The sequence below is a fragment of the Carcharhinus amblyrhynchos genome, chromosome 5, assembly GCF_965287045.1.
Source record: "Carcharhinus amblyrhynchos chromosome 5, sCarAmb.v2.hapA, whole genome shotgun sequence".
Lineage (NCBI taxonomy): Eukaryota > Metazoa > Chordata > Chondrichthyes > Carcharhiniformes > Carcharhinidae > Carcharhinus > Carcharhinus amblyrhynchos.
This window is the reverse complement of record NC_137328.1, coordinates 111,305,865-111,377,953: the sequence shown is the minus strand read 5'-3', so window position 1 is coordinate 111,377,953 and position 72,089 is coordinate 111,305,865.

The window sequence follows — 72,089 nt, the reverse complement described above, 5'->3', positions numbered from 1 at the left end:
GGAATAGTTTAGGTTAGAGGGTCATTAGATCCGTTCCATTGGTCGGTGCAACATCGAGGGCTGAAAGGCCTTTACTGTGCTCTAATGTTCTATGTTCTACCCTTATCTGGTCTTGCCTATATGTGACTCCATATGTGGTTGACTCTTAATTGCTCTCAGGGGTAAGTAAGAAATTCTGGTGAACCAGAGATGGCCAATGAATGAATAATAATAAAAAATCCATAAAACTGGACCTGTGTCTATGAGCATCCTTGCCCATGTTGAATGAGAGATCTGCCACCTTGGATGGATCCAATGGATGTGTGTGACTATTTGTCTCATAGCAGCAGACTTCTTCCCAGTGACTTAACAAATACCTATTCCTGAAAGAAACAGACATGCTGTCAATAGTTATTGTCTTGCATTCATGAGGATAGATGCGCAATAGGAAAGGCAACAACAAATTATACTGCATGGGAAGAGAGTGTTGATTGGTTGGCAAATAGACACTGATTGGTCTTAGCATTGCCATGAAGAATGCATCAGAGAAAGTTAACTACCAAACTTTTGTTTAAATTCAAACCAGACAAGTCAACTCTGATGGATGAAGATTTTGTTTGATCTGATTTATTATTGTCACATGTATTAACATAAAGTGAAAAGTATTGTTTCTTGTGTGCTGTAAGACAAAACATACTGTTCATAGAGAAGGAAATGAGAGAGTGCAGAAAGCAAGTGTATTGAGAAAGATCAACTTAATGCAAGGTAAGTCCATTCGAAACTCTGATGGCAGCAGAGAAGCTACTCTTGAGTTAGTTGGTAGGTGACCTCAGGCTTTTGTATCTTTTCCCCGAAGGAAGAAGGCGAAAAAAGAATGTCCGGGGTGCGTGAACCAGAGAATGACTGATCCCAAGATTTAGATTTGTTGTAAAAGGTTCAATGAGTGGATGTGCTCCTTCTGACTGCCAATGACAGGGTCCTGTGTATGTGAATATAAGTAGCTTTGATTCGGATGTGAGGATTAAATGTAATATTTCCAAGTTTGTAGATGGTACAAACTAGGTGGAAGTGTGAGTTGTGAGGAGGATGCATTGGAGTTCTGTGAGGATGTGTCTAGGGCGGTGGATAGAGGAGAGCTGGTGGATGTGGTCTTTCTTGATTTTCAGAAGGCGTTTGACAAGGTACCTCACAAGAGGTTATTGCAGAAGGTAAGGGGGCATGGAGTTGGGGGTAGGGTGTTAGTGTGGATAGAGGATTGGCTGTCAAATAGGAGGCAGAGAGTGGGGGTTAATGGGTGCTATTCGGATTGGCGGTTGGTGACTAGTGGAGTGCCCCAGGGGTCGGTGCTGGGGCCTCAGCTATTTACCATTTATATAGATGATCTGGAGGAGGGAACCGAGTGTATGGTGTCGAAATTTGCTGATGCCACCAAGATTGGTGGAACGGCAAATTGTGCGGAGGGTGTGGAGAGTCTGCAGAAGGATCTAGATAGGCTGGGCGAATGGGCCAGGAAATGGCAAATGGAATTTAATGTTGGCAAGTGCGAGGTGGTCCACTTTGGTAGGAAGAATGGTAGGAAGGACTATTACTTACGGGGCGAAAAACTGCAGCAGGCGATGGTGCAGAGGGACCTCGGGGTCCTTGTACATGAGTCGCAAAAACCCAGCCTGCAGGTGCAGCAGGTGATCAGGAAGGTGAATGGGATGCTGGCCTTCATAGCGAGGGGGATTGAATATAAAAGTAGGGAGGTCTTGCTGCAGCTGTATAGGGCATTGGTGAGGCCGCAGCTGGAGTACTGTGTGCAGTTTTGGTCGCCATACTTACGCAAGGATATTTTGGCCTTGGAGGGAGTGCAGAGGAGGTTTACTAGGCTGATACCGGAGTTGAGGGGGTTGAGCTATAAGGAGAGGCTGAATAAACTAGGCTTGTACTCGTTAGAGTTTAGAAGAATGAGGGGAGATCTCATTGAGACATATAAGATGATGAATGGGATGGATAGGATAGAGGTGGAGAGACTCTTCCCGCTCAGAAAGGACAGTAGGACTAGGGGGCACAGCCTCAAGATAAAGGGGGGGCGGTTTAGAACGGAGTTGAGGATGAACTTCTTCACTCAGAGGGTGGTGAATCTCTGGAATTCTCTGCCCGTTGAAGTGGTGGAGGCTGCCTCGCTAAATATTTTTGAGACGCAGGTTGGTGGGTTTTTGATAAGCGAGGGGATTAAGGGTTATGGGGAGAGGGCGGGAATGTGGAACTGAGCCACGACAGATCAGCCATGATCTTATTGAATGGTGGGGCAGGCTCGAAGGGCTGGATGGCCTACTCCTGCTCCTATTTCTTATGTTCTCATGTTCTTATGCGTGCATGAACCACAGTGTGAGCCCAATTGATAATACACTGACAACCAATTAAGATTATCAGTTTGGCTCATAGTGTGGCTCACTCTCACATGCTTGGAACTACATATTTTCTCACACAGGGTCATGTCCATTGCAGATATTTCAAGTTAGAAGCTGGAGGAAATCATTTTGCCTCTCGTGTCCATGTTTCGTGCCTTTCATGACTGAATAAAAGCTTGGGGGACGGCCATTCGCTGGTTCCTTTCCCATGGCAATGCCTTGACCATTCAGAGTCAACTTGCCTGGCTAGAATTTAAACAATGGCTTGACAGTTTACTGTTCCCTGGTGCATTCTATATGGCAACACCTCTGCTAATCAGAGTCCACTTTCCAACAAATCAGCACTTTGTTCTCTTGCAGGGTAAATTGTTGTTCTGTTTATAATTCATAGAATCATTGAATCCCTACAATGCAGAAGAAGGCCATTCAACCCATCGAGTCTGCACCAACCATAGTCACACCCAGGCTCTATTCCTGTAGCCCCTCGTATCCTCTGATACTAAGGTCAATTTAGCATGGTCAATCAACTTAACCCGCACATCGTTGGATTGTGGGAAGAAACTGGAGCACCAGAGGAAATGATGCGGATACAGTGAGAATGGGCAAACCCCACACAAGCAGTGACCCAAGGCTGGAATTGAACCCGACTGTCTGGCACTGAGGCAGCAGTATGAAACACTGTGCTGCCCTGCCTCCCCAGTTGATTACTTGTGTATCTGTCCTGATGAGTGCTAAACAAAAAGCTTTGACAGCAGATTTTTTTTTCAGCAAGTTGTCCTGCACTACCAAACAATCAATATTTGAGCTTCAACCAAACCAAAATTTCCACTTTACTTATCATTATCAGTTCGTTGGACTTTTCTGTGTGCAAATTGGCCTCTGCATTTCCCATACTACATTTCAAAAGTTCTTCACTGGTTGTGAAGAACTTTTGAACTGAAGAACTTTCACTGGTTGTGAAGAACTTCAGGACACACTGAAATCATGAAACGCGTTATGTAAATGCAAATCTTTCTTTCCGTCTTTCTTTCTTGTTGGAAGATGCAATGGTTGATACATTATTTTGCTATCCTCCTCTCCTGCACATTCATCTCTTCAAAGCGGAGCTTCTCACCCTGTTGCTGCTCTTCCCAATCCTGTTCTTGAGTCTCGATTCCACACTCCATCACTCCACTTCAATGCTGGCCTCCTCATTGTTGGCGATATTCCGTTGGACAGATGCAGCTGATAAAGTGCCTGTAGCTGCTTCTGTGGAGGGCCTGCCTTTTAATTTTTTTGATATTACTGTAATGATAAAAAGAGAGACAGAAAAAAAGAAATTTATAATGGTTATCGTGCAGGCGCAGATTCCATCATCCTTCATGGGAGAACCCTGGAATTAATATTTGTAGAAGGTGATGACCTAGTATATTATTGCTGGGCTATTAATCCAGAACTACAGCTAATGTTTTGCGGACCTGGGTTTGAATCCCACCAAGGCTGATGGTAAAATTTGAATTCAATGAAAAATATCTGGAATTAAGAATCTACTGATGACCATGAAACCACTGTCAATTATCTTAAAAACCCACCTCATTCACTGATGTCCTTTAAGATATCTGCCGTCCTTACCTGGTCTGGCCTTCATGTGACTCGAGCCACAGCAATGTGGTTGAATCCCAATTGTCCTAGTGCAACTATGAATGGGCAATAAATGTTGGCCAGCCACTGATGCCCGTGTCCCGTGAATGAATTAGAAAAAAAAATGTTGTCAGAGCCATGCGGAGCTAGAAAGAAAGAGAATGACAAATTCTCAAAGGTCCCATGCCCACCCACAACAGCACCGTCATCTTCTCTCAAGTTATATTGTTTCAGCTTTTTCTTTTCTCCAATTGATTTGCTGCACTGTGACAGCTCCACAAAAGGCCTACCTTCTATTAACTACCAGCATCCATTGCAGCAACAATGAGGTCTTCATGACTGCAAGGTCATGACCCTGGACGACATCAGCTCCTTCTTCTTTTCAGGAAAAAATTGTGACTAATGTGAACTTGAAGATGTTCATTGATCTTTAACACTTTAGATCTTCATAAGTACCTTTTGTGGTGAGCATGACTTATAACAAGGGAGTCACTTTATTATACAGTAGATGATAGCGCTCTTGCATAAAGTTATTTTAACCAGCTCATTAACTGAAATGCAGTATCAGATAATTGCTACATCACTCTCAAACATTTTAAAAAATCAGCTTGAAGATTCATTAATCTCCCCCTCCCTAGTCAGATTGTTCTTTCAGCGTTTTGCGCACATCATTGGTATAAGACTTTGAATAATCTCAGTCATTTCTTGCCATTTCTATTTCATGTTTTTGATTTGATTTATTAATCATAGAATCATATGCCACTTGTATTGGTATTCACTGAAAAGTATTGTTTTTTGCGCGCTATGCAGATAAAGCATACTGTTCATAGAGTACATCGGGGAGAAGGAAAAGAGAATGCAGAATGTAGTGTTACAGTCACAGCTAGGGTGTAGAGAAAAATCAACTCAATATAAGGTAGGTCCATTTAAAACTGTGATGGCAGCAGGGAAGAAGCTGCTATTGAATCTGTTGGTACGTGATCGCAGAATTTTGTATCTTTTTCTCAACAGAAGAAGGTGGAAGAGGGTAAGTCCAGAATGCCTAGGGCCTTGATTGTGCTGACTGCTTTTCCAAAGCAGCAGGAAATGTCGACAGTGTAAATTGGACCGGAGGCCAGTTTGCATGTTGGATTGGGCTTCATTCATGTAGCTTGTTGCAGTCTTGGGCAGAGTCGGAGCCATATCAAGCTGTGGTACAATGTTCCATGGTGTATCTGTGAAAATTGTAACTCCTTTGACCTCTCTCAACCCTCTTTGAATGGTGAGGAAATAGATTATGGCTGAGATTTCCTGACTGTTTCCGTCGGCTGGATCTCCCGATCCCACCGTCGGTGACATCCTGCCGCTGGATCTCCGGAGGCAGGGGATGCAGGCATTGGGAAAACCTGTTGACTACAGCAGGGCCGGAAGCTTGCATCACTAGCCAATTTGAGGAGAAACGGGGGGGCTGCTTTTGCAACCAAAAAACATGCCATGTGGGTGGTGCAAAACCCTGTCCACACCGATCTGCCCTCCAACGTTTTCCAGCAAGACCAACTTTTGCAGTAACGTTGCCTGATTCCAAATTTTTGTTTATCTGTCATCGCAAAATTCTGTTTTTTGCTGTTTTTAAAAAAAACCTTCTGGTGAAAGTAATTGAACTGAATCAATAAAAAATCTCACACTATTTGCATGCTGTAACCATCCACCCACATTTCTCAGTTCCCTCTCCAGGCTGTACACATTAATTTCCCTTCAAAGGCAAAAGTGGGTCAGTTTGTTACACACGCATGACTCATTGAATCACAGGACTTAAAATCCATCATATGTGGTAGATTGTACCTTTTGAGGGCAACACAGCAGAGTAAGGGTCGCCTGGCCTGGGTAATCAACTGGGGGAGGAGTTTGAGGGAGAGTTGTTTTAGAATTAGCTGAAAACTTAACATGTCTTTTTGCTCACTGATGAAGTCCGGGAAAGTGCATCATTACACCATGCAATATCCGAATGTTGCAAATTAGCTCAAAAGAGGAAATTTAGCACTTACCCAAGTACTGGCCATACATAGCTTTCTGTTCTACAAGCCCCTTGAAGATGCATCTGTTGACTGTCTCTAGGGATTCCTAATTTAAAGACAAGCAAACAACAACACTGGAATAACAGATGGGCTTGAACAGCCGATTCATTTGTTCATCTATAAATGATTAAATTTGAAATGAGCTCTTTTAGGATAGTAGACAACTGTAAGAGTATTGTGATGGGAGTGGAGGAAGTTGATTTCACCTCCTTTTGGCACCTTAACTATCTGTCATGTCGGGAAGAAAGGTTCAAAGTGTCACTCTGTGGCAAGGAGAAGCCAAGTGGAGAATGGATACACTGATGCTTCCGCAGCACATAGCAGCAGGCTCAGGAGGTGATTGGCAAGGCAAGTCATCTATCGACAGACACTGTTGGTCTGTGATGTGTGAACTGCACAGGCTTCAGGTTCACTTCACTCGCTGTTAACTCATCATCTGGAGCCAGAGAATGAAACTGGATTCTCAACACAGAGCCACAAGCTTTGAATCTAGTGCCAGAGCTTTTCCACTGAACCCACCAACACAGCCAACCCAATCCAGCAATGGATTCTCTGACGATCTTCATTGTTAACAACTGTGGCAAGATACAGACTCTACTCTCCCTTCATTTCCTTTCATTCTGCCTTTCCCTTTCTATTGCCTCCTTCCGAACCCCTCTATATTCCATGTGTGGGTCACATTTGCCAATCCTGCCACAGTGGTCAACAGTAAACAGAAGCTCCACAACTGTGAATTTCATCATACCTTTCTGCTCCATGCTGGTCCACGATCAGGACAGCATGGTGGCACAGTGGTTAGCACCGCTGCCTCATGGCGCCAGGGACCCGAGTTCGATTCCCAGCTTGGGTCACTGTCTGTGTGGAGTCTGCATGTTCTCCCCATGCCTGCATGGGTTTCCTCACTGCAGTGTTAATGTAAGCCTACATTTTTGACTTGATTGGTGTCACATGTAGGGACATACAGTGAAAAGTATTGTTTATTGCGCGCTATACAGACAAAGCATACTGTTCTTAGAGAAGAAAACGAGACAGTGCAGAATGTAATGTTACAGTCAGAACTAGGGTGACTAATTAATAAAGTTTAAGTAAGTTTTAAGATTAAACGACTGAATCTATGCATGTGTGAAGAACTGGATCTCAGCAACATAAGAATCAAAGAGTCATAAGGCAATACAGCAAGGAAACATGTCGTCTGGCCCCAACTAACCTGATCATGGTGCCCTCCCGGCTGGTCCCAATTGTCGCATCGGGCCCATTTCTCTCCAGTCCTTTTCCATCCATGTAATTATCCAAATGCTTTTTAAATGTTGCTATTGTACCTGCTTTCACCACTTTCTCTGGCAGCTCATTCCATAAAAGTACCATCCTCCATGTGAAGAAGTTGCCCCTCAAGTCCCCTTTTAAATCTTTCCCCTCTCATCTTATACCTGAGCCCTCCAGTTTTCTACTCCCCTTCCCTAGTAAAAAGATATATGGAGCTTGTGAGGGGTTAATTGAAGTGATTGAAAACTGCGCTCTTGTTTCTGAGTCAGAAGATGGTGAGGTCAGGCTCTACTGAGAGCACAATCTGTGATACTGAGAGAGTACCACACTGTTGTCGGATGAGATGTTGAACCAAAACCACCATGTGGCTGTTCAAGTGAAAGTACAAGATGGTGCAACATGTTTTGAAGAAGGCCAAGTGAATTCTCCGAGTGCCCTAGCCAAACTTATCCATCGGTCAACATCTCTAACACTAATTAGCTTGTCGTGTATGTCATTGTTATTTATGGAATATTTCTTGATTTGTGTTTCTCTACAAAAACGGTAATTAAGATTGTAATGTGCCAGCCGAAAATTACTTCTGGACATCCTGAGGATGTGGAAGACACCATATAATTGTGAATTATTTTCTTCATTCATGATCTGGATTTGCTCACGGCAAAAAAAAATTGATAGATCTTATTCCGCGGTGATCCATCAGAAACAGGCAGGTCTGTTGGGCTTTCTGGCCTTTTCTTGTTCCTCGTATTTCTAAAGATACCATACAATATGAAAAGGATTGCAGTCAGATAAAACAAGGTGCAAAAGATCAATCATTTTCCAAAAGTAATGGATAGAAAAAGTTAGAATCAGGCAATGGCCTGGAGGCTCACCTGTTTCTTCATTTTTATTCAATACTGAAGGGGTGATTTTTTGAAAGTGGAGTTGGGAACATAATTCAAAGATAACTTCCTGGTCCTGACCCTGGGTGATGATGAGGTTGCTCATTTGAGATGCAAATGCCCTAATTGGGCTGGAAGTGAACTTGGAGCCTACTTTCATGAACATAGGCCATAACTGTGTGCAGTTCTGGTCACCCTATTATGGAAAAGATGTTATTAAACTAGAAAGAGTGCAGAAAAGATTTACCAGGATGCTACCAGGACTTGATAGTTTGAGTTATAAGGAGAGGCTGGATAGACTAGGACTTTTTTTCTCTGGAGCGAAGAAGGCTGAGGGGTGATTTTATCGAGGTCTATAAAATAATGAGGGACACAGATCAGCTCGATATTCAATATCTTTTCTCACAGGTAGGGAAGTCTAAAACTAGAGGGCATAGGTTTAAGATGAGAGAGAAGCGATACAAAAATGTCCAGAGGGGCATTTTTTTAATAGAGGGTGATGAGTGTCTGGAACAAACTGCCAGAGATAGTAGTAGAGGCAGATACAATTTTGTCTTTTAAAAAGAATTTAGACAGTTACATGGGTAAGATGGATAGAGAGGGATATAGGCCAAATGTGGGCAATTGGGATTAGCTTAAGGGTTTAAAAAAATAGCGTTGGGCCAAATGACCTGTTTCCATGCTGTAAACCTCTATGACTGTAGAATATGCTGGAAAATCTTAGTCGGTGCGACAGCATCTGCGGAGAGAGATTGGAGCCAACATTTTGATTCCAATCCTTCATCATGGAAACATTGGCTCCATTCTTTTTCCACAGATGCTGTGGGACCTGTTGAATTTTCCAACATTCTCGGTTCCTGTTTCCGATTCTAGCATCCACAGAATGTTGCCTTTACCTTGGAGCCTGTTCAGTCGGGCATGACTGACAGCCATGATGGTGCCGACTCATAACTTAGAGGAGTGTAAATACTCACAAAAGTGGCCATATAATGAAGTGTGAACATTTATAAACATGCAAAAGATCTCCGAGGATCCAAGACCTTTCACCACATAAGAAATAACTTGCACTTCTCCTTCCATTGGAGGCAGCAACTGTGCAACAGGCTGTTCAGGTTTGCTGAATTTCACAACTGATGATTCCTACTCGCCCCTCCCCAAACCATTAACAGGTTCTCATGGTGCTTAATAGATCATGGTTTGGAGGTGAACCGGTTCTGAGATCTCCAAACACCAATGTCCACCCCTGGAAAATTAGAGTGTATCCCGGAGGCATCAGGATTCAGAGATTTACTCCAGGAATATGGTATTTAATTCACACAGTCATCGTTCCCAACCCCACCAGTAATTGAGAACTGATTTGCAAAACGGTTAGTGGAATGTCGACTTTAATCTCAAGAGATTTTGGAAATGGGGAAGACATTATTCTTCAGTTGTACATATCCTTGTTTATCTGCAATATTTCATTCAGTTCTGGGCCCTGCACCTGAGGAAGGATACATTGACCATCAAGGCGTTGTGGTCCAATGACTATTCATTTAATGTAACTGAAGCTCAGATGATTAACTCGTGAGATGAGATTGAATAAATATGGTTTGCATCCACTTGCATTTAGATGATTCTGGTGTTATTTAATTCGGGTGTTTAATTGACAGAGATGTGCCCTTGGATAATAGGGCGGCACAGTGGTTAGCACTGCTGCCTCGCAGTGCCAGGGGCCCGGGTTCAATTCCTAGCTTGGGTCACTGTCTGTGCAGAGTCTGCACAGATGAGAGGTGACCTGATAGAGGTTTATAAGATGGTGAGTGGTATAGATTGGGTGGATTCTCAGGGGCTATTTCCCAGGGCTGAAATGATCATTACGAGAGGACACAGGTTTAAGGTGCTGGAGAATAGGTACAGAGGAGGTATCAGGGCTAAGTTTTTCACTCAGAGGGTGGTGAGTGAGTGGAATCGGCTGCCGTCGGTGGTGGTGGAGGCAAATTCGTTGGGGTCTTTTAAGAGACTTCTGGATGAGTACATGGGATTTAATGGGATTGAGGGTTATAGGTAGGCCTAGTAGGTAGGGATATGATCAGCGCAACTTGTGGGCCGAAGGGCCTGTTTGTGCTGTAGTTTTCTATGTTCTATGTTCTATTCCCCACCCCTGTGTCTGCGTTGTTTGTTCCAGGTGCTCCGGTTTCCTCCCACAGTTTGAAAGACGTGCCAATTAGATGCGTTGGCCATGCTAAATTCTCCCTCAGTGTATCTGAACAGGTGCTGGAGTGTGGCAACTGGGGGGCCTTTCACAGTAACTTCATTATGGTGTTAATGTCAGCCTACTTGTGACTAATAAATAAACTTGAACTTTTTAAAAAAATAATTGTTTTCTCTGCGGTGTCATCTAAACCTAAGTGCCACAATCTCAACAAATAAAGCTAGGCCATTGGAGGATGACATTAGCAAATAACTGTTTTTCACAAACAGGGAAGTGGAAATAATGGAATTTATCTCCCTCAGAAGATGATGGGTCAACTGAAATTTTTAACCTTCTGACCAACATATTTTTATTCAGTATTGATGCCAAGGGTTACGGATGATATAGAGTTGAGATATCCATCAACAAATTGAATTGTGGAACAGGCTTTAACATTGAATGATCTACATTTCTATGCTCTAATAACCAATGCAAATTCATGATGGGATGATATAGTTAATACAGCATTCTCCCAATCAGAATCCTCTACCAACTGGAGCTTCTTATGTCCCCTTATTATAAATCCAACCAGAAGCGGTTACAAAGTTATTGCAACCCATAGCTGTATACTCCATTATTTCTTGCTTTAATTTATGTTTTAATACACTGTTGAAGATTAGAAGTAAAAGACGTGGGGCGAGATTCTCTGGCCTCCCAGTCGCATGTTTCCTGGTGTTGTCGATGGTATGCCGTTCGCTAGCCGATTCTCTGCTGCCAGTGGGATTTTCCATTGGGATTGCCCCACGCCAACAGGAAACCTGCCGGCGGAACTGGTGAATCCTGCTGGTGCGAATGGCCAGAGAATCCCTGCCATGATGTTCTTTACCCTGAGTACTTGTATCTTAGCTTATGCGATAAGTATTTCATTTCTATTCCACTGGTAAATGGAACTCTCCCTTAACCAGCATTTCGGATTAACTGACACCACACACCACCCATTCTCGCACATGCCGGATAATAAAGATTTGACCCAAGACATTTGGCTGCACTGTATGCTGCACATATGTAGTACAATCTGGTGATGAATAAAAATGAAAGCCTGGTAAAGTCACTAAATGGCAATGAGCAAATTAATCATATCAGTGATAGCATGAGTGGATTCAGTCCAGTAAGGTTCCAAATCCCTTGCATGCTTATGGTTGGACAACAGATGTAGATAATAGGGAAAAATATATCAGTTTTAAGGACCCCCATTGTGGCTGAATGGATAAGTGTGCCATCTGGTGTGCTACTAAGACCCATACCTTCCATTGGTTTTCCACTCTTGACAGACTTACTATCACTGTAATTGCACAGTTCGTGTCTCAGCCAGCGTTCCTCACTCAGGCTGGGTGAGACAGGAGCTGTGCAGCATGTCCCCGGCAGCATTAGTACAGAGAGGTAGATCACTTCCATTTTTAATGGCAGTAGCTGCCATAAAGGGGATGTTTAAAGAGACAAGGGAGTAGGTGCTTTTCAGTGTTAGAAGGTTTACCGGGCCGGTGGAGGAGAACCGGACTGGAGAAGGAGAAAGTAGGGGTGGGGGTTGGAGTTCGTAGCTCGTAGCTGAAGGGGGCATGGACTGAGAGTCAGTGTCAGAACCAAAGGGTTTGGTGAAGGGTCAGTCCAGAAAGCATTCTTTCTGTTGTGTCACAGCTTGGTATGGCTCTTGCTCTGTCCATGACTGCAAGAAACTACAAAAGATGATGAATGTAATTCAGCCCATCACGCAAACCAGCCTTCCATCCGTTGACTCTGTCTACACTTCCTGCTGCCTCGGAAAAGCAGCCAGCATAATTTAAGGACCCTACGCACCCTGGACATTTTCTCTTCCGCCTTTTTCCATTCGGAAAATGGTAACAAAAATCTGAGATCATGTACCAACCGACTCAAGAACAGCTTCTTCCCTGCTGTCATCGGACTTTTGAATGGCCCTACTATGCATTACGTTGATCTTTCTCTACACCCTAGCTATGACTGTAAAGGTACATTCTGTACTCTCTCCTTCTCTATGAACAGTATGCTTTGTATAGTGCACTAGAAACAATACTTTTCACTGCATACCAATAGATGTGACAATAACAAATCAAATCAAATCAAATCAAAATCCCTTGTGAGTTTGGGTCTGGATGTTTCAATAGGTATCCTGGAGATAGAAGTGTTTTTTTTTCCCTTTTAACTCTTTCAAAGTAACTGGCGGAACAATTTCAAGTTGGAAAGTTAGTGATTTAAATTACTTTTGTCAGTTGGTTTCCAGCCTAGTGCAATTTTCCAGAAGAAGCCAGCACCTCTGGGCAATGGCTGGGTAAAGATTGGAACTTCCTGGAAGGATTCCCCAGCCCCTCATTGGGCTATCCCCCAAGTGCATCTTTGGGGAACTCAGAAGTTATGGTCCTAAGCCTTAAAGACCAGGAAGGTCCCAAATGGTGCTGAATTATGCAATTCCACAAAGATGAGGCTGAGTGAGGTCTGAAGATCATAGAAAGCAGCTGCAGAAATTCCTCTTCCTACAAGATGTTTCAGGATCAGTTATTACCTCCTGCCAGAAGATGCACATCTGGATGTTTCAGCAAGGATTCTTGAATCACTTTTGAGGAAAGGCTACTTTGAGATATGGAATTTATTGACAGGATCATGTCTTGTTCTGCCTTACATTCACGAGGGAAGATAAAAGGAACCAATGGAGAGCGCTGTTCATCACTTGTGATGTGATTGACAGTGAGGTCTTCTGACACACTTTTTTCAATGATTATCTTTCTACATGATGCTCATGAGACAGGAAAAAAAACTATATTGCCAAAAGAAGCATGAATCAGGTATCAAAAAGATACCACTGGGTGAAGAAGAATTCATTATTGCATAGGCACAGATAATCGCCTACTGTTGAACAGAAGCCACGATCATAATACATAACTACTGTACAATGTAGCCTAAAGGATCTATTCAATACCATGAACTACTTTGAAAATAGCATCTCTGCACACAAACAGTTTCATTTATTATCACCCAAACATTTTTCAGTGAATTTGATAGAACACTGTGATTAGAACTTATCTGCTTGGGGAGGTTGGGAAGGGAATGGTTTCGAGAAGGCAGCTGCCCAGAGTTGAACAGCAAATGCGAGTTCAGATAAATCATCTTTGGTTTATTTTTCATGATCTTGAGAGATAGTGAAGCAAAACTGTCCCCCAGGAGGTGTGGTGAGATTGAAATCAAGGCAGCATTTTACCAAGTGAGGCATTGAGTATCTTTGAAGATTGAAGTCTGTGGGAATCCGAGGAAAAGTCTCCACTGGTTGGAGCCATACCTCGTGCTCAGAATCTATATTTCTAAGAACTGTACGCTTTGTTTCAAAATAATTGGAAGGGCATCAAATTATTTGGATACACTCCTGAGATTTTTAAACAAGGTTAAAGTTCACTCTAGTCTGTGAGTGAGCTTTTTGTTCCAAGAAATGCTATGACTTCAGTTAAATGACCAAAAGGATACTTTGGGAGATCAGAATTATTTTGCTTACTCGCATGAATGAAAAAAACTGCTGCTGCTGGACTATTGGCTGTAAAACATCTGAGGTGGGAGTTCCAGCTGAACACATGAACATGTTTTCTGAACACATTGTTTTGGGAGCAGACTGTGAAGAAGGATTTTTTTCTTCCTCTCTCCCTGTATTGTCAACAGAATGGAATGGATGTCCACCTTCAGCCAGAAAATTCTCATCTCAGAATAACTTAAATGCTATGACAAGTAAAAGTTAACAATTATAGCGTCTTCCAGACAACCATAGCGACCAGTCTTCACATGCAGGAGCATATTTTGAACATTATCTCTTTTCATCTGCAGAGGTGTTATTTGTCCTTGGCGGCGGTGTTGTGCGGGCGCTTGTGACAACTTTGGACTCACCATCGACATTAAAAAGGTCAAAGTCATGCACCAGCCTGCTCCTCATGCACCGTACACAGAACCCATAATCACAATCAAAGGGCAGAAACTACAGGCGGTGGACCAGTTCATTTACCTTGGCAGCACCCTCTCCCAAGCAGTGACTATTGATACAGAAGTTAACTGCAGAATAGCAAAGGCAAGCTCTGCTTTTGGTAGACTGCACTCCACTGTATGGGAACATCGAGGAATCAGCCCAGCAACAAGAATGAAGGTCTACAGCACCGCGGTACTCACTATCCTCCTGTATGCCTGTGAAATGTGGACTGTGTATCAAAGGCATACAAAGACAGCTCAATCATTTCCACATGACTTGTCTTCACAGAATATTATGCATCCGTTGGCAAGATAAAGCACCAGACACGGAAGTTCTCTCTAGAGCAACTCTACCATCAGTCTACACGCTGCTGATGATAGCACAGACCCCGTGGGCAGGTCATGTCATCCGTATGTCAGACGAGCGCATACCCAAGCAGCACCATTTTGGGGAACTCTCTGCTGGAAGACGCTCGCGTGGAGGGCAGAAGAAACGTTTCAAAGACACACCCAAGGCCTCCCTGAAGTCGCTTGATATTGACACGACCACCTGGGAAATGCTGGCACAAAACCGCGCTACCTGGTGCTGCGTCATCCACAAAGACTCTCAAACTCACAAAGCAAGGTGTGTTGCTGAAGCACAACTTAAGCACGAGCTGCGCAAGTCCAGAGCCACCAGCGCAACAACTTCTGTGCCTACACAAGTCTGTCCAATATGTGCCAGGACATTCCGTGCCCGAATTGGCCTGATCAGTCATCTTCGGACACACTGCAACCAGCCTCAAAATGACTAATGATATCGAGGTCCTCATCAATGACGATGGACGAACAACAACATGTGTGTGTGTGTGTGTGTGTGTGTGTGTGTGTGTTTACCAGTTCTGCAACCTGTTAACAAGAATGTTTGTTTCATCGTATTTCCATTATCTCAAATTCATTGCCAGAAGCCTGGCTAAACTCTCTTTTTGTCTGAGTCTAGCAGTAGCAAAGCCAAATAATTGGTCATTTTAGTGAGTGAATTAAACATTTACACGTATGGTATAACACGTGGAGTAGGGGAGATGGGAAAACTGCACAATCCTCCCATCCCTGCCATAACACTGGCACAAAGGAAGGTGGTTGCAGTTGCTGGAGGCATCATAGCCCCAGGATATTGCTGCAGGAATTGCACAGGTCGTGTCCTGAGCCAATTATCTTTGGCTCCTTCAGCAATGACCTTTGCTTCATAATAAGGTCAGAAATGGCAACGTTTGTTAATGATTTCACACTGTTCAGTACCATTTGCTTCTCAGAAACTGAAGTACTGCATGTCCATGTGCAGCAGGACAGCATCCAGTTTGGCCTGAAAAGTGGCAAGAAAGGTGCTGCAAAAGTGCCGGGCAGTGACCAACTCCAACAAGAGAGAATTTAACCACTTCCGCTTGACATTCAACAGCATTACCATCACTGAATCTCCCAGCACCACTGGCCAGAAAATTAACAGGACCGGTCACATAAATACAGTGACTGCAAGAGCAGGTCAAGACTCTGAATTCTGAAGTGAGTAGTTCATCTTCTGACTCCCCTCAGTCTGTTTATCACCTGAAAGTCTCAAGCCAAGAGTGTGATGAAATGCTCTCCACTTGCCTGGATGAGTGTGACTTGAATAACAACCAAGAAGCTCAACAGCGTTCAGAACAAAGCAACTCACCTGACTGGTGCCCCATCCATCACCTTAAGCACCAGGGTGTGCCATCTGCAAGATGCACTGAAGGAACTCACCAAGACTCCTTCAACAGCACCTTCCAAACCTGCAGCTTCACCCACCGAGAAAGACAAAGCCGGCAGACGCAAGAGAACATCACCACCTGCATATCATCGCTCATGGGTGGCACGGTGACACAGTGGTTAGCACTGCTGCCTTACAGTGCCAAAGACCCGAGTCTGATTCCTGGCTTCAATCACTGTTTGTGTGGAGTCTGCACGTTCTTCCCATGTCTGTTTGGCTTTCGCCCGGATGCTCTGGTTTCTTCCCACAGTGCAAGAGCAGGGCAGAGGCTGGGGAACTTGCTTTCACCAAGACCACAAGAAACTACAAAGGATTCTGAACAAAGCCCAGTCCATCATTCAAACCAGCCTCCCACCCAGGCGTAGACTCTGCACTGCCCCCTGCCTCAGGCAAGCAACCAGCTTAATTAATCACCCCACCCACCCCAGACATTACATTCTTCCGCCTCCTTCCCTCAGGAAAAAGATACAGAAGTCTGAGGGCATGTACCAACAACTCCTGGTTTCCTCCCACAATCTGAAAGATGTGCTGGTTAGGTGCATTGGCCATGCTAAATTCTCTCTGTGTAACCGAACAAGTGCCGGAGTGTGGTGACTAGGGGATTTCCACAGTAACTTAATTGAAGTGTTAATGTAAGCCTACTTGTGACACGAATAAATAAACTTTAAACTCATTCACTGTTGTTGGGTCAAAAACCTGAAACTCCATTCCTTACAGTTCCCACATTAGATAGACTGCAGCAATTCAAGAAGGCAAGTCACCCCTCCCTTCTCATGGACAATTAGATATGGGCAAAAAATGCTGCTCTTGCAGACATGTTCACACTGCATGAAAGAGCAATAATTTTGAAGTCTCTCATGAGATTAAATGGGTGAGGATACGATCATTGATTGAATAGATCGCACATTTTCGATGGTAGGTGTGGACCTCCAGACGTCAGTGGCCTTGTTTGTGGTTTATTTATGTTTTTGTACACCAAACATTTTGTGCCTGATACATCCCCTCATTTCTTCCTGATCCACTGAAATATCCAGTCAGGCGTAAAAATGTCCTTCGATATCCATTGTGGGATCAACAGCACAATAAAAATAAGGCAACTATTGCCAGATTTTACCCAGTACAATTTAGTCATGTCATGACATTAGTTTAAAATACAATGTTTGCTCTTAATTTTTATTTGCGTAGGTTGAGTGTTGAATTAGTAATAAAATAGTGATGGTCTAGATTTCATATTGTTTGCATTCTTTAGTACAAATTAGGATCCAAATGTAATATTTCTTGGCAGTTATTTGCCCATTTATCTGGATTGCACTTATAATCAGGGCTCAGTATTAATTTGCCAATGTTAAATAAATGAATCAGATGGCGTTTGTTTTAGCTGCTGTAACAGAAGTGCCTCATTTTGTAGTTAGTGAAAGCATGCATCCTTCTGGAGTAGGAACTTGAGTGAATTTATCAAGAAGGCTTTTAAAAAAAATAAACAGCTGTCCCTGAAGAATGGAACAGAAAAGTGTAGCTAATCCAAAAGGACCTTGCATGTTAAGAGTTGGTCACAATCGTTGGTAATGGGGAGGAATATTCAACAGTGTTTTAGTCCAGATTGTTTTCCAGTCAATTCTATTGGAAAAATTCTTGTTATGGTGAGCATTGACTTGAGTTTGAATCTGTAAAGCATTCTAAACTTGAAACAGCAGCTGAAAGTAAGTGCATAGGTACAGCAGGCAGCAAAGAAGGCAAATGGCCCTTCATAGCAAGAGGAAAGACTTGATTGTAGGAATAGGGGTGCTTTATTCGAATTGTACAGGGCTTGGTAAGGTCACACCTAGAGTATTATGCACAGTTTTGATGTCCTTATCTGAGGAAGCATGTTCTTGTTACAGAGGGAGTGCAGGGAAAGTTTACCAGATTGATTTTTGGGATGGCAGGACTGCCACATGAGGATATATTAAATCAATTCCGATTATAAGCTTAGAAGAGTGAGAAGAAACTTACAAATTCTAAAGGGTTAGATAGGATAGATTCAGAAAGGATGTTCACAATGGGTGGGGGAGTCCAGAACTAGCGGTCATAGTGAGGAGAAATTTCTTCACGCAGAATGTGGTGAATCTGTAGAATTCACTACCACAGAAAGAAATTGAGGCCAAAGCATTTTTTGATTTCAAGAAGGAATGAGACGTCGCTCTTGGGGCTAAGGAGATCAAGGGCTATGTGGGGAAGGCCAGATCTGGATATCGAATTTGATGATTAGCTCTGATCAGAATGAATGGCGGAGCAGGCTCAAAGGGCTGACTGGCCCATTCCCTCATCTATTTTCTATGTATGTTTCTATGCATGTCAAGCTTCCATACATGATTGGCAAATGAAAATTGGATCAAGCTGTTTCCTCAAACCTGGTTCCACCATTAAATGAGATCATGGCTGATTTCCCAATAGGAAAACAATAGTTTGGACTGGATTCTCTTCTTTTCCAGCTTTTACTGTTATTTCCTCCTGGGGTGAGTCTTAACTCCATCCATCTGCCGTGGTTCCATTGCTCCTAACGCACTCATCTACACAAATTTATCAGGGGAGCTTGTATAATGCAAGTATGGAAATAGTCATGTTTCCGCAAGCTGTGGCACGCCTTATTTTTAATCTTTTTTATTTTGATGCACTGTTATAATTGTATATACTTCATTCTATGCCCTTGGATCATTTTTGGGGGAATATTGATGACAAGGCCGAGGAGTGTCAGGAATATCCTTAATTTAAATGGAACAGTCGGAGGCACCCAGGGGAGATCCTGAGGGAAAATTCACCAACCAACCTGTTTGGAGTCATGTTTTACAGTCCTTTGTCAATCCTTGTTCATCATGGGATGTATCCCTTGCTATTCCACCTCTTAACTGATCTTGTTACACGATTTATCACATTGATAGGGGCAATCCTCTGAGTGTACATGAAAAGGAATTTTTGCTTGCTATCCTGATGTACCCAGGAGCATTCATTTATCCTTGATGCAGTGCATTTCATAATATGCTTCTTGTCCTTAAGGAGTATGTTGTGTAGGTTGTGTGGTATTAGATCTGTGTGATTTTTATCCATTTTCTCATCATATAATCCTGGCATATTTATAACGGTGGACTTTAATCACCAGATATTCTTTGTATCGATTATGATTAAAATGAGTAACACCATTGCAGGGAGGTGGGCAAATGGTTTAGCATGAAGGTAACAGTTAGGGTCCTCCGAGTCCTCTCAATGGCTGAGGAAAACCCTCCTAGAAGTTATGGGCATGCACACTTTTTTGTGTTTGTTGTTTTGGGGTTACAGAGTCATTGCTTAGAGTACAGACAATATCTTGGGAAGAGGTGTGCTATATCATTGGCACCTCCAATCTGGAACCATAGAGTAGAATCCCTACAATACGGAAGGACGACATCTGGCCCATCGACTCTGCACCAACTTTCCGAATGAGCACCTTACCCAGGCACAACCCACTTAGCTATTCCCATAACACTCCCCACATCCACCATGGCGCATCCACTATGGTTAACGCATCTTAATGTCCATGTTTGGAAACTAAGGGGCAATTTTCCATCTCACCTGCACATCTTTGGAAACTAAGGGGCAATTTAGCATGGCCAATCCACCAAGCTGCACATCTTTGGACTGTGGGAGGAAACCAGAGCAGCCAAAGGAAACCTACACAGACACAGAGAACTTACAAAGTCCACGTAGACAGTCACCCAAGGCTGGAATTGAATCCAGGTCCTTAGTGCTGTGAGGCAGCAATACTAACCACTGTGTGGTGGCATTGGGGATGGGACAAAGTTCTTTTGATGTGTAGCCGAGAGTGGTGTAAAAATCCATGGCAGTTCAACGGCCATTTACCTCTGTATCGCTGAGTCAGTTGGTGGGTGTATCTCATTCTCCTGATATCCCACCATCCTTTGAAGTATTGCCTCATTGCTTGTAAGATGGGAGGCATTGGATATAATGAATAATCCAAACCGTGTTGCTAATTTTCATTTTCTCTCTTCCAACCTGCATTCGTTTGAAAATGATCTTGCTGCACTCTACCGATCTTTGAGAGCTTGTTGCATTATTTGTATAAAATGAAAAAATCTTCAATAAAAACATATTTTAGGAAAGAATCAATCAATCTCCTTATTGAACTTTTCAATTGGTCCCCTGCCTCAAAAGCACTTTGGGGGGAGAGTCTTTCAGATTTCCACTATGTGTGAAGAAATGCTTCCTGATATCACTCCTGAGTGACCTAGCTCTAATTTTGAGGCTGTGTTCCCTTCTCCTTGAATCTCCCACCAATTATCAACTGTTAACCGAATGCCATGTGCAAGGTTGGAAAATAAATTGGAGAATCAATTGAAGCAAAATAACTCAATTATATTTTGCTCTGGTCTATACATAGAAGGAATTTGAGAAGAGACAAATATATTTTCAAACAAATCAATAACAGTTGGTGCTTTGTAAATCAGCTGTCAGAGAGGAAGTGTTTCCTATGACAAATGGGTACTTTTGGAATTTGGAAAGAATGCTTTAATTTTTTTCTCCAGAATTATATTTTTAACAGTCCTCTATAAACACAGGACTTGAATATTGATGAAAAGAGAGAGGAGAAAATAGAACTGGAACACATAAAAGCTATCCTGCCTGACACTGGTTATCCTGATCAGATAAATGTTCTCTGTTTATCATGCAAACTCGCGAGTGGCCAAAAATTGTCACCTGCCAAATTTAAAACTGCTTGTTTTTTCTCAAATAATGCAGGAAAAGCAAAGTGTCTCAAAAATTTGAACAGCAGGTTAAGGGTACAGTTTCTCGCTTCGATGATGCAGTGGCGATGTGAGTGGTATTTTCCACTAACAGGATGTTGCCATCAGTCCACAGATACATTGTGCCTGTTACACAGTTGAGTAACGTCATGTGTGAATTTCAGTGCCTTTGTGATGCTAGGTGCATAAACCAAATGTGATTGACTGATCCAATCAAACAACGTGTTTCTCCTGCTGCTTGCAATCCACAGGGGTACAGCCTGTACTTGGAAAACTCATGATAAAACAGTTAGATGTGATTTTGCAATTGGGCAGCACTTGCAGGACAATCCTGAGTGTGCTAACCACTAAACTAACAAACAATTTAAGATAATTTGTTGCACTTGTGATGTGAAAAATTTACACTTGTTATAGTGACGTATATTCATACGCAGGGATAAAACCAAAATACTGCCAATGCTGAAATCTGAATCAAATTGTTGGAAAAATCTCAGCAGGTCTGACAGCATCTGTGAAGAGAGAATGGAGCTAATGTTTCCAAAGGGTCATCCAGATTTGAAACATCAGCTCCACTCTCTCTGCACAGAGGTTGTCAAACCTGCTGAAATTTTATATACAGGGACCTTTTCTTTCTCTGCAAACAAAAGGAATAAGCTCAAGCCTTGTTCCTTTTTTGAATTACCTTGAATCATAGGGAGCCTGTAGTTTCCCATCTCTTTCTCCATAGCAATGCCTCAGCCAGTCAGAGTCAACTTGTCAAACAGTCGGCAGCCTTTTTCTCCTGCTGTATGAGTTGTTGTGATCCTTTAAAATTTGGTATTCTTGCATATGTTCAAGCTTCAGCATCATGTCTCTTTCTCCAGCCACTAAATCATTAGATCACAACTCCAACAGAAATGTCTGGTGCCTATTTACAGCTCATTATAATTCTAACTGTTTTTCTGCATGACAAAGGCAGACAGTAAGATCCACCTTTCTGCTTTGTTGGTTTGTCAACCAGAAGCCAAGAACTTGCTCTTGATGACAGTTAACAAATACTGCCAGCAATTACAATGCTGAATACACTGCCTGAGAGGGTGGTAGAGGCAGATTCAGTCATGGTTTTCAGCAGCAATTGGATGAAGACCAGAAGGAAAAGGATTTTAATGGCTGCAGGGACATTCAGAGGTGGGATGGGGGCACTGGAACTAGTTAATTTGCAAAGACCAGCACAGTCACGATGTATCTAATGGTGGTCTCTTTGCTGTAACTGTGACATGATGCGTGGCTGACGTTAATCAGATCCTGTCATTATATTTGGCAACAGCTCTAGATAAGGGAGGCATGGCAGCACAGTGGTTAGCACTGCTGCTTCACAGCACCGGCGACCTGGGTTCAATTCCTGGTTTGGGTCACTGTATGTGCGGAGTCAGCCTGTTCTCCCCGTGTCTGCGTAGGTTTCACCTGGGTGCTCTGGTTTCCTCCCACAGTCCTAAAGACGTGCATTCTCCCTTACTGTGCTAAATTCTCCCTAGTGTGCCTGAACAGGCGCCAAAGTGTGGCAACTTGGAGATTATCACACTAATTTAGCTGCATCCGAAAACCTTGAAGCCTGGCTTCAAGGTCAATCTGATGACAAATACGTAAGCCCCACAATGCCCGGGACCAGGTTCGATCCCGGCTTGGGTCACTATGTGGAGTCTGCATGTTTTCCCCATGTCTGCATGGGTTTCCTCTGGGTGTTCCGGTTTCCTCCCACGGTCAGAAAGACATGCTGGTTAGGTGCAATGGCCATGCTAAATTCTCTGTCAGTGTACCTGAACAGGTGCCGGAGTGTGGCAACTAGGGGATTTTCACAGCAACTTCATTGCCTCCTTGCAATGAATTGCCTTCATGAGCCTACTTGTGATACTTACAACCTTTACACTTTAGTTGCTCTGCTGACTGATGCATTTGACAGTTATTCCTCATCCATAAGCTCACAGATGAATCCGTTGCTATTAAAGTCTGCAATAAAGTACCTGAATGAATAATGTTACATGAATGTGTTGAGCATTTAATTGTTATTATCACCAGTCGTGATTTCCATTATCTCTGTCACACTTTACTTATGACAACTGCATGGATTTATTTAAATAGTCACAAAATGTTGTTTCGAGCAGGAAATACACCTTATTTTGAAAAATTAGATGCCTAGAATCTTTTGCTTCTCTTTTGACCCGCATGGGTTATTTGACTTTCTTTTACGAGGTGCACAGTCTGGAGCGCGTCTGAATGCATGCACTTGAGGCGCAGCAATCATTCTGCGATATCACACTGGCGTCTGTTATTAAGTTCCCTGAGCACAATGCACTCTAAGGATGAAAAGCAATTTTTTTTTTTTTAGAAACAATGCATGCTGTTTTCGAACATCTTACACTGTGTCAAGCGAACGGATTGTGAAACTAAATGGGAGATGTTTTCCGCAGCGAGTTGTTATTGATCTGGAACACACGATCAGAAAGGGTGGTGGCAGCAGATTCAATAGGAACTTCTGAAAAGGGAATTGGAAACGTATTTTGAAAAGGAGAAATTTGCAGGGCTCCTGAAAAGAGCAGGAAAGTGGATGTAATTGGAAAGCCCATTCAAAGAGGCAGTACAGTCCAACTCTTACACCGTTTTGAGGTGTGTTTGGAGAGGGAGAGGGCAATTGATCAAGTCGTGCAGGCGGGTGAGCACTTTGCCACCAATTTGATTTATTATTGTCACATGTATAGTATGCAGTGAAAAGTATTGTTTCTAATGCACTGTATAGACAAGGCATACCATTTGGAGAGAAGGAAAGGTGAGAGTGCAGAATGTAGTGTTACAGTCATAGCTAGGGTACAGAGAAAAATCAACCTAATGCCAGGTAAGTCCATTCAAAAGTCCAATGGCAGCAGGGAAGAGTCGGTTGGTATGTCATCTCAGACTTTTGTACCTATTTACCGACGGAAGAAGGTGGAAGACAGTATCTCCAGGGAACATGGGGCCCTTGATTGTGCTGGTTGCTTTTCCGTGGTAGTGGAAAATGTAGACAGAGTCAGTGGATAGGAGGCTGGTTTGAGTGATGGACTGGGCTTTGTTCACAATACTTTGATCCTGATTGTCCAGAGCAGGAAGGTCTGTGGTTCTCCTGCCTGCTCTATTGCCAATTGAAGTTGATGAGGTTAAATTGGAGTATGAATGACCAATTAAGGACTTATCCCAGCTCTGTAGTCATGAGCATGAAACTACTGGCCTGTTGTAAAATCCCGAGGGAAGGAAATCTGTCACCCTTGCCTGGTCTGGCCTATATGTGACTCCAGAACCCATGGCAATGTGGTTAGCTCTTAAATGCCTCCTGAAGTGGTCAACAAGACACTCTGTTGTGTTAAACTGTTACAGAAATAAAAGAAACGTCACCATGGATGTTCCTGCACCTCTCCAACTGAAGTGGTTCAAGAAGGTAGCCGAGTACCATGAAGGATGGAGAGCAAATGCTGACCTTGCCAACAATCCTGAATTGCTATAACTGCATGATAAAAAATTGCTAGATGGCCCCATTGCCTCTTACTTGGACAGTCCTTAATGCCGATTTATTAAAAGATCCACATTGTTACATTATCCATCCCGAACCAACTGAGTAGATAGATGTTGCCCAAAGATGTGATTTTATCGTTCAACCATTAAATCCCTCCAAGCACGCCAATGCTGACCGTAAGAGTGAGCGAGACTCCTGGTCAGCCATGTTTGATGTAGAGTGGCTTTCCTCAAGCTATAGGCCTCTGGCAACAGACTACCGACCTGCTTCATTAATTACTAGCTATGGAAATGGCCAAGCTTAGTGCACCACTAGGGGCAGGAAGGGAACTGGTATTTAAAGGAAGGCTGCATAACCATATGAGGGAGAAGGGAATAAGAATTATGCTGATAATGTTAGATGAGGAAGGGGGAGAAGAGGCTTGAGTGGATCATAAATGCTGACATGGACTGGTTCGGTCAACAGGCCTGTTTTTTGTCTTGCCGTGTATAATATAATGTCATAGAGCGATGAATTTCAGAAAACTTCAAAGAAAACAACTTCAATTTGTTTAAGTGTTTATCCTTTCATGGGGTGTGGACATTATTAGCAAGGCTAACATTTATTGCCCATCCCTAATTGGCCATGAGGGCAGTTAAGAGTCAGCCGTGTTGCCGTTGTTCTGGAGTCACATGTAGATCAGGCCAGGTAAGAGTAGCAAACTTCCTTCCCTCAAGGGGCACTAGTGAACCAGGTGAGTTTTTATGCAATTGGTAATGATTCCATGGTCACCATTACTGAGCTTTTAATTCTAGATTTTATTCATTGAATTCAAATTCCACCAGCTACCATGGTGGGCTTTGAACCCAGAATATGAGCTCGACTTCTGGACAACTCACCCAGCGACATTACCACTACCCTACCATCTCCCTTAAATATAAACCCTACTGCTGATTGCATAAATCATCTTTGTCCATTTTTATGGGACATGAGTATCACTGGCTGGGCCAGTATTTACTGCCATCCCTACCTACCATTCTAGAGGGCATTGAGAGTCAAACACATTGCTGTGGCTCTGGAATCACATGTAGGCCAGACCAGATAAGGATGGCAGATTTCCTTCACTAAAGAACGTTAGTGAACCAGATCATTTTTTTTTACAACAATCAACATCATTAAACTTCTAACTCCAGATTTTTATGGAACTCAAATTTCACCATCTGCCATGGTGGAATTTGAACCCAGGTCCCCATATATTGTCCTTGGTCTCTCGATTTCGAGTCCATGAGGAACAGGCCAGTTTTCTGCCTCCTCACTAACCCATGACAATACTTTGGGGGGTTATAGAAGGTTCCGACACTTGACAATTTTTTAAACAAATTTAGAAAAGCACATCGTCTCTCAGCCAAAGTGCTTTTATGCAAGACAATATCACATGCAGGTGAGGAAAGCTAATCGTCTCATCAATCTCCCGTTAGTGTTCACGAGAATACACGTGCCAGGCCAGATTCAGGATCCTGGATTTAATTGGGCAAAGTTACATATAATTTGTAAGAATGGATGAGTTTTTCTTTTCCTCCATTCCTCGCTAACCCCTGCCCAGAACCAATGCTCCTCGCCACAGTTTAGCTGCTAAATGATCACCCAGTAGGCCATTGATCTGGCCAGGAATGCTGGATTCTGAACCATAGCTGACCATTCGCTGATTGACTTTGGATTTTACGGTGGTCTCCCTTTCTGACTGTAATGCAGTGACCTCTACTGGAATGTGCAAGCGTGCGGATGTCAGGTACGAGAGATCGGAGCCATCTCGATGTTTAGCCTGCATGACATTAATTGTTAAGGTTCGCAGATAAGGAATTCTCCCTTGAGTGATGCACTGTCACCCCTCATGAAATCCAGCCTGAATCTGCACCTTCAGCAGTGGAAGAATATGTGACAAAAAAAAATTTGAGCAGAGATCATGGATTATTGTAGCAGAAAAATGTGAATCGACCCAATACAAATTGCATCCTTTCAGTTTGACTCTGCAATGGAAACATCAGTTGTGGAATCATTTCTTATAGCACAACTACAGCAAGGGTTAAAAAGATTTTAGAACAGGAAATCACCTTTTTATCATTTTAATGTATAGAAGCCATTGAACTTCTCATAAGGTCATTGCAATGTGCTAGTAATATTAATGGATTTGACTGTTAATAAATGACACTGATCTGTGTAATCTTTTATCTATGCCATTCCATTGACAATATCCTTTATACTGAACAAGCGCAACCTGATTAACAATCTAGTGAGCTTTCTTTTGGAATTGCAGTATCAATGGGAGTAAGTTTGTGTCTGTGACAGATAACAGCAATGGGTAGCAGGATTGCGAGAGGTGTTGAACTTGATATAATCAGGTTGGCCACCTCCTGTGTTTTAATAAAGGACTCAGTGCTTTTTTTTCTGCTTTGCTTAACCTCATTGGGCATAATCTAGATAACTGGGGGTAGATCACAAGCTCAGGCTCACCAGATGAGCACTGCGAACTATTTTACTGATTGATGTACTTTAAATGAAAAAAATTGCTTCTGATAACGCTGATGACAGCTGCACGCCCAATTTGTCCACGTGCCTAGCCTTCACAGTGTAGATTTGTATATCTTCAGCTATCCGGCAAACGTATTTTAATCCTAATATTGAGCATTTTCTCACCAAATGCATTTCAGGGGAAGGAACATAAGTACATGAGAAAAGGAATCAGAGGTCACTCTGATGGTATTAGCTGGAAGCGTGTTTGAAGGTGTTAGTTGGGCCGAATGGCCGGCTTCTGCCCAGGGCATTCCACGTGGGCCTATGTAATTCTAGATTTTTTGGCAAGGGAGGCTTGTGTTAGTTGGAACCATTAGTGAGTAAATAACTGGAGGAAAGATAGATGACAGGCAGTGCGCAAGGGACATAATGAAAATGATAATGGCTCAAGCAGTCAAAAGTCTCCAGCATTGTCTGTAGTATTGCTGAGGTGGAGAGGAGCACCGGTATGTATGTGTGTGGTGTGTGCGTGTGTGTGCATTCTTTTACTAACTGTAGGAACAGGCAAGTTCTTTTTTTTAAAAAAAACATGAAAAACAAAAGAGTCCTGGAGATAGAACAGTATCTGAAAAGTGCAAAAGGTGGGTTAGCGTAAGGAACTTCAGTCAGAACCTGTTTCAGATTTCTAGCAGCTTTTCTTTTTCGGTTTTGTCTCTCGGCTTAGTGTCTTCTGCCAATCGAGTTTTTAATGTGTCTATTTGAGATTCAAATATCGGTGCTTATCAATGAAGGTATTTTGGATTTTTGCGATTTTGTGTTAAATTTAATTACAGTATCGGAGACTTCATCTCATTTTTTGTTTGGCTGGCTTTTGTTAGGTGAATGTTTTGATTATGGATTCTGTACGTATGCCCTGTGTAGTTAACATTTTCTTTTCTCTGTTAGCTGATTGGTGTTGGATGCACTCGGTGGAAAGACAGCATCATACTTAAGTGAAACAGCTTAGTCAGTCGATGCTTGTACTTGCTGTTTTTCGGTCCTTCAGCCACAGTTTGTGTGAAAGTTAAATGTTTTATCGGATCTTCTGGGGAAATTTTTTTTTGCACCATGTAGAAACTGCGGTTGTCAGACTTGTAAACCCAGAATTGCTCACTGGTGTATTCATGCCACATTCTGGAACAGGTCCTTTTTCTCACAATCCCCTTGAAGCTTTTTGTTGACAATTGACTTTGGAAATCTGGCATGGACAATTTTTCAGAATCTTGTAGCGGCACGATGATCTGTCACAGCAGTCAGTTGTATTAGAATGGAAGCTGCAAATATATTGACCAGAAACATTTGGCGGTTTTATTTCCACTCGGTGGGGAATGTTGAATATTGTATTCTATCATTCCAGCACAACATTGAATTTTCATTTATGTTGCATTACGCCGCAGTTATTTATTGTTCTTTTTTGCCTCTCTTCAGCAGTGTTGAATGTTGATATGTTTAAACATGTTTTTCCATGTCGTGGGTGGAATTTAATCTGTGAGGCGCGAGTCTCGACGGCGGAAGCGGATCTGTTTGCATGACAATGGCCAGCGCTCGAGGGATTTTAACGCAAAGTTTAAAGGCTGGCCGTGGGAGGCATGAGCAATCATGGAGGGGGGAGGGGTGGGCAGTATTGGAGGGGGGGGGGGGGGTCACAGGAAGTGGCCAAACCCATCATTAGGTGATCGTGGTGCTGGTCTGGGTGTGCTATCAAGGACAAGCATCATGCATGTCATCTGGGAGGCAGGCATTGCGGATTCAGAAGGAAGTCGTCTGGAAGCCAATCCTTCAACTCTTTGCAGCTCTAAATCTTCCACCTGTGTCATTCATCCCCTCTTAATACTATGTCATCTCCTGAGGCATCGCCAATCACTCCCAAACCCGTTCTGCAGTCTAATCACCTCCAGAGATCCCCCAGCCCCAACACCCCTCCTCCGTTCTTCGCCCTTGCCACTACCAACAATCTAGGCCTGTGAATATTCCTTTGCTCCCCTCCCTCCTTTTCCTCACCGGCCACCAAAATCTACCGCTCACCTGTAATCTGAATGGATCACGTCACCTGATCCACCTCTCCTAGTGCACGCCACCATTAGCCAGTCATCAATCAAAGAACAAAGAACAACACAGCACAGGAAACAGGCCCTTCGGCCCTACAAGCCTGCGCCGCCATTTTAACATTCAGTGAGTGCCTCATTCCAATCCTCCTCCTACCTATGACTTGTCTATGCCTCTTGGACTCCACAATAAAGGTGTGCAAATTTAGAGAATTATATATGTACCAGATTCAGGGAAGTCTAATTTAGGGACAATTTGACAACACCAGTCAGCCTAAGAGCACATTTTTGGGGTGTGGGAGGAAACAGGAGCACCCAGAGAAAACCCACACAAGCAGAGAGAGAATGGTGTCTGTGGGAGTTTGCACAATCAGTTGGCATGAGTTTCACATTCGGCATTGACTTCACCCTGAACATCTGACTTAATTTGGAAATGTTGTGCCTTAGTGCAGATGCAGACACAGATAAAGGAAGGCCTCTCACCAAGTGCCACAGACCCCGATTGGCTGCTAAAACACTGCCAACATAACTTGTTAAACTCCGCCTGCCATTTAGGAAGCCAAGATAGCAGCTCCTGTCTAATTAGGTCACCCCATGCACCATATGTCCATCGGCGGTAACCCCATTACATCACCCCCACCCCACCCCACCACAGTGTTTTGAAATGGCTGCAACATGTGGACTGAAGTGTGTTGAACATGTTGTACTTGCCCAAGATGTTGAATGGGATGGATAGGATAGAGGTGGAGAGACTCTTCCCGCTCAGAAAGGACAGTAGGACTAGGGGGCACAGCCTCAAGATAAAGGGGGGGCGGTTTAGAACTGAGTTGAGGAAGAACTTCTTCACTCAAAGGGTGGTGAATCTCTGGAATTCTCTGCCTGTTGAAGTGGTGGAGGCTGCCTCGCTAAATATTTTTAAGACGCAAGTTGATGGGTTTTTGATAAGAGAGGGGATTAAGGGTTATGGGGAGAGGGCGGGAATGTGGAACTGAGATCAGCCATGATCTTATTGAATGGCGGGGCAGGCTCGAAGGGCTAGATGGCCTACTCCTGCTCCCATTTCTTATGTTCTTATACCTCTGCTGGGTGGCATTCAGAAAGGGTGCAGCTCCTGGTCACAGTTCACAAAACCTTCCAGTGACCTAATTAGCAACATTTGCAAGAGACAATAATGCCAGGTTTGCATTACTGCAAGGGGCAGTGCCAACGCACTTCCTGGGCATCACCCTCACCACCCAGGAGCTCTCCTTACCTGTGCACCTGGTGATTTCATCATTTTCATTGCAAGTGGCTGCGATTCTGCCATCCCACTGTGTTAATGCTTTAGCACAGGGGGCCAGGAAAATCCCACGGGATTGATTTGCAGGGTTTGTGCAAGCGTTCATGTTCCATTTGCATCTCCCAGCACCATATTTCTGGAGGCGTCTGCTCCGGGGTGAAAATCGGCGGGCGGAGACACAGACCATTTAAATGGTAATTTCAGTTTCATTTAGTGGGCTCGGGACTGAAGTCTCTGGACCCACTAGTGTCTCCCCCCCTGCCAGAGTGTTTCACTCCAGCGGATATTACACTAGCTCCCCACTAATGGAGAGCTAGTGGCTTGACGCTGCTGGAATGAAGGAGGGGCGATCGAGGCCCCCAGAGGGTTCGGTGGGGAAGTTTCCCCTGGGCATTTGCACCTTCGTATTGCCAGTCTGTGTCCCCTGGCACTGCCCAAGGGAGTCATGGGGCAGTGCCAAGGAGGTGGTGAGGGATTAGGGGGCAATCGGTGGGGGTGGGGAGTCCCACAGCCACTTTGCAGCTGGGATCGGTGGGGGTAAGAGGAGCACAAGGTAAGCTGTGATGTGGGGGTGGGTGGGAACTGTGGGTGGGGAGTGCTGCTGTGGGGTTCGGCACTGCAGTGGATGGGGGGGGGGGTGCAGTTTGGAAATGCAGGGAAGAGTTAACTGTTGGGAGGATCAGTGGGGAGCTGGAGGTTGGGGCAGGCCAGGAAGTGGAGGGATTTGGAACTGAGCCCAGGAATGGATGGGGGGGCCAGCGATCGGGCCGTGGGGAGGGGTTTGGAGAGCTGGTTTTGTTGGGGTCATGCGTCTGGCCAGCAATTGAGCTGGCTAGCGATTGGGAGGCCACCGCACACGCACGGATCTCAGCACTGCCAGGTCAGCGCCTGTGCAGTAACTCACTCAGTGCACTGATTTCAGCCTTTCCGGCGGGAAGAGGCCCCACCTCCTAAAATTTAATCCATGCTGGTGACCTCTGCGGTGCACAGAGTGTGGGAGATTCTTCTCTGAATTCCCACTGAAAAAAACAAGGTGAATTACTCCAGTTTCCTTGCAAATTTGACAGTTAAAACTCTTTTTGGGAGAATTCCGGCCAGTGACTTTGGAAATCAAGAACCTGTCATTTCCTGACAGATGAAAATCAATACGATATAGTGTTGTCTGGCTTTTAATACATATATTTACTGCTGATAACACCATTTGGTTTCTGGGAACTCTATAACCATAAGAGTTGACATTGTTGGTTTGCCCCAGTGTTGTGTATTTTTCTAGAAACATACCTGTGTTGTATGTGGTTAACAAGAGGAGCTTTGTTAGCTGGATGAAGAGCTGCACTCTAGAAGTTTGAAGGCCTGAGCATCCACTATGGTAGGCAGGTTAGACACCTTCATTACTAACCAGAAGTTCAATAAAAGACGTGGTCAGGACTTACCTTTGAAATTGGCATTAATCCCTTAGGAGTTGGAAAGCTGAATGTCTATGTGAAGTTGCTGCTGTGTTTTCTGCTTCCCATAAGTAAGAAATATTCACACTTCAGACTCAAAATACCAGAGGTTCATCAATGTATTTCTCACATCTCTCCATGTTGCTGGTGGACCAATACCATGCTGCTTGGCACAAGGCTGCAGTGCAGGCATATGGATGTCCAAATTAGGAGTAGGCCATTCGGCTCCTCGAGCCTGTCCTGACTTGATTTGATCTATTATTGTCACGTGTATTGGTATACAATAAAAAGTATCATTTCTTGTGCATTATGCAGACAAAGCATACCGTTCATCGAGAAGGAAAGAGAGGGCAGAATGAGGTGTTACAGTCATAGCTAGGGTTTGGAGAAATATCAATTTAATGCGAGGTAGGGCCATTCAAAAGTTTGATGGCAGCAGAGAAGAAGCTTTCTTGAGTCGGTTGGTACTTATCCTCAGACTTTTATATCTTTTTCCTGACAGAAGAAGGTGGACAAGAGAATGTCCGGGGTGCGTGGGGTTTCCGATTACGCTGCTGCTTTTCCAAGGCAGCAGGAAGTGTCGAGAGTGTCGTTGGTGGGAGGTTGATTGACTGGTCTCCGTTCGCGACCTGTTGTAGTTCCTTGCAGCCTTGGATAGAGCAGGAACCATACCAAGCTGTGATACAACCAGGTAGAATACTTTTTATGGTGCATCTGTAAAAGTTGTTGACAGTCGGAGTAGACATGCCAAATTTCCTCCTCCTGTCAACCCAACCAAATCATGACTGATCTAATTGATACCTCAATTCCACATTCTGCCTAAGCCTGCAGACCCTTGGCTCTCTCATTCATCAAGAATCTATCTACCTCTGCCTCTACCACTTTCTCTGGCAAAGAGAATTCCAAAGATTCATGACCCTCTGAAATAAAATACATTTTCTAATTTCTGTCTTAAATGGAAACCCCTTAATTTTTAAACTATGTCCACTTGTTCTAGTCTCTCCCACCAGGGGAAACATCCTTTCAGCATCCACTCTGTCAAGTTCTCTGATAATTTTATATGTTTTAATAAAATCTCCTCTCATTCTTGTAAACTCCAATAGGTACAGGTCCAGCCTTCCAACTTTCCTCATAAGATAACTCTCCATGCCCCCATCCCAGGTACCAGTCGAGAGAACTTTCTTCAAACCGCTTTGAACACGTTCATATCCTTTCTTAAAATAAGGAGATCAAAATTGTACACATTACTCCATCTGTGTCTCACCAACACCCTGTACAATTGAAACAAAATATCTCCCCTTTTATATTCCATTCCCATTGCAATAAATTCCAACACTCCATTTGCCTTCCTTACTTGTCATGGCTGCGTACTAACATTTTGTGATGAATAGCCCAGAACCTCCAGATCCCTCTTCACTTCAGAGTTCTACAATTCATCTCCATTTAAATAACATACTGCTCCTCTATTCTTCCTACCAAAGTGGACAGGTTCACATTTTCCCACATTATACTTTGAGAAATTTTGCTTCCTCACTTCACCTATTCATATCTCTTGCAGACTCCTTACATCATCTATTGTTGTGTTATCAGCAAATTTAGCAGCCAGACATTGATTCATCCAATTTGTTGATATCATTTATAAATAGTCAAGGCCCTAGCACTGACCCCCTCCGACATTCCTGTGTGGTGGTAAAATGTGGTACCCTGAGTATGCATTTTCACAACAATTGTTTCAATCCCAGAATAACAGGGCCGTCTGTTTTAGTGACAGACACCACACAGTTGCTATATTATCTTTTGTACTCCCCCCCCCACCGCCCGCCCCCCCACCCCACCTATATCAGTTGTTCCTAACTTGGGCCTCCCTTCCTTTGTACACCTTTAGTATAACATTGTATGGTTCCAGAGCCCTTTCATTGGGCACCAATTTACTTCCAGTTTTTCTGGAAAGATATTATTTATTTATTATTCACAAGTAGGCTTACATTAACACTGAATGAAGTTACTGTGAAATTCCCCTGGTCGCCACATTCCAGCAGATGTTTAGGTCAGTGTACTTAACCAACATATAATTTACGCTGTGGGAGAAAATTGGAGCACCCGGACGAAACCCGCGTCAACACGGAGAGAACATGCAAACTCCACACAGATAGTGATCCAAGCCAGAAATTGAACCTGTGTCCCTGGTGCTGTGAGGCAGCAATGCTAGCCACCATGCCGCCCCTCTGGTATAGCTTGAGGAGGATGGTATTACTCTCGGACTGGTATCAAATTTTAGCTTCAGTTTTATGGTTGTGAGTTTCGTTCTCACCATTTTCCTGTTTTCCTGAGACTAAATTGGCTAGGATTATATTCACTGGAGTTAGAAGAGTGAGAAGGGATCTCATACTAACTTATAAAATTCTAACGAAGTAACAAAGGATAGATTCAGAAAGAATGCTCCCAAAGGTGGTGGAATTAGGAGTCAAAGTTTGAGGAGAAAGGGTAAACCTTGTAGAATTGAGGTTAGGAGAAATGTCTTCACCCAGAGGGTAGTGAATGTATGAAATTCACTACCACAGAATGTTGTCGAGGTTAAAATGTTGTCTGATTTCAGGAAGAAATTAGAGATGGCTCAAGGGATATGGGGGGAAGGGAGGGATCAGGATATTGAATTTGATGATCAGCCATGATTGTTGTATATGGTAGAGCAGGCTCGCAGGACCTCATAGTCTGCTCCTGCTTCTAGTTTCTACGTTTCTATGATATGAATGGTTCTGAGAATCCATTTTTTTCCGGTTGCATCAGTCTGCTTCCTATGTCTATTGTGTTTTCAAACTCATTGCCATCTTCCTAGGGTGTGGATATTTGGGTTAGTTTATTATCATTCTACATATTGCTCCATCTCTGACAACCCATTATCATCTTCATTTTTTGTTCTGCAGATCTTGTCCCAGTGATTCGGCTTTCTGCAGTTTGATCCATTGACAGGGCACTTTCTTGTGTCTGTGAACTTGTGATCATCCACAGTTCTCACGTCTCTTTCTCTTTATCTGGTGTGCATTCTTTTGTTGTGGTTTCACTGCATTGACTCTGACTAAACTGCATTTTTTCATTCTTTTTAAGAAAATGTCAACATCCTCACCTGTTTCCTGCCTCAGGCCTTGGAATTCATATCAAGAGATCTTCCTAGATACTTATGAACTTATTTTAATCGGTAATGGGTTGAAGGGTTCTGGTTGGAAGGCAGGAAAGTAGGGATGTGGAGCACATCGGCCATGATGGAATGGCAGAGCAGGTTTGATGAGTCAAACGGTCTCATTCTGCTCTTGCATCTTATGAACTTAAGACGGGTTGACTTTGACTGGAGATTTGTGATGAATGCTTCAAAGATTTTTGCCTGGGTTTCTGCTGTCGTATGCACTCCATTCAGTGCTATTAAACAAATGTAACCCTTTCTCCCCTGCCCACAGAAGGATATAGCAGAACCCTTTTCTCTTCATTAGCACCTTTTTAGAAAACAAATGAGAGTCAGACTGCAATCTTGTTCAATGCTCTCAAATGGTTAAAATACATCATCTGTCTCTGAATTCATCATGAGTTGGAGCTGTGCTTAACGCTGCAGTCATCTTATTTTCGCACACACCACTCAGTTCTTGTTTGTCTCTCGCTGGCCTAATTTGGGCTGATTCTCCATCTAATTAAGCATTAAATTTGTTTGAAATATTTGTTTTTTTTTCCCCCTCTCCAACATATGCTGTTGCCACTGTGTTCTGGTTCATATCAGTTGGAAATAATCACATTCTAGACCCAAAATCCAGGAGCTTCACTGAGGGCACAGTGGTTAGCACTGCTGCCTTACAGTGCCAGGGACCAGGGTTTGATTCCGGCCTGGGTTACTGTCTGTGCGGAGTCTGCACGTTCTCCCATATCTGCATGGGTTTCCCCGGTGCTCTGGTTTCCTTCCGAAAGACGTGCTGGTTGGGTGCAATGGCCATGCTAAATTCCCGAATAGGTGACAGAGTTGGCAATGAGGAGATTTTCACAATACCTTGATCGCAGTTGATGTAAGCCTATTCGTGACAATAATAAATAAACTTAAATTATATCCCTCCCACTCAGTTGACAAGCGTCGTTGTTTGGCTGCATTACAGCAGGAAAATGTAACCCGGATGTACATTCTCATAACAATTAGTTCCCATCCTTTTATGAAGGCAAATGAATGTGACAGTCCCCAGTGCCAAACTGTCATGCCCTGAGTGCAGTCAGCTTCACTGAGGCAAATGTGGGTAATATACAGTCTTAACTGGTGGGCCTTAAAGGTGGGCTGGATGCTGCACAGATAAAGGTATGTGTTTTAAGAAAAACTTGAATATAAATCCAAAAGAGAAAATGTTGGAAAATCTCAGCAGGTCTGGCAGCATCTGTAAGGAGAGAAAAGAGCTGACGTTTCGAGTCCAGATGACTCCTTGTCAAAGCTAAAAGGCATAGAAAGTGGGAGATGTTTGTACTGCAGAATGAGGGAGTGCCACAAAAACAAGGGGAAACAATGAGCCACAGAAACGAGGGGAAAGACTGCTAATGGCAGCCCATAGAGAGAATAAAAGGTGTGAATGGTCAATAGGCAGAGAAGCTGAAGTCAGAGGCTAAGATGTGGGGGGAGGGGGAGAGGATGGGTGGGAGTAAGGTAAAATTGAGAAAAGGGGGAAAGGGGAAGTAAAAGGAGAGAAAAGGGAAAGAAGGGGGGGATAAAATAGAGGGAAGAGTGGGGGAAGAAAAATAAAGAAAGACAATAAAGAAATAAAAAGAGCAATGAAAGATTAAATAAGGTGAAAACAAAGCAGTTGATGTGGGGGAGAGCTAATCATCTGAAATTGTTGAATTTGATGTTGAAACTGGAAGGCTGTAAAGTGCCCAGCCGGAAGATGAGATGCTATTCCTCCAGTTTGCGTTGAGCTTCACTGGAACATTGCAGCAGGCCAAGGACAGTCATGTGGGCTTTGGAGTAGGATTGTGGGTTGAAATGGCAAGCAACAGGAAGGTCAGGGTCCTGATTGCGCACAGACTGAAGGTGCTCAGCAAAGCGATCATCCAGTCTACTCTTGGTCTGTCTGATACAGAGGAGACCACATTGGGAGCAGCGAATGCAATAGACCAATCTGAAAGAGGTGCAAGTGAAAGTAAAGTTTATTTATTAGCCACAAGTAAGGCTGACATTAACATTGCAATGAAGTTACTATGAAAACCCCTAGTCGCCACATTCCGGCGCCTGTTCGGGTCAGTGCACCAAACCAGCACGTATTTCAGACTGTGGGAGGAAACCGGAGCACCCGGAGGAAACCCACGCAGACACAGGGAGAACTGCACACGGCCAGTGACCCAAGCCTGGAATCGAACCCAAGTCCCTAGTGCTGTGAGGCAGCAGAGCTAACCATTGTGCCACTGCCCCACTCTCATAGCAGCCTTTCCCCTTGTTTCTGTGGCTATGACTCATCTTTCATTCCGTAGCCCTGCAGTATAAATATCTCCTACTTTCTATGCCTTGTGCTTTGACAAAGGGTCATCTGGATTTGAAACATCAACTCTTTTCTCTTCTTACAGATGCTTCCAGACATGCTGAGATTTTCCAGAATTTTTTTCTTTTGGTTTCAGACTCCAGTATCTGCAGTAATTTGCTTTTATTGAATGTAAAGCAGTTTGACTTTCGTTTCCAGGTTAAGGAGAGAGCAGTCAGCCGTGGTACTTGCATGCATCCATGTGAGGACAAATTTCTTCAGTGGTGAATCTGTGGAATTCATTACCACAAAAAGTAGTTGAGGCCAAAATGTGTGATTTCAAGAAGAAATTAGATAACACTCCTGGGGCTTTCTCTAGAGCATAAAAGGCTGAGGGGTGATCTTATAGAGGTCTGTAAAATAATAAGGGGCACAGATCAGCTTGATAGTCAACATCTTTTCCCAAAGATAGGGGAGTCTAAAACGAGAGGGCATAGATTTACGGTGAGAGGGGAGTGATATGAAAGGGTCCAGAGGGGCAATTTTTCCACACACAGAGTGGTGAATGGAACAAGCTGACAGAGATAGTCATAGAAACGGGTACAATTTTGTCTTATTTAAAAAAAAGGGCGGCATGGACAAGTTGGCCCGAAGAGCCTGTTCCATGCTGTAAAATTTCTGTGAAGGTAAGTTTTTCACTCAGTGGGTGGTGGGTGAGTGGAATCGGCTGCCGTCGGTGGTGGTGGAGGTGGCAAATTCGATAGGGTCTTTTGAGAGACTTCTGCATGAGTACATGGGACTTAATAGGATTGAGGGGTATAGGTAAGCCTAGTAGGTAGAGATAAGATCGGCGCAGCTTGTGGGCCGCAGGGCCTGTTTGTGCTGTAGTTTTTCTATGATTCTATGATTCTAAAGGGACCAAAGGATAAGTGGGGGGAAGGGGGGATCAGGATATTGAATTTGATGAGCAGCCATGATCAAAATGAAGGTGGAGCAGGCTCGAAGGGCCAAATGGCCTACTCCAACTTCTATTTTCGATGCTTTTTTTTAAAGCCAGAAGGTGTGCTCCTCCCAGCTCCACTGTGGTGGCACAGGTTATTGTCACTACGCACTCAGCTGATTCCCTTCTTCCCTCTCAATCACTTTGTCAGCCAGCTTCTCTTCACTATCGCTTGTCTCCCTGTACCTATCAAACAATGACCTTCAGTCAAAATCCTCTTCATCGACAACATTGCCCGGAATGTGCGAGAGCTAACCAGTCTCTGTAAGTGCAATCTGAAACCTAATATTGGATTAACTTTGGACCTCCCACATTTGGAGGCCACAGACTGCTGCAACTCACTGTTGTGCCTTTTGCATTCACAACCGCCTGTCACTCAGGAGCGGGTGATCACCTCTGTCTGTTTGGTTAATGCTCTGGTCATTACAAGATGGAAACAGACATAGCTGGTTGCACACTCTGTCTCAATTGTTCAGATAAGGATGTTATTCAGAGAATTGCTTATTATACACGGAAGAGCAAGGTGTCAAAGCAATAATAATAATGGTCAGCGTTTATTCCTGCAATCAATTGTTACTTGCGAACAGCTCCTTTGATCTTATGCGGCGAGTTATTATCCATGGAACAATTTTACGAGGCGTGTGAGTGAGCTGAATAGGGAAGCAGATACAAAGCGGCTTGCGAGTGAACAGGAAACAATATTCTGATGGGATGACCTGTGGGTCTTTATTTGTGCAGCAAGCACATTGCCTTGAGTGGTTCTTTTCTTTGTTGCTGATCTGTTAATGTTCTGCCATCAGGAGCAAAAACTCATGAAATATACCAGAGATGTTGCCTGGGTCTGCTGTATTTTTCATAGTTATGGACACATTAGATGCACAGGGTGGCGCAGTGGTTAGCACTACAGCTTCACAGCACCAGGGATCCGGGTTCAATTCTGGCCTTGGGTCACTGTCTCTGTGTTCTCCCCATGTTTGTGTGAGTTTCCTCTGGTTTTCTCTCTCAGTCCAAAAGACATAGTGGTTAAGTGCATTGGCTATGCTAAATTCTCCCTCAGTGTACCCAAACAGGTGCCAGAGAGTGGTGACTAGGGGATTTTCACAGTAACTTCATTGCAGTGTTAATGTAAGCCTACTTGTGACTAATAAATAATAAACATTGCGACTTTGAGTAGCTTACAAAAGGAGACAGTTTCCAGCTGGGTTTTCATTTTGAAGGCAACCAGTGGAAGTTGGAAAATTTCCTGACTTGCTGTGCCCACCTCGGGAGAAAGTGCCTACAAATGTGGAACTTTCATCCCAGGTTGACATAAGTATATAAGATCCTGAATGGTATTGACAAGGTGGATGTTGAAAGGATGGGCGAGTCCAGAATTACGGGTTGCCCTTCTAGGACAAGATACGAGGAGATTTTTTTTAATCTGAGGGTTGAGAACTCTCTGCCTCAGAAGGTGCTGGAGTCAGGATCACTGAATATTTTTAGGGCAAATGTGGGCAGATCCTTGTTCAGCAAGGGAATCAAAGGTTACCAGGTATAGGAACGTGGAACTCAATCACAAACTAATCAGTCACAATCTTATTCAGTGGAGAATTTTGAGGTACAAAGGGATCTGGTTATCCTGCTACATTAAGTTACTATGTAGGTGCAACAAGTGATTACAGCCTAGGTTCACTAGGCTGATACCAGAGATGAGGGGGTTGGACTATGAAGAGAGACTAAATAGACTGGGTCTGTACTCATTGGAGTTTAGAAGGATGAGGGGGAATCTTATAGAGATGTATAAGATAATGAAGGGGATGGATAGGGTAGAGGTAGAGAGATTCTTCCTGCTTAGAAAGGACAGCAGGACTAGAGGGGACAGACTCAAGATAAGTGGGAGGGGCAGTTTCGGTTGGAGTTGAGGAGGAAGTTCTTCACTCAAAGGCTGGTGAATCTCTGGAATTCTCTGCTCGTTGAAGTGATGGGGGCTACCTCGCTAAATATATTTAAGTCACGGGTAGATAGGTTTTTGATAGACAGGGGAATTAAGGGTTATGGAGAGAAAGCGGGAAAGTGGAACTGATCCACTGCAGATCAGCCATGATCTTATTGAATGGTGGGGCAGGCTCGAAGGGCTAGATGGCCTACTCCTGCTCCTATTTCTTATGTTCTTATGATTAGGAAGGCAATTGGAATGTTGGCATTTTTTGCAAGGAATATAAAAACAGGAATGTTTTGTTACAGTTGTACCAGACATTGCTAAGACTACATCTGGAGTATTATATTCAGATTTGGTCTCCTTATTTAATTAAGGACGTAATTGCACTGAAGGCGTCATGGAATTGGTTCACTCGGTTGATTCCTGGGATGAAGGGGTTATCTTGCGAGGAAAGGTTAGCCAAGTTGGGCCTTTATCCATCGGCACCTAGAAGATGAGAAATGATCTGATTGAATTCCATAAGACCCTGAGGGGGTTTGACAGAATAGATGATGAAAGAATGTTCCCCCTTGTATGAGAGGTTAAAGTTAGAGGGCACAGTTTAAAAAGGGAGCCTTCCATTTAGGAGGGAGAAGGGAATTTTCTTTTCAGTATGGAGAATTCTCTTCATCAGATAATGGTGGAGGCAGGATCATTGAATATTTTTAACGTTGGGTTAGATAGATTCTTGATTGGCAAAAGAGTCAAAGGGAACAGGGGTCGAGGTAATAATCAGATGGCAGAGCAGGCTCGAAGGACCAAATCGCCTATTCTCACTCCTAATTCTTATGTCTATTTGCTCATATGTTCCACACGAGCCTATACTCTTAACCCGTATTGATGAAAATTGGGAGCACCCAAAATGGAGGTCAGGCGTCCCCAAATTGTGTCCTGGCCATCATTTTCATGCCTCCAGAGTCATCCCCAACTCCATGAAAATCCATTAAACATTATAAGAGCAGGAAGTTGGTTTTCCATTAACTTGGGATCAACCTGATGCAGTTATCTGTTGACAGATTTGACATTATCATCTCTCGGGCATCTTTCATAATCTCTGGCATCCCAAAGTGCTTAACCATGAATGAAGGATTGATTTAAAATGAAGTCACTGTTGAAACATGGCAGTTAAAAAACACACAGTAAGCTTCCACAAACAAATGTGCAGTAATGAGCAAATGCATCCATTTCAATGATTTTTGATTAAGGGATAAATATGGGACAGGACACTGGGACTAACTCACCTTGTCTTCTTTGCAAGAGTGCCAAGGGATTTTGTTCCCTTGTTTTAACCTTAGAGCAAAAAGGACTCCAGTTTCTGGATGGACAGAATTAACTTCAGTTCAGATTTAGAATTCTGTCAGTTTCCTGGAGGGTAATTTCACACTGATGTGTATAGCTGTTGAATTAAGCAGTAAAGTGATTTAACAAGAGATGTGGTGCAGTTGTTCCAGCTGTGGCGCAGGTGATGAAAGGTGGGAAGAGAAACAGCACAATTAAGGTTACACCAGTTTGACTTGCGAGAGAAGATGAGGAAAGTTACGTGGACCAAAAAAACAATTTCACCATAAAGCCATAAGACGTAGGAGCAGAATTAGGCCACTCGGCCCATTGAGTCTGCTCTACCATTCAATCACAGTTGATACTTGTCTTATTCCCATTCTCCTGCCTTTTCCCCATAACTCCGATCCCCTTTTCCATCAAGAACCTATCTATCTCTGTCTTAAAGACACTCAATGATCTGGCCTCCACACCTTCTGTGGCCAAGAGTTTCACAGATTCACCACTCTCCGACTGAAGAAATTCCTCCTCATCTCTGTTATAAAGATTGTCCCTTTAGTTTGATGTTGTGCCTGGTTCTAGATTTTCCTGTTAATGAAAACGTCCTCTCCATGTCCACTCTATCCAGGCCTCGCAATATCCCGTAAGTTTCAATAAGAACCCCTTCATCCTTCTAAACTCCAACAGACCCAGAGCCCTCAACCATTCCTCAAAGGCAAGCTCTTCATTCTGGGGATCGTTCTTGTGAACCTCCTCTGGACTCTTTCCAAGGCCAGCACATAATTCCTTAGATATGGGGCCCAAAACTGCTCACAATACTCCAAATGGGGTCTGATCAGAGCCTTATACAGCCTCAGAAGTACATCCCTGCTCTTGTATTCTCGGCCTCGCAAAATGAATGCTAACATTGCATTTGCCTTCCTAACCACTGACTGAACCTACACGTTAACCTGAAGAGAATCTTGAACAAGGACTCCCAAATCTCTTTGTGTTTCTGATTTCCTCACCATTTTCCCATTTAAAAATTTAGAAGTTTAGCCTCAGGAGGGGACACATACGAAGCCCAGGAGATTTTAACTCTTCAGGAACCACTTGCACTGGCCTTATCATTCCCCTGGGTGAACCCGATGTGAAGTGCTAGAAGAGGTTTACCAGGATGCTGTCTGGTCTGGGGGGTATTAGTGATGAGGAGAGGGTGAATAAACGTAGCTTGTTCTTACAGGAATGATGGAGGTTGAGGGGTGATCTGATAGAGGTTTACAAGATTATGAGTGGCATGGACAGAGTGGACAGTCAGATCCTCTTTCCTAGGATAGAAAAGTCAAGTACTAGGAGACATAGGTTTAAGGTGCATGGGGAAATATTTAGAGAAGCGTGAGGAAAGCTATTTACACAGAGGGTGATGAATGTCTGGAACAGGCTGCCTGTGGAGTTGGTGGGAGCAGGTACAATAGCGGCATTTAAGTGGCATCGAGATGAATACATGAATAGGATGGGAATGGAAGGATACGGACTCAGTAAGTGCACACGGTTTTAGTTTAGGCAGGCATCGGCGCAGGCTTAGAGGGCCGAAGGGCCTGCTCCTGTGCTGTATGTTCTTTGTTCTTATACAAGAGTTTATATTGTGATTTATAAGCATTGGACCATTACTGAATATCTCAGATTTTTTTTTAATTCATTAGTGGGACATGGGAATCACTGGCTGGCCAGCATTTATTGCCCATCCCTAGTTGCCTTTTGGAGGGCAGTTGAGAGTCAACCACATTGCTGTGGTTCTGGAGTCATATGTCAGCTAGACTGGGTAAGGACAGCAGATTTCTTTCCCTAAAAGACATGAGTAAACCAGATGGGTTTTTCCAACAGTCAGCAGTGGTTTCACGGTCATCAGTATATTCTGAATTTCAGATTTTTTTTGATTGAATTCAAATTCCATCCATCACGAAGAGAGGACACAGGTTTAAGGTGCTGGGAAGCAAATACAGAGGAGATGTTCGGAGTAAGTTTTTCACTCAGAGGGTGGTGAGTGAGTGGAATCGGCTACCACTGGTGGTGGTAGAGGCGAACTCGCTGGGGTCTTTTAAAAGACTTCTGGATGAGTATGTGGGATTTAATGGGATTGGGAGTTACAGATAGTTCTATGGCCTGGTAGGTATGGATATGATCGGCGCAACTTGTGGGCCAAAGGGCCTGTTTGTGCTGTGGTGTTCTATGTTCTATCCACTGTGGTGGGTTTTGAACACAGGTACCCAGAACATTCGCTAGGTTTCTGGATTAACAGTCTAGTGATAATACCACGAGGTCAATGCCTCCCCAGTCACGGCATTGATTTTGCATTGGCTCTCACAGCTAAGTTATTAGTATAATTGGGTTCAGTAGCTGTCAGTAGTTGAACAATATCCACCACAATGACCCATCATTTACCAGAAATGGATATACATTTTAATCAACGTTATTTAGTATTGGTCTTTGCAAAACAGATATAGATCTAAGCAGAAACCTTAACTGAGCAAACTTCATTGACCGATCACAAAGTTTCCTTTGAGGAATATGATTCAAATGAATTGTGCCAGAATTTCTGAGTTTCGGATCATTTACATGTTTTGGCATTCTTTCTGTTTATCTTTCTTGTGCTCCCTTTCCTTTCTTTATTCATCACTTCCAGAGGTGAACTCTCACGAATAGCAAACTTTTTATTCCCCTTTATTCTTTCATGGAACGTGCTGGCCAGAAAAGTACATAGCAGCACCAGAGCATTGCGGTGGCACGGTGGTGAGCACTGCTGCCTCACAATGCCAAGGACCCAGGTTCAATTCCCGGTCTGTGTGGAGTCAGCACGTTCTTCTTGTGTCTGAGTGGGTTTCCTCCAGGTGCTCCAGTTTCCTCCCACAGTGAGAAAGACGTACTAGTTAGGTGCATTGGTCATGCTAAATTTTCCTTCAGTGTACCCAAACAGGCGCCAGAGTGTGGCAACGAGTGGATTTTCACAGTAACTTCTTTGCAGTGTTAATGTAAGCCTATTGTGACACTAATAAATAAACTTTAAACAATTTGTAAATATAGATCTGAAGGTCTAAATGCGAGAGCAAAGATTTATTTGAATTTATTACAAACCCATTTATGGGTGTCTCCATTGCTTTTCTGCTTGAAGATTTGAGTGCAAAATATCCTGAAATTGGGTTGACTAACAGAAAGACAGTGATCAATTTTTGGGCAGCTAATAAATTGGGCAACCATCCAGATGAATGTAAAACACAACGTGATTCACGGGACATGGGCATCAGTGGCTGACCAGCATTTATTGTCCAAGTCTAGTGCTCGAGGGCAACTGAGAATCAACCACATTGCTGTAGCCCTGGAGTCACATGTAGGAAAGACCCAGTAAGGATGGCAGATTTCCTTCCCGAAAGAGAATTGGTGAACCAGATGGGTTTTTACGTACGACAATTGACAGTTTCATGGTCATCAGTAGGTTCTAAATTCCAGATAATTTTTATTGAATTCATGTTCCACTATCTGCTTTGGTGGCATTTGAATCTAGGTCCTCAGAACATTAGCTGAGTTTGTGGATTAACAATCTAGTGGTAATACCACGAGGCCATTGCCTCCTTTTTGAGCCGACAAAGGGCTTGTAGAATGGAAGGCTATGTATGAGTGGCACATGGGTAAGTGATGAAATTCCTCTTTGAGCTAGCTTGCAACATTTGTCTGTCGCGTGGGTTGGGTTGGCAAGCTGGCAACATCATGCCAGCCTTTGCTATTACAGAAGGCAAGCGAGTGCGGAAATCAGAAACCTGCCTACCCTTTTTTAAATAACCAATTAACAAACTATTGAGCTGGTTAAAGACCCAATTAATGCAGTTTTATATTGGCTTCTCCAATTGGGACAGGCAAAGATTTTTGCGTGCTTTGTGCCAGGTATGAGGCGTTGGCACAAGGGCAGAAGAAAAGGGGTTTGTAGTCGACCAAGACTGCACATAGCAGCAGAGTCTGCAGATGGTGAAGGGGCCAACATTTGTCTGCTTTTTACCATCCTTACTTTACTGTTTCAAACCTTTGTATACAGACTTAAGGAGAGGTTGGCATGGTAGAGATCTTTGCATTTTTACCAATAAGTGACATCCAATTCAAGGCATAACCCCTCTGCCGCTTGACATCCTGGGTCTCGATTTGCAATTGTGCATGGAGCTGCCCACCACCTCACTGCTATTTAGCCACCTTACAGCCACGTAGCTGCTAGTTGATTGTCCGACACCTTGTTTGATGAGCTGATGAGGCAGGGGCAGGAGCAAGTGGACTACTCACTTTTTGTTCTGCCTCCCTTACCTCACCAGAATCCAGCCTATTGTAGATAATAAGCAATATTACACACCCTACCAATATGTTGCTCCAGACAAAACTATGATTATCCCAGTGGTTTGTGCTTAGTAAACCAGTTGAAATTTGAAGGAACATCTGATCCAATTGAAAATCCTTACTAATTTAATAAGTCCTTCACCTAATGTGAGTCAAGAGATGAATTTTCCTCTTGTGTTCTCCTGTAGACAGTGGCTGATATCCCTCGAGTAAGCCAATAGATGAGGTTACTTAACAGGCTGTGGAGAAAAAGACACAAAACGGGTCTAAGTGGCGAGTCTTCTGAGAGCTGGCACAGACATGATGGATCTAAAGGTTTGTTTCAGTGCGATAAATTTCTGTGGCCAGGATTTTACCTTGGGGGGGTCGGGTACACGATCGAACAGACAAAATGAAAAATTTTGTTTAAAGACATTGGGCACGCTTTCCAACATCATCGCGCCCGTGTGCAATTTCAAGGTCAGGGGACACCCGTACTAATTGGGTGCACGTCCACCAATAGTTAAAGGGCCAGTTAAGGCCATTAAAAAGACACAGGAAAGTGATTTTACACGGCCTGTGCAATTTTCAGCTCATTGTATGGACAAAATGTCTGGACGCTAATCAGGATCGCAACCAACTTCAAAGGGTCGTGAATGTAGCCCAATCCACACTTCCCGCTGCCTCAGAAAAACAGCCAGTATAATTTAGGACCCCACGCACCCCGGACTTTCTCTCTTTCACCTTCTTCCTTTGGAAAAAAGATACAAAAGTCTGAGGCCATGTGCCAACCGACTCAAGAACAGCTTTTTGCCTGCTGCTGTCAGACTTTTGAATGGACTTATGTTGCACTAAGATGATTTTTCTCCACACCCTAGCTATGACTGTAACATTACATTCTGCACTCTCTTCTTTCCTTCCCTATGAATGGTATGCTTTGTCTGTATAGTGCAAGAAACAGTACTTTTCACTGTATATGAATACATGTGACAATAATAAATCAAATCAAATTCTCTTCATTTCTTTATCCAAGGTTGGGAATGAGGGCCCCAGAGCAGCAGCACTTTCCCTGTCGTTACTTGTCCATCACATTGTGAGTACAGACTTGTCCCTGAGTTTCTTAGTAATTACTTAGCTTTTCAAGCCTGTCTTTGAGTATTTCAATCTTCCCTTAAAGGTTTCCTAAGCATTAGAGCACAGTGACTCTTCACTGGCATTCATTTTCATCAGATTGAATGGGTATAGTGTGACCTGCTGGTGGGACTACTTCTGAAGGAGAGAGGGGCAGGAGGCTCAGTGAGCGCAGGCAGCGTTCGAGGGAGAGAACTTTAAGAGGAGAGGCACGGGCTCAGTTGGAGCAGGACCAGCAAGGAGGTCAAGGTGCAAGGGTACGCCGTGATGCCATTCCCCAGGGACTAGCATATACGGAATGCGCTCCAACTACCATCACATTTCCGAGGTCCAGTGCCACAGGAGGTTACACACTCATCACTGATACAGTGATGGCAATATGTGACATGACAAGTTCCAAAATGGCATTGTCTTTCTCCACCAGGACTACCAGAAGAAATGAGGCTGGGGGTGGGGTTGATGAGGGATGGGAATGCCCACCCTACTTATTCTCCCACGTTCACCTTCAGCACCAATGGCTGAGGCCATGATGAAAGGACAGTTATTGGAATCCTTCCAGTCAGCTCATTCAGCCTCCCTCAGAACTCCTGGCAAGCTTCAGAGAGTTGCCTCTTCCATTTCTGCCCCCTCCCCCACCACCCCACTTCCTACGTGACCTGTTCCCACCCTTGTGTAGGGCAAACCCAACTGGCACAATGGTGTTTCGTGCTGGATGGCCCTTAATTGACCACCTAGCATTACATCACATTAACGTTGCGATCTCAGTTGGGAGAAGGTTTCACATCTGCTTCCGGCTGCGCTGACTTTGGGCTTAACCCAAGGGCAGATTTCGGGCCGGTGTTACAGAAAATGGTGTAACGTTGATAGAAAGTGGCAACAAACTCTTTTACAGAGTGGCCTCATGTTTAGAGCTCCTCTGAGGGATTAATACCTCTCGGCAAATATTCTTAAAAAGTATTTCAGAATTTCCCCTTGTTAAGGCTTTGGATGGGATCTTCCAGCCCTGCTGAAGTTGACCCCCGGCGGCAGGACAGACAAGCCATACAAAGCACTGAGACACTGGTAGGGCCCTGCAGGCATAATGACGAGTTGCATTCTTGACTGACCTCAGCAGTCTGTGTGGCAAAGAGGCTTCTACAATGCAGTTAATCCTTTAAGTTTGACAGAACTCAGTGCCTTCTGTGTCCCCTTCAGACAACAACCGAGTCAATTATGCTGGTGTTGGCACTGGAATCAGACTGGACAAGGGTGGAAGGTGCCCTTTCCTAAAGGGCAGAAGTGAATCGTTTTGAGTTTTTATGATACTCCAACTGAAACATGGTCATGTTTTTTACCTAAGAGATCTTTTTATGAACTGAATTAAAATTCACCATTTCCCATGCTGGGGAATGAACTGGATGGGGAATGAACTCGAGCCCTCTTGAGTATAACTTTATGCCTCTGGGCTGCTGGATCACTCAGTGAAGTGTCAGGTGGTGAGTGGCTTTGGTCTCACTGTGGGGATTGAGCACAAAGTCTGGGTTGACACTTCAGTGTCACCCTGGAGAAGTATTGCACTAATCGACAGACTGTTCTGTGAACTCGGAGAAGGCCCCAGCTGCTATTTCAGACTGAAGTAAAAGATCGCATGGCACTGCATTGAATCAGAGTGGAAGAGCTTTCTTTAGTGTCTGAGCTAACATTCACCCTTCAACCAAAATCGTCAAAGCAGATTGCCTAATCATAACCACGTTACTGTTTGTTGTTGTTTGCTGTGTGCAAGTTGTCTGCCATGTTTCCAGTATTATATTAGGTATGATTCAGCATTATTTTGTTAGCTGTTGAGCACTTTGGGGCTTCCTGACATTGTGACAGACCCTTGAAGTCATCAAAAGTCTTTCTTCTTTAAGTCTATTGCTTCACCGTATACTTAACTTTTCCTGTCAATCATCATGACAAAATATTGTTCACTGCACTGTTGCTGGCACAGTCTGAGCTTTGAGTTAACTTAAAGTAAGCTCAGAGATTCCTGCTCGCGACACCCTTGGTATGTTATAGACGATAACATGAATCAAATAAAGTGGTCAACATCTGTGTTAAAATGGTGAGCGTAAGGGCAAAGTGATGCTTTCCAAATGGAGAAATGAGGACGGACAGGATAAATGTAATGGTACTATTATAAAGGGAGTGCCAAAGTAGTGTGGCCAGGGTTTGCATTTATTGAAACTAGAAGCAAGAGTAGGACACTTGACCCTTTTGAGCCAACTCCACCATTCATTTTGATCATGGCTGATCATCAAATTCAACTTATCCTGATCCTGTCTTCCCCCTGGTCTGGATGGCAACAGCCCATTAATTAACTGCCTCCAGGGCTACCGTCATACAAGAAGGATGGTCTGTCCCCCAAAAGCCGCCATCCCAATCAGACAAAAGCTCAGAGACCCTCAGCAGTGCTACAGCCAGCAGCGACCATTGCTGGAGCTGCCCTTAGTGGGTGGTAGCACCCGGGAAGACAAGATAAATTGGATCTCGTGATTGAGGCAGGACTGTTGCCACTGAGAATTCCCTAAATAGCTGTGAAGTGCTGAATGAAGAGACCCAGTCACACCTCAGCTAATGCCCCACCCCCCCACCCCCACCCCATCCTCCAGATCCTGCTGGGAGACTGCCAGGTTATGCTGGATGATCTTCCCATATGGCAGTGCCCTCTTCTCCCTAACAACCAACGCAGGCAAAATGTCTCTGCTAAATGGCAGCACGGTGGGAAGATGTTGGACACACCCTTCTCCAAGAGGCTGGTAAAACCAAGAAAGGAATTTAAAGTAAGCCTTTACAAGTTGCTGATTAAGCAAGTCGAAGCACCATACTTTTGGAAGGATGCCAAGATCTTGACAGGATGTGGAGGAGGTTTACCTGCATCGTACCAGGGATAATGGCCTTACTTCAGTCATGCTGTGAGATTAGAGACACTGGTAGTGCTATCCCAAGAACAAAGAAAGGTTTGGGGTTACTTGGAATGTTTAAATTTGAGAGGATTTTGTGAGAGTAGAAGGGGAGAAACTGTTCCCACTGAGTTGGTGAGCAGAGGACATAGATTGCAGGTAAAGAAAAAGCGAGGGGGAGAGGGGAAGAATTTGTTTAACTCAGTGAGCGGTTATTGTCTGGAATACGTTGTCTAAAAAGACTGCGGAAGGAGTTTTGAATATTAACTTCTAAATGAAAATTACATAAATACTCAGGAGGATAAGAAAAATACAAGGCCAAGAGGAAAGACCAGGAGAACAAAACTAACTGAATAGCTCTTTCAGACAGCCAGCACAAAGCACAATGGGTTAAACGGCCTCCTACCCAATGATTCTGTGATAAGTATTTAAGGACAACTATTTCCAGGTTTTGATAGCTGAAATATAAGTCAATGTTCTATTGCATGGAGTAGCAGAGAGACCCAATAATTTGTTTCTTGAGTTCAGACGGGCAGCGTGGTCAATGCAGGCTTAGAGGGCCTGTAATTTTCTTTGATCTTAAACCACAAACATGTTTATGATTTCTTCTTCATTATCAGGATATGCTCCAGCATTGTCAGAATTGACTACTCGTTGTCTACTTCTAAGTCTCCTGAAGAGCTGGCACTAGGGTTCATTCTTTAAAGCAAAATTAAAGCTCACAGTACTAGGGGTAATGTATTGGCAGGGATAGAGAACCGGTTGGCAGATGGGAAACAGAGTGGGAATATACAGGCCCTTTTCAGAGTGGCAGGCAGTGACTAGTGGGGTACCGCGATGTTCACTGCCGGGACCCCAGCCATTCACAATGTACATTAATGATTTGGATAAAGAAATTGAATGCGATATCTCCAAATTTGCCATTGACACTGAGCTGGATGGCAGTGCTTAACTTTTCTTGTCAATTATCATGACAAAATATTGCTCACCGCGCTGTTGCTGTGAGGAGGATGCTAAGAGTCTGCAGGGTGACTTGGACAGGCTGGCTGAGTGAGCAAATGCTTGGCAACTGCAATATAATTTGGATAAATGTGAGGTTATCCAATTTGGTGGTTAAAAACAGGAAGGAAGATTATTATTTGAATGGTGGCAGTTTAGGAAAAGGGGAAGTGCAACGTGACCTAATTGTCATGGTGGAACAGTCGCTGAAGGTTGGCATTTAGGTACAGAAGGCGCTGAGGAAAGCTAATAACATGCTGGCCTCCATGGCAAGAGGATTTGAGTATGGGAGAAAGGATGTCTTGCTGCAGATTACAGGGCCTTGGTGAGGCCACACCTTGATTATTGTGTGCAATTTTGGTCTTCTAGTCTGAGGAAGAACATTCTTGCTTTCGATGGAGTCCAGCGAAGGCTCACCAGCCTGATTTCTGGAATGGCAGGATTGACATACGAAGAGAGATTGGGTCGACTGGGCTTGTACTGACTGGAATTTTGAAAATTGAGAGGGGAATCTCATAGAAATGTATAAAATCCTGATGGGGCTGGATAGGCAAGAAGCAGGATGAATGTTCCCAATATTGGGGAAGTCCAGAAGTAGGACTGAGATGGGAAAGAACTTCACTTGAGCTGTGAACCTGTGGAATTCTCTCTCACAGAAAGCTGTTGGGGTTAGTTCATAAAATATATTCAAGAGAGAGCTGAGCGTGGCTCTTGTGGCTAAAGGGATCAAAAGGTATGGAGACAAAGTGGGAGTGGGATACTGGTGGTGCAAGCTCAAACAGCCGAACGGCCAACTCCTGCGCCTATTTTCTATGTTAAAATTCAGAATGCTGTCAGACATCCTGAAATTCTCATTATGTTTATTTTGTTTCGGCACCAGATTTCAATCATAGAATTCTGCGGTGCAGAAGGCTATTTGCATGCACCAACTCTCTGACAACAATCCCATCAATGTCCTGTCCCCATAACCCCACATACTTACCCCATGAATCCCCTGAATTTGTACATCTTGGGACACTAAGGGGTAATTTAGCATAGCCAATCGACTTAACCTGCACATCTTTGGACTGTGGGAGGAAACCGGTGCACTCGGAGGAAACCCACGCCGACACGGGGAGAATGTGCAAACTCCGAGGCTGGAATTGAACCCAGGTCTCTCAGACTGTAATATGAACCACTTTGAACCACAGTGCTTTGAAGAACATTGTAACTGTTTTCCAGACAAATTGAGCTATAATTAAATCCTCTAATTTGTATTACTTTGCTGGACAGAACCTTCTCACTTTGTTATATTCCTGACTTCCCCAAGATGTCAGTTCACTGATGCTAGTTGAGACAAAGCCTGGATTATTAGCACGGCCAATTAGTCATTTATTCAGGAAACTATGTGAAATCATTGAGTCTCTTTTATAACAGTCTGTACTGATGATGGAGTACTAGTTCTCAGCTGAAATACCAAGCAAGTCAGTCTGAACAAGACCAGACAACTTTGAAGTTCACTCATGCAGGTTGTTGATTTGATTTGATTTATTATTGACACCTGTATTAACATCCAGTGAAAAATATTGCTGTTCTTGAGTCAAGTGGTACGTGACCTCAGATTGTGTATCTTTTGCCCGATGGAAGAAAGGGGAAGACAATATGTCTGGGAGCATGGGGTCCTAGGCTATGCTGGCTGCTTTTGCGAGGTAGCAGGAAGTGAATGAATGGGAGGCTGGTTTGCATGATGGACTGGGTATTATTCACGACTCTTTGTCGTTTCTTGTGGCCTTGGGCAGAGCAGGAGCCATACCAAGCTCTGATACAGCCAAAAAGATGGTGCACCTGTAAAAAGTGGTGAGAGTCATAGCCGACGTGCCAAATTTCCTTGGCCTCCTGAGTAAGTAGAGACATTGGTGGGCTTTCTTAACTATACCATTGGAGAGACCAGGACATGTTGTTGGTGACAATACAGGTTGTTGTTGTTTCAGTGAAGAAATGTCTTCTGCCATCAGCACAGGTGATCTCTATTTTCAGATGATATGAATAGAAGAAAAAAGGGGATAGATATCTGCAACATTCCTCCACCAAACCCAGCTCTCCCAGTCCCCCTTCCCCAACAAGTGGATTTGAGGTGGGGAACGTCTTGTCAATAATCTTGAAGGGAAGCCCTGAACATTTTGGGGTTGCACCTCACTAAAGTCAGGACGGCAGGTGACAGACATAGAAACACTTTGAGCCACTTTACTGGCTTGGTTAGTCCAGTTGATCTTTGAGTTGAAAGACAGGTCCGAGAGACAGCCTTTGGACTTTGGGCTGGGGGCTGGGGGCTGAGGCTTGTGGCAGCTACCCAGGTTCGTTCTGAAAAGGACTAACAAACAGGTGTGGGTTGAGTGCAACTTGGACAAGGCGTTTGGAGGGAAAAATGAAGAAACCTCAGAAAAAATGAAGAAACGTTCACAGATACGGCACATTTAGACAAAAATACAATTGCAAGGTAATAACATATTGGAATGTGATGAATGGTAAGAATGCAAGTCTTTACAGGTAATCATTGAGCTTCCATAGCCATTGACATCTCGTGCTGCCTCACAACCATGCAGCTGGGTGCAAAATGTAGCCCACTATTTTTGCACGGGCAAACATTGAAGCCAATTTATGCACAACATGGCCCCACAAATATCACTGCGATCAATGACCAGTTAATCACTTCTCAGATGTAGCTGGGTGTTGGCCAATGTATTGGGAGCAATGCCTACCTCCTTTTGAAATGCATTATCTTTCATGTCTACTTGAAAGAGCAGAGGAGGCGTTTTTTATTAAAAGACCACATAGAAGCAAGTGCAGCGCACCCCCCACTACTACATTAAAGATGAATTGAGTTGAGACAATGCAAGGGAGTGAAACAATTTTCTCACAAGCAACAAAGTCAAGAATCCTGAGGTCAGGTGTAGCACAGGTCATGTTCGATGTACAGCCCCCCTGCGGTGTCACAGTGCTATCACCCTTCCGCTATACCAACACATTTTCATTTCCCACACCATCTGTCCTCTTGGCTTCTCCAACTGAGGATGCCAGGTTTGTGCCAATAATGCCAAAGCTCAGGAAAATATTGTGTTGCTGATTCATGCCTGGTGCGAATTGGATTGAGAGAGAGAATGCATGTAAAGTCGGCATCTCAAAGTCAAAGAGTATTCAAACTACAGATAAATTAAAAGGTCCTCTCTCGTCCTGAGCCGCTAATATTTGTGGATTTTTATTTTTATTGGCTTATCGTAAACATTAAAAACTAACAGTTTCCAAACAACTGAGTTCAGGCTAGAAGAAGCCCAGTTGTGACTTCAACCACTGAAAGAGATGTGTTCCAAAACTCCTGGCATTTAGCTTTGCAAGTTGTGATATGATGTGGGCAGCATGGTGGCAAAGTGGTTAGCGCTGCTGCCTCACAGCGGCAGGGACCCAGATTCAATTCCTTGGGTGACTATCTGCATAGATTTCCTCTGGCTGCTCCAGTTTCCTACCACAGTCCAAAGATGTGTGAGTTAGGTTGATTGGCCATGGGAAATGTGAGGGTTGTGGGGATAGGGCAAGGGAGAGGGCTTGGGTAAACTGTTCCATCAGAGAGTCGGTGCAGACTCAGTGGGCTGAATGGCCTCTTGTGTACTGTAGGGATTCTATGATTCAATATTTTTATCAATTTGCATATGCAACAGTGATGACACTGTGAAGTGCCATGAAATGTCCTGTGAATGACAAAGACATTACATGAGTACAGCTATTCCCTTTTATTACTATAATGTTCACAATATTAACAGACAAGTGGTTAGCCCACTTTCTTGTCTTAGTTTTGTCCACTATTATGACCTTCACTAAAATATTGGAGAGAAAAGTACCTTGGTGACAGTAATTCTGAGATCATTGTTCCCATATTGTGGTCTCCACCAGTTCTAAACTAATGTTTAGCACAGTCCTTCAACACAAAGATAATAATTTCTGAATAGAAATGGAACCATAGAATTCTACAGCATATTAGCTCTTTGAAAGTGCAGAGTGGCACAATGGTTAACACCGCTGCCTCTCAGTGCCTGGACCTGAGTTTGATTCCTGGCTTGGATCACTGTCTGTGCGGAGATTGCATGTTCTCCCCGTGTCTGTGTGGGTTTCCTCCAGGTGCTTTGGCTTCCTCCCACAGTCTGAAAGACATGTGGGTGAGGTACATTAAGCATTCTAAATTCTCCCTCAGTGTACCCAAACAGGTGCCAGAGTGTGGCGACTTGGGGATTTTCACAGTAACTTCACTGCAGTACTAATGTAAGCTGACTTGTGACACTAATAAATAAAACTTTTTTAAAAATTCATTTAATCCCAATAGACTTTTTCAGGTATGCATCCAATTCCACTTTGAAAGTTACAACAGTGTCTGTTTCCACCACCACCTTTTCACATAGTGTATTCCAGATCATCACAACTCACAGTGTTAAAAATAAAATTGCCATTTCCTTGACAGTACTGCAATAATGACGAGAACATCTGTTTTTTGCAATGTTGCTTGATGGATGAATGTTTACTCGGTCACAAGGATGAACGAATGTTTCTGTCATGGAAACGAAGGAATGGCAATGAAAAGTTAAGTGAAATGGTGGTTTCCTATTGGAATACAAACTGATGAGAGATGACCGGGGATAGTTATATTTATTTTATTTACAATTACTTATTTCTTCATTTGATTAACAGCAATTACTAAGCAGTTTGATAATCATAAGCTGCATTATAATTTAAATGAGACAGACAAAACAACTTCATCCACTTAAGAATACAATTCAATTAGTCTTAATTGCACAAAAATTTTTCTTTTCAGCACATTAATTAAGCAATTTTTGAAATAGAATTAACGTCAGGAGAAAGAAAATTCATTGTTTTGTACGAGACTTTTGTCCCTATTCTCTGAGGACATCTAATCTGATGCAAAAACATCTGAAGTTTCTCTCTTTTTCTCGTGTGTTGGTTCAGACATACCAATTAAATCAAAGTTTCAAAACTTGTCCAAATTGAGTCGTTTATTTATCAAATATTTTACTTTGACGAGGATGAGTATTGGCTTGGATCCAGAAGCTAGGTAAATTTGTTCAGGCTCAGATTTCAACCGTCGTCCAAGTTTTCTTAGGCTGAATTTATAATGTGGTCTTTGGGAATTTTGAGAGGAGTAAGATGGCTTACTGGAGGGGGGCGGCACAACAGCACAGTGGTCAGCAGTGCTGCCTCACAGCGCCAGCAACCGGGGTTCAATTCAGGCTTGGGTCACTGTCTGTGCGGAGTCTGCATGCTCTCCCTGTGTCTGTGTGGGTTTCCTTCGACTGCTCCGGTTTCCGCCTGCAGTCCAAAGATGTGCCGGTTAGGTTAATTGGCCACACTAAATTAACCCTAGTGTCAAGGGTGTGAGCAGGATAATTTTGAGGGATTTTGGGAGGAGGGCTTGGGTGGGATTGTGATCAGTGCAGACTTGATGAGCCGCATGGTCTCCTCCTGTGCTGCGGGGATTCTATGGATCATGTGTTACAACTCTTTAGTGCATTCAAAGATCTGCTGGGTTATATTGCCCCTTTTGTACTGATGACCACAAAAAATAATTTTGCCTCAACACAGAAGTCTAAATCTAGCATTGGATAATCATAATAAGCATTGGATAATCATAATAATGGACATTTGAAGCAAAGGGAAGCAATTGTTTTTGTGATGTTATTGCTAGACTATTAATCCAGAAACTCAGTTAATGTCCCAGGGGCCCAAGTTCAAATCTCTTTATTATTTATTAGCTCCTCAAGTCGGCTCACATTAACACTGCAATAAAGTTACTGTGAAAATTCCCCAGTCGCCATACTCAAATACACTGAGGAAGGATTCATCATGGCCAATGCACCTAAACAGCACATCTTTCGGACTCCTGCCACAGCAATTAGAACAGTGCAGCATAGTACAGGCCCTTTGATCCTCAATGTTGTGTTGAGCTTTGTCCAAAACCGAGATCAAGCTATCCCACTCCCTATCATTCTGGTGTGCTCCATGTGCCTATCCAATAACTGCTTGAAAGTTCCTAAAGCGTCCGACTCCATTATCACAGCAGGCAGTGCATTCCACCCCAACCACTCTCTGAGTGAAGAACCTACCTCAGACGTCCCTCCTATATCTCCCACCATGAACCTTATAGTGATGCCCTCTAGTAACAGCCACATCCACCTGAGGAAATAGTCTCTGAACGAATAGTGATATTTGAATTCAATAACAAATATCTGGAATTAAGAATCGACTGATGAAACCATTGTCGCTTGTCAGAAAAAAAGTATTTGGTTCACTAATGTCTTTCAGGCAGGGAAATTTGCAGTCCTTATCCTGTTTGGCCTACATGTCACTCCAGAGTCACAGCAATGTGGTTGACTCTCAACTTGGGCAACTAGGGATGGGCAATAAATGTTGACCAGCCAGTGACACCCTTGGCCCATGAATTAATGGTAAAACAAAATCAGCAATGAGTATTTTTATAGGCTGGATTTTTGCTTTGAGGTCTGGTCACAGATTTTGGATGAAGATTCCTCATTGGCTGATGGGGGAACGATAGCTTTCAAGCCCCCATGGTTCTGCCCAAAATGAAAATGGTCCACACTGACACACCCCTCTCCGGCACCAATTTTTGGATCTTCCCCCTTCCCACATCTCCTCCAGAATTGGAAATTCTGCTCCTTGTGTCGAGAGTAGTATTTATTACTTCATAAACTTTCTTCTTCATTTTGAAAACGAAATTACAATGTCAGAACCTCTGTTTTAAATCAAAATCTCCATGTAGGTTGATTAATATAACTGAATATTACTGGCAAGCCATCTGAAATAGCTCTTGGCCTAATTAATTCCATCAGAGGTTTTGCCTATAAACTTGACAACATGGTTATGCCATGTGAAATTCACCTCATTTTAAAAGTTGTGATGGAGTGAAACATTGTCTCTTTCCCTTTTGTATCTTTTCATCTTCCAACCCTTTCCTGTCTCTCCAGAGACCAACTTCCCTCTGGCGCACCACCTGATCGAATACCATCTGTGAAGAAGGTAGAGATTTGAGGGTTTGAGTTTTATGTGGGAGTTCTGCAGATTGGCTTGTATCAGTTTGCCAGAAGGCCTGCCAAATCGCGATTGAATGGCAGGAAGGCAACTGCAAAAGCTTTCATAACAAAGAAAGAATGGATGCTGACGGCACCTTCGATGTAGCAGCTAAACAGAGACAGTTTATGTTGTTACAGGACTGTGAAACCAGTGTTCCAGGTTATCACATTGGCAGGAGTGACAGGGATGAAACAAGGAGGGTTTGCTGGACAATTTTAGTCTGAGATTCTACCTATGACATTAGAACATAAGCATTTAAAACTTACAAAATGGGAAGTGACAGAGAGTCAGAGAATCACAGAATTGTCACAGAGCAGAAGGAGGCCACTCAGCCCATCATGCCTGGCTTTCTGGATGAATATTTTGCCTAGTGCCGTTCCCCTGCCATCTTCCTATAACTCTGCTTCATGATCCGTCCACAAATGCAAACAGTTTCTCCCCCCATTTACTCTGTCCTGATCCCCCATGAATTTGAGTACCTCTATCAAATCTCCTCTTTGCCGCCTTTTCTCTGAGGAAAAGAATCCCAACCTCTATCTTCATAACTGAAGTGCTGATCATTGTTGGAACCATTCATAGAATTAGAATTCCTGCAGTGTAGATGGAGGCCATTCAGCCCATTGAGTCTGCACTGACTTACCCCACATATTTACTAAAGTATATACCTTGGGACAGTAACTAACAACTTAGCATGGCCAATAAACCGAACCTGCAAATCTTTGGACTGTGGGAGGAAACAGACATGGGGAGAATGTGCAAGCTCCACACAGTCACCCAAGGCCAGAATTGAATCTGGGTCCCTGGCGCTGTGAGGCAGCAATGCTAACCACTATGCTACTGTACCACTCCCAACTTTTTTAAACCCCTCCAGCACTCTCATTAGGTTTTCACATCCTTTCTCAACTGTGGCTCCACCAAAGGATAGATTTGTTCGATAGGAGTATCGAAGTTTATAGAAAAAGGATGGGGGAGGTGGAATCAAAATGCAGTTTAGCCATTATCTAACTGAATGGTGAAAGAAGCCATTGACCCAGACCTTCCAGTCTCCTGACCATCAGAGACTTGGGATGGGATCTTCCCATCCTTTCCAACAGCAGGTTTTCCAACAGCTTGACATGAATTCATTGGGAAATCCCATTGACAGTAGCAGGGCCTGAATATTCCACCTCTGGTCAATGACGGACCATTCTCCACCACCGACAAACACGTCGGGTGGCCCAGAGAATCCCGCCTACATGGTACATCTCACAAGGTGTGCATCAGAACCCTTCGGAAGCCCCATTTGCAGGAATTGCGTGAATAGATTGAGCGTCCAATGGGTAATTCCCCATAGGGTCCTCCGCAGGTGTCTCTGAGGTAGGGTCAGAGACTTTGGACCGTTCCAGCAAAGAGCAAAAGAACAAAGAAAAGTACAGCACAGGAACAGGCCCTTTGCCTCTCCAACCCCATGTCGATCATGATGCTTTCACTAAACTAAAAGAAATGCCTTCTGCTATTAGTCAGTCCCTACTGCTTGATTCCCTCCCGATTCATGTACCCATCTAAATATCTTTTAAATGTTGCTAATGTGCCTGCTTCCACCACCACCACCTCTGGCAGTGCGTTCCAGGCACCCACCACGCTGCGTGAGAAACTCCCCCCACACATCTTCCTTAAACTTTCCCCCTCTCACCTTGAACCTGTGCCCCCTTGTAATTGACCCTTCCACCATGAGAAAAAGCCTCTGACTATCCACCCTGTCTACGCCTCTCATAATTTTGTAGACCCCTATCAGGTCTCCCCTCAGCCTCCGTCTTTCCAGTGAAACCAATCCCAGTTTATGCAACCTGTCCTCATAGCCAACACCCTCGCGACCAGGCAATATCCTAGTGAACCTTCTTTCCAATTAACTTTCCTGGATAGTTACTTAAGATATGTTCGACAACAAAAACGTACTCCAATTCCTGGTTAATTATGCAGCTGAAACTCCCAGTCACTCAGACTGATCCCCTGCTTGGATAGATGCAGACTGAGAGAATACGGTTGAGCAGTACGACCAATGCCAGGTGCAACAAAAATTATCGTCTGCAGTCCATTGTATCCTTGGAAATAGCAAGATCGGCCATTAGTGAGACTGCATGTGGATTCTATTGGTTCACTTGTGGGTACAATGTTCCTACTTAAAGTGAACACACGCTCTGAATGGCCGGATATTTATGAAATTACAAGTTATTTTTCCACAGTGGAAAAGTTAAGGCAAAGCTTTGCACCCATGGGCTGCTAGAAGTGTCGCTTTCAAACAATAGAACGGCATTTACCAGTGAGGAGTTCTTACATTTCATGTTATCGAATGGCATCAAACATTTAGGTACTGCATCTTACCAGCACCCATTGAATGGGCTCACTGAGAGGGCTTTACAATCCTTTAAAGTAGCCAAGAAAATGCAACAACCAGCATTTCTGCGGACAAAATGAGCACATTTTCCAATTAACTATGGGACAATGCCACACATGACTACAGGAGCAACTCCTGTTGCATTGCCGATGTGTAGGGGTACGAAGACACAATTGGATCTGCTGTCTCCACCTTTGGTAGTCATGATGTGGAGATGCCAGCATTGGTCTGGGGTAAACACAATCAGAAGTCTCACAACACCAGGTTGAAGTCCAACAGGTTTCTTTGGTAGCAGAAGTGGCTTTTGCTACCAAATAAACCTGCCGAATTTTAACCTGGTTTTGTGAGACTATTTACTGTCTCCACCTTTGTCAGTGTGAGTGGGGACAAAGCAAAGTATTCAAAGGAAGAATCACGATTCCACCAGGATTGAAAGGATATTCAAAGTGGATTCAAAATTTTAGGACTAATCCGAGTTAGGTCCCAGATATTGTTGTGACCGGAATGGGCCAAGTATCATATGAGCAGGAAATTCAAAGTAAATTTCTTAAAAAAAATTGATCACTTGATAAGAAGGGAGTCATATTGAGAATCAGTGGGGCAGTCTGCTCTGATTATATCTGCCAGTAATATTGCTGTGAGAGAAAGATTTGATTTGATTTAATTTATTATTGGCACATGTATTAGTATACGGTGAAAAGTACTGTTTTGTGCGCATGATACAGACAAAGCATACCGTACAGAGAAAGAAAGGAGAGGGTGCAGAATGTAGTGTTAGAGTCATAGCTAGGCTGTAGAGAAAGATCAACTTAATGCGAGGTAGGTCCATTCAAAAGTCTGATGGCAGCAGGAAAGAAGCTGATACTGAGTCAGTTGGTACGTGATTTCAGACTTCTGTACCTTTTTACCAATGGAAGAAGGTGGAAGAGAATATTTCCAGGGTGTGTGAGGTCCTTGATTATGCTGGCTGCTTTCCTGAGGCAGCAGGGGGTATCGGCAGAGTTCGTGAATGTGAGGTTGGTTTGCGTGGTGGGCTGGGCTTCATTCATGACCCTTTGTAGTTTCTGGTGGTCTTGGGTAGAGCAGCAGCCATACCAAGCTGTGGTACAACCAGAAAGAATACTTCCTATGGTGCATCAATAGAAGCTGATGAGAGTATAGAGTATAAAAACGTACAGAAGCAAGTCAACCTGAGGAAGGGCCAAGTAATGTTCCTGCGGGAACTGATGAATAATAAGCACAGTTGCATCTTTACAAGCTGACAGTTCAGTTTGTGAAAGTCAAACTGAAGATACCTCTGCTGTGAAGACACCACCTGCTGAACTATTTCAATCCCAGAGGAACAGATCATCCCCTGACAGACTGAGCTTATGATGGACTGTGTTCAAGAACTTACTTATTGTAGTTTTATTGTAAATGGTTCAACTTTTGGTTGTGTGTGGTAATAAAGAATTTAAGTGGGGAGGGATGTAGTCTTGAGCCCCTTTTAGGGATGAGGTTTTGGGGGGAGTTATGTGACCCGATCAGCTGAAGCATGTAAATCCTGGGGCTAAAAATGGGCTTTCCCAGTGAGTCTGAGAGTATAGTTGAAGTCATCTATACCCTCGGCACGGCACGGTAGCACAGTGGTTAGCACTGCTGCTTCACAGCTCTAGGGACCTGGGTTTGATTTCACACTGTCTGTGTGGAGTTTGCGCGTTCTCCTCGTGTCTGCGTGGGTTTCCTCCGGGTGCCCTGGTTTCCTCCCACAGTCCAAAGACGTGTGGGTTAGGTTGTTTGGCCATGCTAAAATTACCCCTTAGTGTGCTGGGATGTGTAGGTTAGAGGGATTAGCAGGGATATGGGGGTAGGGCCTGGGTGGGATTGTGGTTGGAGCAGACTCGATGGGCCAAAGGGCCTGTTTCTGCACTGTAGGGTTCTATGTTCTATGTTCACCAGTAACACATTTCTTGCACTCTGTACGTCATTTATTCATTACAGGAAATAGCTCATTTAGTGACTAAACTTGGTGCTGACCAATCCTTTGAGACATCACGGAAAGGTATACTTATGGGAAGCTGCTTGAAAAGTTGTGATAAATTGTAACATTTGTACTGATGTAGAGGAAGTCTTTTAAAAGACTTTTAAAAATGATTACTTTTGATAGTAAATCAGGAATGACTGTTTCCTTGACTGGGGATTGTGTGATGAAGGATCATCAGTTCAAATTCTCACTGAAATAAAGACAAGACAGGAGATATTTCTTTACACAGTGAATTACTGGAGCATTGCGGAGTATTGCGAATGCACAAGTATCTTGCTGCAGGGAATGGTTGACGCAGGGACCATTGCTTCATTTAAGGGGAAATTAGACATGTTTGAACGAAGGAGATGCATGCCTTGGGAAAGAGCACAGAACTAAAGTTAGTTGCAGTGTTCTGTAAAAGAGAGTGAGCATGAATATGATTGGCCAGCTGGACTCCATTTTGGCTGTTGATTTCTCAGGTTCTAATTGGGTTATCATCTTTGTTAAAATAAAAACGAAAGTAAATAGCATGCAAAGCATTGTTCCAATCAGATCGTGCAGCCTACATAATCTTTCAAACTTTCCACTTGGTCTATTGTATTAAAATTTATGTTACTATCAAAAACCCAGCAACTTGAGAAGCATTGTTTGACTGGAATGGAAGTTGGTCAGAAACTGAGTATAATTTTGTGATTACCAACATAACTGTTCTTCTGGCTTAAACAAAAACATATCAAGACGAGACAAGTTGTTTTTTATTTCCTTCATTATGACATTGTCTCATTTTTGATTCGATGGTTAAAGTTTATTTATTAATGTCACAAGGAAGCTGACATTACACATGAGCATGCGCTTGTTCGTGTATGTGAAGTGTGAACATGTGAATGAGATGTGAGTTTTTCTTAACGTTTATTTATTAGTGTCACAAGTAGGCTTACATTAATACTGCAATGAAGTTACAGGGAAAATTCCCTACTTGCCACACTCCAGCACCTATTTGAGTACACCGAGGGAGAATTTAGCACGGACAATGCACCTAACCAGCATATCTTTCGGACTGTGGGAGGAAACCGGATCACCTCAATGCAGTCACGGGGAGAATGCACAGCAGTGACCCTAGCTGGGAACTGAACCCGGCTCCTAGTAGTGTGAAACAGCAGTGCTAACCACTGTGCCACCATGACATGTTGCCTCAAAATGTGGAACTAACAAGTGTCAGCGATGCCCATGAATATTACACTGCATTTGGAAAGAACAGCAGGTTTGCTTTTACGGCTGAAGCCAGACAGTGGTGCCTGAGAGGAGGACATTCTGAGTGTGCAGCCTTGGAAAGGTGCCTCAGTTTAATTTTATTTAATCTCAGCCTGGCATTGATAGCTGAAGCCAATTAAGAGAAAGGTGCTGGTCCCAACTTCAACCCAGAGGAAATATTTTGTATGTAGCCTTCTCATGTCCATGGGGTAAGTTGGAAAGAGCTGGAGTGAAAAAAAAGGGAACATTTACATCCCTATGCTACTTCATGTCAGGAAGGATCTGAAAAGCGATAATGGTGTGAATATTTTCTGCCATCTTTGTTAAATTCTACTTGGAAAAGCAAAATAAGATTGCTTGAAGGGATCTTGCATCCTTTTGCTACCACTGAAAGTAGTTGAGGCCAAAGCATTGGGTGACTTCAAGAAGAAATTAGATATAGCTCATGGGACTAAAGAGATCAAGGGATGGTGGGGAGGGTGGGGATCAGGATATTGAATTTGATGATCAAAATGAATGGTGGAGCAGGCTTAAAGGGCCAAGCTTGCATTTAGTTTCTATGCTTCTATAAGCCTCAAAGTTTTACATTTCAATGAGATCATCCCTTATCCTTCTGAACTGTAATGAGTCTGCCCATCTACCCACTCGATCATTCTTCATATGACAATCCCTTCATCGCTGGACTCAACCCAGTGAACCTCCTCCGTATTGCCTCCAGTACACTTTTATCCTCACTTCAGTAAGGAGATCAAAACTGTACAGAGCATACGAGGTGTGCTGTCACCATTGCTCTAGACAGTTATACTAAGATTCCCATCCTTTTATTCCACAGCCCTCTGGCTGCTAAATTCATCACCAGTAAGGCTGTGGAGACCAGATAATTGAGTACATTTAAGACGGAGATGGATAGGTGCTTAATTATTTGAAATTGTAATCATTTGGGTCTGTACTTAATGGGTTGAGGAGGGATTGCATTGAAACTTACAAAATACTCAAAGGCCTGGATAGAGTGGATGTGGAAAAGATGTTTCCATAAGTAAGAGAGACTAGGATCCAAGAGCACAACCACAGGATAAAGAGACAACTATTTCGAACTGAGTTGAGGAATTTCTTCAGCCAGAGAATGGTGAATCAATGGAATTCATCCTGTAGAGGCCAGGCCATTGACTATATTTAAGATGGAGATGGATAGGTGCTTGATTGGTAAGGGAATCAAAGATTATGGGGAAAAGATGGGAAAACGGGGTTGAGAAACTTAACCATGATTGAATGGCGGAGCAGACTCAATGGCCTGAATAGCCTAATTCTGCTCCAATAACTTATGGTCTTCAATATTTAAAATATAGCCCCAAACTTGAGCAGCCTTTTAGATTTAATATCTTCATTCTTTCCACAAGGAAAACATTTGTGGAGGGACTTCACAGGAAATGTTTGCCAAGCCTCATTGCAGAATGGAATTGCTTGGATCTTGTTGAAAAGTACTGTTCGTCCCACCTTCACTTGACATCACCTTGAGAAACAGTAATGGATAGTTGTTCAGACTGTTCTCCCTCCTATCCTCGCCCCTTCTCCCACCTCCTGCGTGGCAAAGAAAATGTTGCCAAAAATATTTGGAACTTGCCTGTGCCCTTTTCATGGGAAAACGGCAGAGCTAGTGTCACCAGCGAGAGATATCAGATATAAAGAACTAAATATCACATTGACGAGATAAGTGCTTTTGAACAGATGCTTCTCATTGTCACATATTCTCAAGCTTCCTGCCATCAAGGGGCCAAGTTCTGGGTTCAAGAGTTTTACTATTCCCTGTAACTATGGTGATGGATGTTAACTGCTGACAGGAGAAGAGGGCTATAAAAGGAGAGTCTTGAGGTACAATGAATCGCGAGCAGTGAAAAAGAAAAGAAGCCACTTAAAAAAAAAACCCTCTAGCAGTTAAATTGACCTCTCTGTAGATTTGCATGTTGGCTGTTGATTCTGACTCACAGTTGTTAATAATAACATCAAAGTGTAAAACGCACGGTATCATCTTTTACAGATGCATCACAGAAAGCATTCTTTCTGGTTGTATCACAGTTTGGTATGGCTCCTGCTCTGCCCAAGACCGCAAAGAACTACAAAAGGTCGTGAATGTAGCCCAATCCATCACACAAACCAGCCTCTCGGGGTACATGTTCATAACTCCTTGAAAGTGGGGTCACAGGTGGACAGAGTGGCGAAAAAGGCAATCGGCATGCTTGGTTTCATTGGTCAGGACATTGAATACAGGAGTTGGGACGTATTGTTGAAGTTGTACAAGACATTGTTAAGGCCACACTTGGAATACTGTGTGCAATTCTGGCCACCCTATTATACAAAGGATATTATTAAATAAGAAAGAATGCAGAAAAGATTTACTAGGATGCTACCAGGATATGATGGTTTGAGGTGTAAGGAGAGACTGGATAGACTGGGACTTTTTCCTCTGGAACATAAGAAGCTTAGGGGTGATCTTATGGAGGTCTATAAAATAATGAGGGGCACAGATCAACTCGACAATCAATATCTTTTCCCAAAAGTAGGGTCGTCTAAAACTAGAGGGCATAGGTTAAAGTGAGAGGGGAGAGATACAAAAGTGTCCAGAAGGGCAATTTTTTCACACGCTGGTTGGTGAGTATCTGGAACAAGCTGCCAGAGGTAGTAGTAGAGGCGGATATAATTTTATCTTTTAAAAAGCATTTAGATAGTTGCATGGGTACAATGGGTATGGAGGGATATGAGTCAAATGTGGGCAATTGGGATCAGCTTAGAGGTTTAAAAAAAAGGGTGGCATGGACAAATTGGGGCAAAGGGTCTGTTTCCACATGTAAACTTCGATGACTCTAACATTCAAGGCAATAGGACAAATGCTGAAAAATGGGATTAGCGTGACTTTAGTGGTAGTCATTGTCGGTGCAGACTCGATGGGCCAAACAGCCTTTCCTGTATTGTACAACTCTATGAATCACGGCTATGGCCAGGATTCTACCAGCCCACTCCAGTAGCGTGGCAGGCTGAGAGAATCAGTGGGGGACCCTATGGCAGGATTTGTGACAAGCTGATTTGTGAATCTCCCAGGCCCTTTTGTCTGATGCAATCAGCTCTGCACCAGAAATCAGCAAGACGCTGATTTCCAGACAGAAATCCCACGGAAATTGCCATTTCCATATGATTAGAGGGATTGGGATGGTATGCTCTGGGCTCATAGTGTCTACCCCCAACCCGTCCCCATCAGGAGAGGTTCACACTGGTGGGGTTTACAAATGCTCCCCACTAATGGGGAACAGGTGTACTCACCCTGCTAGTGAGGACAAAAGCCATTGAAACCCCCTGTGAGGGTGGGGACAAAGCCTGGCACACTGGTACTGCACAAGGGGCACACTGGCACTGTCCACTGGACACTTTGGAACTGCCCGTTGGGTAATTCCAAGGGGGCGGAGCCAGCTGGGGCATACTTGGGGTGGGACCTATTGGGGATGATTGATGTTGAGGGGTCCTGCTGCCACTCTGCAAGTGGGATTGGAGAGGACAGAGAGGGAGGGGGTGATTGGGGCAGTCCATCTGGGCGGTCGGGGGGGAGGGAGGGGGGCAGTGCAGTTGGCGGGGGGTGGGGAAGTCTGGTTAGCCATCAGTGGGGATGGGGGGATTGGGCTGTCCATCAGAGAGGGGGAGAGGATGGAGGGGTGGAGAATGGCTTGGGGCAGGGTGGTGTCCAGGAGGCCAGCTATAGGGGGGAGACGAGAGGTTGGGAGGCCAGCGACTGGGGAGGGGGAGGGTGAGGGTGGCGGGGGAGGCGGAGGGTGCAGATGGAGGTGGGGAAGAGTGGGCATCTCCACACTAACAAATCACCTCGTATACAGTAGCCTGTTCAGCATTATGCTGCTGTTTTCTCAAGTCGGATGAGGCCCTACCACCCCTCTCCCCTCACCGGCGGGAAGGTGCAGAGTGCCAAAGATTCATTCAGCTATGTACACCCAAAAAACTGGTGGGAAATTCTCCCATTTTTCTGCCTGTTGGGCACTTCGTTTTTTTTTTGGGAGAATCCCGGCCTATTTAAGGTGAATGGGTAAAGAATCAATGGTGATATGAGGAAAACATTTTTATGCAGCAAGTGTTGAGGATGTGGAACCCCCTGGCAGACAGCAGTGTAGATGAATTCAACCTTGGCTTTCAAAGGGGAATTGGATAATTATCCAAAGAGAATCATTTGCAGGGTTAAACTGGAAGAGCAGGGGAGTGTGACGAGCTGACTTGACACAAATGGCCTCTTTCAAAGCTGCATCCGTTCTATCATTGTATCATCCAGATATTCCTACAATATGGGGAACGAAAGAATTTGTGACAGGTGATATATCAGCAACTGCTCACATTTTAATAGTGTGCGCTGAGCCTTGGTCAGTAATGCATTGAGAGGTGATTGTTTAGGTGTGTTCTTTCCTGACTCTTTCCAAGATTTTATTCACTTTTGTTCCAATCCAGAGCCTTTTCTAAAACATTTATTTTTTTTCAACTCTGCCTCCTCGCTGGGGCGCCCTTGCTGTCAGCTCAGTGCTTGATGTGGCCATCAATTCAACACACACGACCCTCCTATCTTCATATCCACAGATCTCTAAAGGTTGCCGCTCAAGTGGACAGAGCTGTGAAGAAGGCTCACAGTGTGTTAACATTTATTGACAGGGGGTTTGACTTTAAGAGCTGTGGGGTAATGCTGCAACTATACTGGACATTGGTAAGACCACATTTAGAATATTGTGTTCAGTTCTGGTCACCTCACTATAGAAAGGATGTGGAAACACTGGAGAGAGTGCAGAGGAGATTTACCAGGATGCTGCCTGGTTTCTAGGGCAGGTCTTATGAGAAAAGGTTGAGGGAACTGGGGCTTTTCTCTTTGGAGCAGAGGAGGATGAGAGGTGACTTAATGAAGATTTATAAGACGATGAGGAGGATAGATAGAGTGGACGTGCAGAGATTAATTCCTCAGATGGATGAAGCTGTTACGAGGGGCATAACTATAAGGTTCATGATGGGAGATATAGGAGGGATGTCCGAGGTAGATTCTTCACTCAGAGAGTGGTTGGGTGTGGAATGCACTGCCTGCTGTGATAGTGGAGTTGGACACTTCGGGAACTTTCAAGTGGTTATTGGATAGGCACATGGAGCACACCAGAATGATAGGGAGTGGGATAGCTTAATCTTGGGTTTGGACATAGCTCGGCACAATATTGAGGGCCAAAGGGCCTGAACTGCGCTATACTGTTTTCTATGTTCTATGTCCTATAAAGAATGGTACCTTTGACCCCAGTCTTAGGTCTATTCTCTTCTGGACAGAGTTGATCTTGATCAGCGTCAATGATGATGAGGTTGTTACGAAGGGGAAGGTTGATCTCCTCTCTGACAACAAACGCACAACAACTCAAAGAGAAGTACCTCCCTACATAATCTGTTGAAGTGTGTGTGAGAAGGGGGATTATTTGCTCTTCAACAGCTTTTAATGGTTAAATCAAAATAACTACCTGAGATTCTCTCTCAAAATCAACAAGTAACACTTGAGTTTTCTTACTAACAGTAAACAGGTTAACAAACCAAATAAAGCATTATTCGAATGGGATGCTGTTTAGATAATTATAATTCCCATTTATTAGCAAAAATACATAGAATTTTTAGTCACACGCAAAATGCAATCAGGTTTTTTCATCTTCCAGGACCTTCTTTCATCTTTGTTGATTTCTTCTTCCTTCACTATCTTCTTTTGGTACCTTTACGATTGAAATGAGGTTTTTTTTTAAGACATAAATCTGGTTGTTCCACTGGCAGAGACAGTTGTTGTCTGTGCGTGTCTCTCTCTCTAGCTGTGATCTGTTTCAGTCACTGGCAGGTGGTATTTTGGCAGTTTTCTGGAGCTGGGAGTTGGTTTTATACCCCTGATGACATACCAAAATTTACACATTAGAATTGGTTTGCAGATTATCAAAACAACAAATTTAAATCCATTAGGCTGCTGCTACTCAAATGCCTATTTCAAATTGATTGGTTAAACTTCAAAAACATGTTCTGATTCAATTGCCTAAAGCCTACAAGACAACACTTTTTTTTTGCCTCTGATACATCGGGCGCTATTCTCCCATCTGCGCCCCATCACGTTCCTGGCAGGTCTGGCCTGGTGTATCAGGGTGCTCCAAGACTGGGGTAGGATTAGGGATGGCCCAGGAATTGTTGTGGGGGCCACATTTGAGCCGTGAAGGGGGCTAGAGGGGCAGCACTGCGGGGGTCCCAGGCTGGCCAGCAAACTGGAGTTTAACAGTTTGGGACCACTGTGCATGCACAGAACTGTCAAACTCTGGCGCGAATAGGCCCCACCACCCTGTTTTCTAATTAGATTCACAACTGGGACAGAATACAAAGATTCAGATGGGAAGCTGACCTGTTAAAACTGTCACGATCTAGAACAGTTTTGCAGCCAATTCAGCACTTTTGGGAGAATCGCCCCATTGTTTCAGACGATGTACTGGGTGCACTGTTCTTTGTCATTTACATTAATGATTTGGATGAGAGTTTAGTAGGCATGGTTGGTAAGTTTGTAGATGACACCAAGATTGGTAGCATAGCGGACAGTGAAAAAATATTTAGGATTGCAACGGGATCTTGATCAATTGGGCCAATGGGCTGATGAATGGCAGATGGCATTTAATTTAGATAAATGCAAGGTGATGCATTTTGGTAAATTGAACCAGGGCAGGACTTACTCAATTAATGTTAGGGTGTTGGGGAGAGTGACAGAGCAAAGAGATCTTGGGGCACATGTTCATATCTCCTTGAAAGTGGAGTCACAGGTGGACAGAGTGGTGAAGAAGGCATTCAGCATGCTTGACTTCATTGGCCAGAGCATTGAATACAGAAGTTGGGATGTTTTGCTGAAGTTGTATAAGGCATTGGTAAGGCCACACTTGGAATATTGTGTACAATTCGAGTCAACTTATGATAGAAAGGATATTATTAAATAAGAAAAAGTGCCGAAAAGATTTGCTTGGATGATATTGAGACTTGATGGTTCGAATGAGAAGGAGAGGCTGGATAGGCTGGGACTTTTTTACCCTCAAGCGTTTCTTTTCCCTGAGGCTTGGGGGTGATCTATAAAATAGTCTATATAGTGGTCTATAAAATAATGAAGGGCATAGATATTGTAGATAGTCAATATATTTTCCCGAATGTAGGGGAGTCTATAACTAGAGGACATAGGTTTAAGGTGAGAGGGGATAGATACAAAAGTGTTCAGAGGGGCAAATTTTCACACAGGGGGTGGTGAGTGTCTGGAACAAGCTGCCAAAGATGATTGTAGAGGCAGGTACAATTCTGTCTTTTAAAAAAGCATTTAGACAGTTACATGAGTAAGAAAGATATAGATGGATATGGGCCAAATGGGGCAACTGGGACTAGTCTAGCGGTAAAAACTGGGAGGCATGGACAAGTTGAGCCAAGGGGCCTGTTTCTATGCTGTAAACCTCTATATATCCTGGAGTGTCTCCAGCATGATGACTTCAATATTCTAAGATCTTTCGCCTTTGATATCCCACTTTGTTTGACCCTTTAACCGTTTCAGTCTTTCAGACTCTTGTCTTCCCCTTTTTGGTGTATACAGCTCCTTTCCCAATTCTTTGAGAGGGGTTTTGCAATGCCCATCGCTTTTACACTGCAATAAACATGCAATGAAGTAAAAGGAAGAGGGTTCAGGGTGCAACCGCAATAAAATACAAGTTTGGGTGTCCAGAGTGCAGAATCAGAAGCCTAATGGAAGGTTTCTTCCGAGGTTGGTTGACTGATTGTAGATGTCCATCGATGTCCACACGATGGGGCAAGGCATGTAGAATGAGTTAGTCTCAGAGGCACGAGTTTCAAGGTTTCAGCAACTGGCAATTTTGATGAGGGCAGCCAGAATTATTTCTACTACCACCTGCTTGATGGTAGACAGTGCAGGCTGTTGGCTGGAATCCTGTTCTCATTGAGGGTCAAACAGTAACTCACTAAGGCCCCAGGACTATGTAATTAAAGAAGTCAGTCAGTCCCATTCTCAGGCATGTGGTATTGGTTTTGCACAGTTAAACCAGATCCTCTTGTTGAACTCATTGTGTTAGAACAGTTAATGTTTAGGCCATTAACATCATTATTGGAGATTAGGACCTGCACAAGCCTGTCTTTGTTCAAAATTAGCTGGAGCAGACTGACCATCTACTGAGCCATTGTGGTGGCTTGGCTGGAATATTTATGCTATGCAAAGTGTGTTATGTTCCAGATGTTTGAGGTGTTCGCCTTTGTTATCTCAGAAACTGCTCAGAAAGCTGTGAAAGACAGCATGTGACCAGCTGGAGCCACCTTGTCAGCTTAGGAATTGTTCTTTTCGAAAATCATTAAAAAATGACGTAGTTTATTTATTAGTGTCACAATGGGTTTACATAAACACCGCAATGTAGTTACTGTCAAATTCCTCT